This window comes from Macrosteles quadrilineatus, unplaced genomic scaffold (genome assembly GCF_028750875.1).
Source record: "Macrosteles quadrilineatus isolate MER2022 unplaced genomic scaffold, UCM_ALF_1.0 Scaffold_3__2_contigs__length_128488019, whole genome shotgun sequence".
Classification (NCBI taxonomy): Eukaryota; Metazoa; Arthropoda; class Insecta; order Hemiptera; family Cicadellidae; genus Macrosteles; species Macrosteles quadrilineatus.
Window position 1 is genome coordinate 52,720,265 of NW_026542596.1, and position 62,266 is coordinate 52,782,530.

General features: G+C 34.5%; 1 protein-coding gene across 4 annotated transcripts; it reads left to right on the top strand.

Moving 5' to 3' along the window:
- The first annotated feature begins 6,588 nt into the window (after positions 1-6,588).
- LOC128988698 (polypeptide N-acetylgalactosaminyltransferase 5) lies at positions 6,589-47,558 on the top strand. Of its 4 annotated transcripts, none has more exons than XR_008490413.1 (13): positions 6,589-6,731; positions 22,083-22,462; positions 23,301-23,452; positions 27,320-27,486; positions 28,780-28,987; positions 35,683-35,793; positions 35,947-36,124; positions 36,797-36,977; positions 41,610-41,749; positions 43,463-43,561; positions 44,302-44,436; positions 44,821-45,017; positions 45,908-47,558. XR_008490413.1 is itself a non-coding variant. In XM_054410250.1 (13 exons), exons 2-13 carry the CDS (start codon positions 22,166-22,168, stop codon positions 45,919-45,921), a joined length of 1,803 nt encoding a protein of 600 aa, XP_054266225.1. In that variant the 5' UTR covers positions 6,589-6,731; positions 22,083-22,165; the 3' UTR covers positions 45,922-47,558. The 4 variants fall into 4 exon arrangements, 3 of the variants coding, with proteins under 3 accessions (XP_054266225.1, XP_054266222.1, XP_054266224.1); XM_054410250.1 differs by having other exon boundaries at positions 44,821-44,945; positions 45,912-47,558; XM_054410247.1 differs by having other exon boundaries at positions 44,821-47,558.
- Positions 47,559-62,266: the final 14,708 nt, after the last annotated feature.

Genomic DNA, 62,266 nt, shown 5'->3' on the forward strand with positions numbered 1-62,266 from the left:
CTAGTGTCGATGAAACTTTGTTTCCATTATTTTAGGGTTAATTTCTTGATTTGTGCTTTACTGTTTGGTTATATAACTATAGGACGAGTTATTGTTTATGATTAATCGTATTATTTGGTTAAACGAGGTTTTAATTGGCTGTAATAACGGGAAACAAATTGTAAACAAAACACGACCTCTACATAAACCGTACATGAACTAACAATAAAATTGTATTCAGCTGTTCCATAAGGATGAGAAATCTACTAAGGGAGTATGTTTTATCTATGGTGAAACCTTTCAATTCTAAGAACTGAAATGAAATGGCTACTTTAAAAAACTGTCGTATTTAAAACGGTAGTAGGTAAAAACATTTTGGTGAATGTTCCATATAGGTAATACCATAGAATAACCAACACAAGTAGACTTCTCATCCCATTGTAAATTTTGAAGCACGTTTTTCGTGTCTAGTTCATTTACGTGACACAAAGGCGCTAGTGTCGATGAAACTTTGTTTCCATTATTTTAGAGTTAATTTCTTGATTTGTGCTTTACTGTTTGGTTATATAACTAGGGGACAAGTTATTGTTTATGATTAGATCGTATTATTTGGTTAAACGAGGTTTTAAATGGCTGTAATAACGTGAAACAAATTGTAAACAAAACACGACCTCTACATAAACCGTACAGAACTAACAATAAAATTGTCTTCAGCTGTTCCATAAGGATGAGAAATCTACTAGGGGAGTATGTTTTATCCATGGTAATACGCTATTAATTAGCGAAAAAATCTCTCATGGCAAAAATAATACGATCCTGATGAAATTTGTACAAACGTGTCGTGTAAACCTACAACGAATGAGTCCGCGAACCAACACAATTGGAATACGCGAAAATGAGTTTATGAGGGTAATAAGAATAAGGTAAAGATTTTTAAATGGGCATAATGAGTGAATTTCCAAACAAAATTTAAAATGTTAACCAATTGTAAATAGCTTATGTATGGCATGCAGAAGGAATTTTGTATATATTTTATGTATTTCTGCAATTGACGTAACCAATATGCATAACTTATGTAAATCTGGTTAAATAAATCACTTATGACTTTAGAGTAAAATACCCCCGCCGCAGCAAACCTGCATAATAAGCGAATTTCCATTTGCCTAACTGGATTTACACTAAAATGTCTCCTTTAAAATATCACGTAAACTATCGCACGTAACTCGTCCAAAATGTGTGTACCGGACTCGTATGGTAATCCCGTACTCGACTTCGTCTCGCACGGGAACGACCACACTCGTCCGGTAAACCAAGGCCCCACTAGAAAAAAAACCCACTATAAAAAAACAGGCCATGCTGCAGCACGGGCAGCGCAACACTACGTCACAGTGGTGGATAGTTGTACTAAACTCTTACCATTAAAATCTTACAAACAGCCAGCTTGTTTATTTACCTAAAACACATGGGAATGGCAATGGCAATGAATTTATCAATGAAATCTATCCACTAGTGTGACGTCATGGATCCTGCAGCATGGCCTGGGTAAACACACTTATTTTCAGGACTAGTAACGTAATATACTATTACCGTGTACTTAGTCAGCTGTTGAAATAAACAGCTAATTTCAGCGGCCTATTTTATTTTCAGAAAAAAAAATAGAATTTATGTTCTGTCCTAAATAAATTGTGCCGCACGAAAATCCCGTACTCGGCTACGCCCTCGATAAAACACCTTACCGCTTACCGGGCTAGTAACGTAATACAGTAGGCATATACTATTATTTTCTTTATACCTACTGCATTTAGATAAGGTGTTTAAGTTTCTTAAGCAGCCATTCACAGTTTACAGGTGGTTCTGATGTGTGTTTCTAAATACTGCAACAACTCTATGATTTATTTTAAATACCCCCCGCAGCAAACCTGCAGAATAAACGAATTTCCATTTGCTTGATTGGATTTACATTATCTCCTTAAAATATCAAAAAATTATTCCCTATTTCAATATTGCATTAGTTTAACAAGTACTTAGGTATGTTGTAACAGGGAGGGTTTTAAAGGGTTTTTTTGTAATATTATTACATATAGGTAGTTTAGTATGAAATAAATGCATTTTCAAATTTTGATCAAAAGATGTTCATAAACAAGCTAACTACAACAGTTTACTTATTCTCCATAAGAATAACATAGGTTGTTCAAAGGTTTATTGCGGACATTTTCCATCACGAATGTAAAAAACAATACACAACGTTTCATAGGGATTTTAGGGATTTTAATAACAATAACATAGGGATTTTAAATTTAAAACTGTTTGAGTTTTCTCCGTAACCATTAGGCAACTGTTTGAGTTTTCTCCGTAACCATTAGGCGCATAATAATGCTTCAATATACTAAATAATTTGTTTTTAAGCTCTACAAAATAGTTTAGAAAGAAATTATTGCAAAATTTTATGACGTCATTGCTTTTAATGGATCGCCATATTGGCAATGGAAAGGTTAACAAAAGAATCAAAGCATCTGCAGAGGCAAATTAACGCAGTTTTTTTTTCATTTCCTCATTTCCGGTGTAAGTTGCTGATACAAATGTACTACAACTCATTTAATATTTCAAAGTGTAACAATGAACAACGTAAAATTGTTATTTGGGTTAATCTTTTTTAACACTAAGCTAGCAAGTTAAATGAAAAAAAAACTATGTACTATATCATTATAATTTCAAATATATGTATGATTGAAAAAACTTGGATGGATACCATAATCATCCTCTGTCAAAGTTTGGCCTAGGTAGCACGTTTTAACTACCTTCTTACACGAAAAAAAAACAGTCAATAAATCATAATACAAGTGCGACAAATGTCAAATTATTTTAAGCCTTCAAACGGCAGAACACATATTATATACACAAGATAGTTGAGATAGCATTGACAAATTTGAAGGAGAAGGAGACTGCAAGCGCCGTGAATAGAAGTCGTTCGGAGTTTAAAAAAGAACGACTCTCATTATACTCAACCGATCTGTTCAGCAAGAACTGTTCACCTTCAATTTGAATCTCCCGCTCTTTGTCGATCTGTTTTGCTTGTCGACATTTTGCGTGTCGATAAAGTGGGAAAATTTACACAACCGTCCCACATAACAGACATCCCACATAACCGACATCCCAAAATTTCTACGGTTGTCGATATTATGGAACCCACCCTCATTTTCGACGTCGGTTATTTGGGATGTCGGTTAAGTGGGAATATTCCAGTGTCGACAAACTGGGAATAATTCAGTTTCGATCAATTTCTACGGTTGTCGATATTATGGAACCCACCCTTTAGAGCCATTCGTCCCATTCCCATAAGATAACACGGCAGACAGGGGACACCAGCTTAAAATGTAAATATATGTACATAAATCAATTAAAAGATTGAAAATAAAACTATAGAATTGAAAAACAAAACCATTATAAATTGAAAACGATTTCTGTACATTTAAATCGGTGTCAATATATTCATAGCCAAGTAACCAAGCTTTCCAATACCATTAGCAGCCTCGAAAGAAAACAGCTGTTACAAAACTACTTGTGACGTTGCCGGAGTTAAAGGTGCCGTGGTTGACTATGCATGCATACCGCCACCTTTGGTCGTAAACTGGTAGAATTGGCAACGTTTCAAGTAATGCTGTTTAGCGCCAGACGTCCCATAAGATATAAAGAATAAAGATCAATATTTTCATAGTCCATTAACCAAGCTTTTGTGTTCTTAAAAAATACACAAATACCATTAACTGTCTGACCAAAGGCCCCACTAGAAAAAAACAGGCCGTGCTGCAGGATCCATGACGTTACACTAGTGGATAGATTTCATTGATAAATTCATTTCCAAAGAAAACAGCTATTATAATACATCACTAGCAACTTTGCCACTTCGAAGGCCGCGGCCTGGAGTTAAAGTTGGCCGTGGTATTGTTGATTTATTATTGTCTCTAAATCTAAATATATCTTTCATTTCCATTATGTTGAATTGTCAATTAGGCATGTATTTTCCCAGTGGGTAAATAAATTGTACAGGCACCAAGCTATTTTGAATCATTGGGGACGGCAGTACGGTACTTTGTAATTTTTTTATCAGCCACCTTATCTTGATCGGGAATGAAAACAAAACTAAATAATACATTTCACTCTATTCTGGTTTCATACTAAATTCATATCCAGGTTGATTAAACTATGCTACATTCTGTCGGGCAATTTAATCTTGCTTTATATTATTAAAGTGATACAATCAAATTTAATGTAAATGGTTATAGTACCACCATAGATAAAACATACTCCGTACCATAACCAAATAAAATAGGCATATGGCACATCAAAATGAAGCTCAGAGCATGTAGATTTGCTGAAAAATATTGGTATAAACGAATTCTCTTAAAGGCGGTCACACACTATCGATCTTTTCCTCGATCAATACCCCGAACCAAGCAGGGGAAAGGGAGGTAAATATCAGCAAAATTTCAATCCGAACATATCCCCAAACAAGATTATCCCAACAAGACCAGACGAGTTCTACCGAGCGCGGCAAAAGTGAGTTTAGAGAGAGATTGAGAGCGTGTGTGAGTGTGAGTGCGGAGGCAGTAATAATAAAACAGTAATAAGAAATCAAATACAATGTTACAGAATTATAATTTTAATTGCCTTTAATAATAATAATGATTATTTTAATTTTGGAAGACTTTAAGTATAACATCAATTACTTAATTCAAGCTTAACATTATTGATGTCATTGATTTTACGGTTTCAACTAACTTGTAAAATACATTTTCAACCTTGACCAAACAAACCACAAAATTACTACATAAATGTCCATAATACATAACGGCAAAATATTACCCAACATTTATTTATTTTACCAGTTAACGAGTAAAACTGCCACATTAAATTAGAACTATCAACGGTAGCGCAGGCGGCCGCTTGGTACGGCGCTCATGTATATTTGTAGTCCTGGCTCGCGACGGCGTACGGGACAAGAATCAAGAATATACTGTGACACACTACCGTACATCATTCTGTACATCGGACCGATCTTTTCTTTGTTATTTCACAAAAAAAAAACCTCCAGAGTGCTCATCTCCTTGCTCGGCCTGATGTCTGGTATGCCGTCTGGATCGGTGTAAGGACCCCTGACACACTATCGAACATCCCTTTGGCCTCCCTTCTCCCTGCTCGGTTTGGGGTTTTGATCTGGGAAAAGATCGATTGTGTGTCACCGTCTTAAGGCTCTGCCCCTATTCGTATTTATATTATTAAAGTGATACAATCAAATTTTATATAAACGGTTCATGTCATCTATAAGTATAAAAGAGGATGTTTGTATATATATTTGTTTGTTTGGCAGTGATAAACTCAGTCACCGCTGAACCGATTGCCACGAAACTTGGTACATACGTGTAGAATGTCATGGAATAAGTTTATACACCATCAATTTCGTGATCCGTCCAATCGGCTCCGCCCCAGTGTTACACCTCTGTTACGGTACGATCACAGCGAAATCAGAAAGATCTTCCAAGATCACAGCAACATCCACGATCACCCACTGCAGTTGTGATTTTTTACTTTGCACTTAACACAACTGTCCTTGAAGCGCCGTCAATGAGTGGAAACCTTTGTAAGCTACGGTATTGGTGACGATGATTAAAAAATGTAAGTTTCCTTGCACTAATACAACACTGATTCACGGTATTTTCCCCGGACTCAAGAAACTCAAGAACAATAGTTGCACTTGCGATTAATTAAACCGGTTAAGTAAGGCACAACGTTCTTAATCTCACTTGGTTTGGATGTGCTAACAAAACTTGATCGGAAATGGTTGCGGTATTTGTAAACAACTTTTAATGTAAACATATCGGTGACAGCTAGAAGTGAGAACTAATCCAAACAGCTGATCGTTATTTCATAAAATGTAATAGTAAACATTGGGAGAAGATTTGACAAAAATCGATCAAAAATGAGTTTTTGGTGATTTGTTATTTTGTTTTCAAAGAAGCGAGGCCATGTTTTTATAGCCAAAGACACTCTCACCAATCCAGTAAATACGGGAAAATGATTAGAACCTTGATCGGTACTCTAGATTTCTGGGAGTAGGCCGCGTAAAATGACATTTTGGCGTTACAGACGGAGTCACAGAATGGACAGACAGACATACAGACAGAAATTGAGATAAGGCTCGTTTCGGCTTTCTTAGGCTATGAAACGTAAAAATAACCAAAAACTGCATGATTCTAAGCAATGTACAGACAAAACTGTAATTTTTTTTATATAGATTGTAACTTAAATGACCATTTAATGCTTCACACCATAGACTACCCAACTACCAAAAACCAGCCTTAAATCTGTGCTTGTATGAAAATCAGTGATTAACAACTCGTAACTTATAACTATAAACTTATTGAAAAACTTAAGTATAGTAAGAAAAGAACCCTCCTATAATGTCCTGGCTTTCTTATACCAGACAGAAAGTACCGCTATTTATATTGGATTTTAGTTGCGGTGTCGTAGTGAAGTAACGTCAACGTCAGAAAAGAAAACAGAAACAGGACAGGACTAAGTTGCCTGAATGCCTGCTTGCTTGCTTGCTTGCTTGCTTGCTTGTCATAGATCATGTGTAAACGAAGGGAGTGATGCCGTGGACACGTAAATAATTCTTTTGGGGATTTAAATTTTCTGTGTTGAGTGAATGAGTTTTGTGTTATGAAGAACTATTATACCTATCATTGTTGGATGTAAGTAGTTTTTCACTTCATTAAATTGTGTAGTCTGTATTTTAAACTGTCTCGTAGCCTGTGGAATTTACACGTTTAAAACGAAATACCTAGACCTAGGCCTACCACTCTCTGACGTTGTTATGTATGCTTTTAACTGACTTGAGTTTTTCAAACAAGTTTTTACTGATTTTATTTGTTATTATTTTATAGTAGTTTTAAACGCCAAATGGACTGGTAGACTTTAAATGCCTGTGAGATAATTTTAAGGGCCTAATAAACTTATTAAGTTAGTCTGTAGGCTAATTGGGCATAGGCCTAGGTATAATACCCAGAAGGCTTAATAATCAAAGGTCAAACTTAAATTAAGTTTTAATTTAATATATGAATTGAATTTATCAAACAAATCTTCTTGTGTCAACACAAAAGGACCCAATAGTAAAAAAAAGCTTGTTAGCCTTTTTGTCATCAACAATGGTAAGTACTAAGACTTCCACGATATATCATCGGATGATTAACGATAATATAGGCTTTTGAAATATATTGATTTTATCTTTGACAATATCATAGGTACCGGTGCCTAGTGATTTTAACTGTACCATTTTATGATAACTTACCTAAATAATAACAACAACAATAACATTGACAAATCTTTTTATTCATTTTATCACTTGATTACACTTAAATATTTAATAGGCCTAGTAAAAATGGAAGAAATGGTGAATTCTTAGATATTTAGGCCTATATGCGTGCCATGTCAACATAATTTAAAATTGTTTGTAGTTTTAGCGAATTTCCCACTATAAAGAATAAGAAAACCGTAGTAGCCTACTCATGGTAAGACCTGGACCCGGGACCGATTTATTTTTTCGTTTTGAGGTCCCTAGAGGCCAAAAACACTGTTTGTTCAAATTCACATAGGCTACCGTACATTTATATATAGGTATATATGTTCGTTAGCATGATAACTCGAGCAAAAATGATCCGTTTTTGATGAAATTTGGTACAAATGTGTAAACCTACATTTATTCAAACGAGTATGGGAACGGGGGTTTAGGGGGGGTTTTATGGGGTAAAAATAGGGTTTTCCCATTATTGACCCTAAAAACACAAAATTTTACAATTTATTTCCAAACCATTTTGTAGAGCTTAAAAAAACAAATAATTTAGTATATTTAAGTGTTATTGTGCGCCTAATGGTTGCTGAGAAAATTCCAAAAAATTGTAAATTTAAAATCTCCATGTTATTCTTATGGAGAATAAGTCAACTGTTGTAGTTTACTTGTTTATGAACATATTTTGATCGCATTTGGAAAATACATTCATTTCTTACTAAACTATTAACATAAAAAAAACCACCTTTTTACCCTCCCTGTTGCAGCAAACCTAAGTACTCGTTAGGCCTAAACTAATTCTATTTAAATCTATACTCTATACTATTATATAAAAATCTAATGGTGTCTGTCTGTATGTGTATTACTAATAGGTGTGAAAAATACTGAAACAACATAGCTTAAATTTTACAAAAATATAGTTACCATACCAAGGACCATTATAGGACTATTCACACTTCAATACTGACCGTGGGCTTTGCCCCTTTGGCTTCAAAAGTTCTGAGGTGAGGATTTTAAAAGTAAATATTGATTGGTCACCATGGCAGCAATGAGAATACTCACAATGTTTACATTTGCTTTGACATTTCAAAATAAACAAGAACTGCCAAATTGCATATTTTACAATTTAAGACAGCTGATCTAATGAAATGAAATATAATATTTCAAACAATTATGTGGTTGGTGTATAATAAAAAAAAAATTCAATGTCAATGATTATAGAAATAAATAAACAGTATCAGTATTCTGACACATACTTTCTCCCATAAGTTTGTCAACAACCTTTATCATGTGTAAGCGGTGAGAGTAAATATACGGAAATGGGATTTGTACAATTTTGTTCAGAATTTAAAGGACAATAAAATACAAAATTTTTATCAAAATTGTTCGGGCCATTTTTGGGAAAATCTGATTTTCCGTTATTTTATGGGGTTTTTTATGGGAAAATAACATAATTTACAATAACTTTTGAACCATAATTTTTACAGAAATGGGATTTGTACCATTTTGTTCAGAATTTAAAGGGCTACAACATACTAAATTTTTATCAAAATCGTTCGGGCCATTTTCGAGAAAATCTGATTTTTTTATCTGGTTATGGGAAAATCCCCATTAAAAATCAGAATTTCAAAAAAATAAAAAAAAGCATGGAGATACCATGGATTAGAACCAACATACCAAATTTCATCGAAATCGGACCACAGGTGTAGTCCCTAGCTCTGTACACATCCAGACACAACAATATTTCTAAAATTTATAACAGCTGAGTTAGTTTTGATAATGATTTATTGTGAGTGAAGAAACTGAAGATGGAAGGATTTGTGATTTAATACGAAGAAGAGTGAAATTAAATCATGTTCATTTAAATTTAATTTTAGCGTTTTTGCAACTTCAAAGTTGAAATTTAAAACGTGAAAAATAAAGAAAAAAGGTATGTAACTAAGGGAGATTAAGGTAAATCATGTATGTGAAAGTTGTATTCAAAGATTTGGTCAGTTTTTTCTCATATCAGCCTACACAAGATTTAAAATTATTCAAAACCAAAATGGTGGTATCCACTAATTACCAGATATAAAAGTTATAACTTAAGCGTTTCTAAGGCCATGAAAGTTTAATTTTGTTTCTAAAAGCGTTGGTGGATGTGTAACTATTATACGCAACAGATGTAAAGATTAAAATGTTTCTATTTTGTGTCCTCTTCCCGTTGCAAAGCACGAGTACAACAGCTAGTAGGGAATAAATATGATATAGGCGGGAAGGATATAGGAGGAATTTTAATGTGAAATCCTATCAGGCTAATGGAAATTCGCTTAGTCTGCAGGTTTGCTGCGGCGGGGGTATTTTAGTTTATTGCCTACCTACACGTATTTCTTAAAATTGTTATCAATAATGTAGGCTTATGTTTTGATTATGGGTTTTAGTTAATTTTCATATGGTAAAATGTTTTGTTTTTTTTGTCTACACTTTAGTTTACTTCCTACACTCATTTGAATGAGTATATCGTTCATAATATCAGTGTAACTTATATTAAGTTAGTTATAATATCAATCAATGTTTAAGTTATAAGTTAAGTTATTTTATAATAGGCCGATGCCTATAAGTTATTCAATCAAAAACAAAGTTTTTGATGAACGTTACCGTAACAAAACAAACAATAACTTAACCAAAACTTGATATGACTACTGCATAGGGTTAGAAAATGTATAGCCTAACTTAGTTTCTTCCAGTTTTAGGCTAAGTAGTCGTACAAATTGAGGATAAAACCAAGGATAAAAAAAACAACTTAAACTTATTAATTTTGTTGTTGTTTTTTTATTTATTTCATTTGGTAAAATTAATTCGATGCAATATTAATATCGAGCTGAATCATAATCGATATAGGCTATATTGTTATTTAATCCGATAATATATTGCAGGTTTGTTACAGAACTGTACCAAATAGCCTAAACTTAATAGAATGTTTAGCGGGACACTATGAGAGACTCATTAGGGACAACGCATTTCATTGTCTATTATTGTTATCAATTTCGTTTTTATTATTGTTAAATCTAGTCATAAGCACAGATATTCACTAAGTTGAAGCTGTCAAACTACTGATTATCTTTGTAAATTGGTGTATTGCCGTTGGTAAATAAATAAATAAAATAAATTAGGCCTGTCTATTACCTTCTTTGCTTGAAACCAGTTTGCACTGGATAAACTGTGTCCAACAATTTATCCTACTAATATTATAAGTGAGAAAGTTTGGATCTATGGATAGATGTTTGTGACAAGTAAACGCGAAATAGGCCTAGGCCTATGTACAATATTTACACAACTTCCTAGTTGGAGTTATCACTGTCCAACAAATGGTGAAATCATTCTAGAAAAATGCACTCAAACTATAGTAGAGCTTTTCTCTTATGAGAAAAGCCCCCCGCCCCTACAAGGTCCGACATGTCGGCAGACTTGCCCGGTCTGCAATCCGTCTGTCAAGTCTGGCTGTTACTGCACACGATCCGACCAGTGTTCCGACTGCCATTTCGTCTGCAGAATCTCCGTGTGGCTTCTCGGTATTATTCGGTCAGCATTGATGGGCCTTCACACTTCAGTTTGGGTCGGATATGCTTTTATCTTGAAGATGACAGCTCTCCTCGCAAAAAACTAAATGTATGGAGTTGAAACTTATTTCTTTGCATATTCCTGGTCTTTTATGAAGCAGCTTGAAATACCAGTGTATACGTCATCAGGGCCAGCTACGTACACTGCTCTTCGAATTTTCAACTTTTTAAAATTCTTGTCGGTAACATGACCTAAAGTTATCGATCTTCTTCTGTACAAATTTGATTGTAGCTTCTGGTTCAATTACATGAAGTTTTTCCAGCACTTAAACTCACTTTCCTCAAGTGTTTGTTGCTGTATTGTATGTCCTAAAAGTACGCCATAGGCCTAGTCCTGCACAATACAATAAAGTCCCCCCTAAACCCTTTGTTGTTACTGCACATTTGTAATCTTCTTTACTCTTAACGTCCACAAAACAACCTGAATCAACTGCCAGTACGCAGACCAAGTCTGTTGAGCCCATACACAGTCCGACACAGTCAGTTGTGTCGGCCAAGCCCGTCTGGCATTCTCAACAGACCGTGGACTTGTCCGATTGTCTGCAGACACACGGTCCGACATGGTCTGGTTTGGATTAGTCGGCAGACATGTGTATCATGTAACTTATCGATGTATAGATGTGTATCATGTATGTAAACAGCATCTTAGAAATTAGTTCATACCCTATTCTTTTTTCAATCTAAGGGTAGGCCTATCTCCCTTATTTGTGAACCATGTTTCCTGGGCTAAATTTGGTATTGTTAAAATTGTCTACATAAAACCACCACAGTAGTTTTGTTTACCTAGGCCTACGTAGTTTTTATGTTATTTCAGTTTAAACATTTTTATTAACCTCCTTATGAAAACACACACAATCAAAAAATGTTTTCTCAAAAATACAAGGTCTTTGGGTTAGGCCTATTCATCTGTAAATAACTTCTTGATCAGCATTGTACGTGTTATTAAATTTACGGAAAGTAAATATTCATCTGTGCACCAAATGTAAATTCACTAAAAAAAACCGCTAGGCCTACGCCTATTAAATAAAAAATAGTTTGGAAAAAAATGGTGGCTATATGGGTAAATTTTTGTTTTTTGAAATTATTTAGGCTACGTAGTATTTTTTCAAACTGTTGTCATTTGGTGGCAGCTAAAGGAATTTCTCTTACCCGTCATTTAGTTAGCCGCCAAAGTCCTGCACCTACAGGTGACAGTTAACTCATTAGAGGTTTTAGAATAGGTACGGTAGCTTAGAATCAAGACATCAAACAACCAAAACCAACAAAGTGAGCTGACAAATTCATTGCAAAAACGCGTCTAGTTCAAATATCGGTGGGACACACGGGAGGGACTAAGGCTAACATATCTTGTAGTGTCAGCGTTCGCCGCTAGCACCGCTAAGTTGAAAAAATTCAATTTATTTTTTAAATTTTTAGTTATAAAATTAACTTTTTAATTATGAAATAGGTAATTTTTTATAAATTATAAAATAAATTTTTAATTTTTAAAATTATAAACTGTTATAACATAACCTAACCAACTAGACTTGCTGATAATATAAAAACTATATAAAATAATAATTAATGATAACTTATAATTTTTAATTATAAAATTAATTTTAAAATTTAGTATTATAAAATTAAACTGTCATAACCTAACCTAACCAACCAAACTTGCTGATACTATAAAAAAGATATAAGATAAATCTATTAAAGGTTCAATATTAAAAAAAAGTTCTGTTCATAAATAAAATTATAAATGCATCAAATTCTAAAAAAAGATGTACAGTTAAGAAGTATTCACATTCTTAGCAAAAGTCTTTGACAAAAAGTTAATATCTCCGGCTGGTTTAGAACCTGGGACCTCCTGAACACCAATCCGAAACGATACCACCACGAACGCCGCTGTAATCACATCGTCTCGTTACGGTAATCGTGTTGCCTCAAGAGAAGACATTAGCCACTAGAGATATGACGTCACTACACCTTTAGCCTTAGTCCCTCCCGTGTGCCAATTCCGTTCAAATATCCCCGCCGCAGCAAACCTGCAGGCTAAGCAAATTTCTATTTACCTGGCTGGATTTGTACTAAACTATTCCCCTTAAAATTGTCAGATTTATTTCCTATAAGAATAACAGGGAAATTTAAATTAATTTTTTTAATCTCTGTAACCGTTAGGCATAGGATTACAACATCGCTTCAATGCAAAGTATTAATTTTTTAAGCTCTACATAATGGTTTGGAAAGAAGTCATAAAATGTTGGAAAAAGGGTGAAAAGTGAGAAAAATAAATTTTTACCCCAAAAAAACCCCATAAAACTCCGTTCCCATAGTCCGATTATGATGGTTCACGAACTCTTTCAAATAAGTGTAGGTTTACACATTTTTACAAAATTTCATCAAAATCGGATAATTTTTGCTTGAGTTATCGTGCTAACGGACACACACACACATACACATATAATATGTATTACTATATTACAATTAATTTGAACGGAGGGTGTTTTTTGGCTCTGTGGACCTCAAAACGAAAAAGTAAATCGGTTCCGGGTCTAGGTCTTACCATGAGTACTACGGTAATAGCTTACTCCCTTTATGTGTAATTCGCTAAAATGCATAATTTCAATGCCCAGAGGTTTGCAAATTTAGCATGTGTTATAGTTTTGGGTAATAACATAAGGCTATTTAAGAGTTGATCACAATGTCGATGACAGCTGTGTAACAGCCTGAGGTGACACTGGGTGGAACTAATGACAGGCAGGATCTGCTACTTTCCCACTCCACACCCCAGCGACCAGCAAGTCCTGATCTTGCATCTCATCCAGGAACTTTTCTGGTCGATGGGTTCCGTAAAGAAAGCGAGGGTTGACGGGCAGAATTTGCGTACAGCTTCATCATAGCTAATATATTTCAAATAGCCTTGACAACAACATAACTACTTAGTACGATTATGGTGTCAACAAGTAGATTTTCATCATGCTTTACATGTTCTGTACTTGTTGAACAGTCTCATCTTTACCAACAGCATAAATAATTTAAATTGTTTAGCATAAATATTTTTTAGCAGCCTAAGTAACTTTTAATTTAAGTACTGTACGTCATGTTGTTCAATTTTTGTCAAAATTGTTCTAACCCACAATGAAATAATACCACCGTCAAAGGCACAAAATATTTACATTTTTAATTAGCACATGTTGTACTCAACATACGTGCTAGTCATACCGGATCAGTTTTAAAGCTGTTTTCTCTATTTCTTAAAATAAATATAAATAGGAATAATGTAAAGAAAAAGGAAATTTTAACAAGAATATCACAACAGGCTAATAAGAATTAGTTTAAGCTCATACTCATTTTCAAAATAAGTAGACCCTAATGCAAAAGGACAGGTATTCTGTGAGATATTTATTGTTTTGTATTCTGATTAGTGATATTACTTGAATATATGCTGATAGAAGTTGTTTTTAATTTGTTATGAATAATTAAATAATATTAAGAACCATAAAACTTATAATAAGAGTACCGAATGAGTTTCTAAATTTTCTCTGTTATTAAAATTTTACTTAAAGTATTACCCAACAGCTCTGTCCCACTAAGAAAGCCAAGGGAGACGAGTCATGTAATTGTTTAATGAAAGAGATTTACATGAACTAATGAAGACACGACCCTGGTGAAAGTTCACTTCCAAGTGTTGACAAATATTAATTTTTGGCATATGAACAAAGAGAGTAGGCCTACTTTAATTGTTTGTAATAATTATTTTTTGTGTTGTCTTGACTTGAGATAAGAAATGAAAACTATGTTCTGTGAGCATGTTAGATGATAGAATATGGTGAATTAAAAATACAGATTATGTTAAAAATGGATATTGTATTTTCTAATAGAATTGCAGTTTTATAAAAAAAATCATGAATTTTTAGCGAATTTCCCATATGAATAAGCTATTACCGTAGTACTCATGGTAAGACCTGGACGCGGGACCGATTTTTTTTTATTTTGAGGTCCCTAGAGGCCAAAAACACCATCCGTTCAAATTCATATATGTGTCCGTTAGCGCGATAACTCGAGCAAAAATGATCCGATTTTGATGAAATTTGGTACAAACATGTAAACCTACATTTATTCGAACGAGTTCGCGATCCAGCATAATCGGACCATGAGAACAGGGGTTTATGGGGGGTTTTATGGGGGGTTTTATGGGGTAAAAATGGGTTTTTCCCATTTTTGACCCTAAAAATATAAAATTTTAGAATTTCTTTCCTAACCATTTTGTAGAGCTTAAAAAAAGAAATAATTTAGTATATTGAAGCATTGTTGTATGCCTAACGGTCACGGAGAAAATTCAAAAAAATGCAAATTTAAAATTCCCATGTTATTCTTATAAAGAAAATGAAAACTGTTGTAGTTTACTTGTTTATGGATATATGTTGATCAAATTTGGCAAACTTATTTATTTCATCCTATACTATTGTTGTTTGGTCAAAAAACACTGTTTACCTTCCCGTAGCAGCAAACCTAAGCATTCGTTATAACTAATGTTATTTAAATTGGGAATAAATAAAATATGTCTTATTTATGGAAGTATTTTAGTAAATATGTACGGTAATCAGACAAGTTGAAATTCGCTTAGTCTGCAGGTTTGCTGCGGCGGGGGTATTATTTACTGTACCGTGGGTTTTCTTAATTTACTACTAAGTTTAGGGTTGGACTTTATATAAACAACTATTTATCACAATTTTTTAAAACATGTATTTCAGTTTATAAAAGTTTATGACGAAGTGGATTAAATTTTTTTAGAAAAATTATCAACACTACATCGTAATGCATTTATGAAGTTTTCCAAAAATTTTCCCCCGAGACCTTTAAATAAGCTAGAAACATTTTTTCTAAACAGATTGTAACTATGTTAATCATTCCATTTACCTACTGAACCTAAAAAATACTCAAACACATAAATACTTGTTTAAAAAATTTCAATAGCTCAGTACTGTAATACAGAGTTTGTGTTTTATGATTAGTACGTACATTTCATTTGACCTAGATCAGGAAAGCAATCATTTTAACTTTCTTTTGTCGGCTTCAGTTAAATTAATTATTGATTCATCGAGCCGTTCTATTGTTTGAACAAGCAAACCTCCATCATTAATAAATTCGCAAAGCATAATGCCAATAAAACTTTGATTTAAATTAACAAAACCAATCATTTTAATTTGTAATTTCTGTCAAAATGTTATCAATCATTGATTCATTGAGTTATTCCAGTAGCTTGTGAAAAAATATAATTTTTAAGCATAAAATACTGTAGGCCTGCAATTAACAAGTAGGCCTAGCCTAAACTTAAGCTATTGAATGTGCTACAAATTTTAAATGGGTTTTAAAATTTGATCTGTTAGCTCAATACAATGTTTTTAAACACTTATAGATTGATAGATAGAAAGGTGCTTATTGAATACATATTTTTATATGTAGGAATCAGGATACGACATGACATTTTATTGATCTTCATGTATGTTGTTGTTAATTGTGTAGAACCATTGACTATTGGATACTGAAGTAGACGTCCCATATATGTATATGGACCAGCTGTGGCCAATTTTTTGTTAAAAAAGAACGTTGTGTGAGCCAGTTATAGTATGCGCTCGCTAGTGACTAAAACTCTATTTTCTACCTTATTTTTTGTTGCTGACATAGTTAATGGGTCACAACAGTTGCTATAGCTCACAATAAGTCATTCCATTAGTTTGAGTTGGTAAAAAAGATCGTGTATTCGACAGAAATCAGTAATTTAGATCAGCACAATCTGTCTGTGGCTCACATCAACTACGACGATTTTGGTTAAATGACTGGCTACAAGTACAAGTTTAACGTGGGGATGGAATTTCTAGTTTGTAGAATTTGTAGTTGTATTGTAGTCTATTGTAGTCAAAGGTAGAACACATACAAAATGTTTTCTGGGTTGGCATAATAGTATATTGTGTACATATAGTGTTATCTCCAAGTAACTATTCATTCACAGAGCATTAAACACAAACATAAAATCAAATCAAACATGCATTAGTTAACTAAACAGTAGGCTATGCTGGTTTTAAGAACTAGTAGGCTATGCTGGTTTTAAGAACTTTTACTACTGCAATTTTAAAACATAATCTCATCTTCAATACAATCAACAGTAGGCCTAGTTATTGTTTATGTACATGTTTTCCCTTCCATAATCAACAATTGCATTGATTTTTATAATCATCAGTTCAACTGTCTTGATTTCCCTAATCTTCTATAGGCCTTGATATAAAATCCCGTGTACATGTCTGCTTGTCCTTGCACTAGCATAGATCTATACACACATTGCAATCAATTTCATGAAAAAACAAATACTTTTACCATTATTTCTTCTTGAGTCTTATAGCAAACCCATTTCTAACAATCCGTTAGTTGTACAAAATTAAAACAAAATCTAGTAAGTTATTTTCTCATCACTGTAAAGTAGGGGGTTGCTTAGCTTTTTTGCTAATAACTTTTAAATGGTGAGGAAATCGACCAAAGTGGAAGGTGATATTCCAAAAGAGAATACAATTTCCTATTACTGACAATCATGTATTTCTTGAAAAATACTCAATAAAGGCAGCCAAAAGATGCATCCAAATATAAATGTGATAAACCCCGGTTTTAATGTATTTCTTGTGTAAAACATATTTTTTAAATCAGAAATCCTAACAAAAACAAAATTTCTTAATTATTTGCAAATCTACAAAAAGTTAACTTTCCGACGACCCATTAATTAATCAATCGGTACAGTAGAACTGTAGAACTGTAAATTTAATCGTACAAAGATTTTTTAAACTGAATTAGTATTAGAGTACCTAGATTTAGATGCTAGAAACAAGTAAATTTTCCCCCAACTGTAGTATTACCACAACCATTCACTCCCAGTGTTGACACGCCTGTTAGTTTTGCTCACAATACAGTTTTGCGCTGTTTTACCAGTTTAGCGATGAGACAGTTGCTAGTTGCGGATGACCTTTACGTCAGGTCAAACCAGTTTCTGATGAGCAGCTGACCTGCAGCCCAAGGTCGCTGGAATGCTATCAGACTCCACAAATACTTTCTCCATGACTCCCAACATTGTGTCGGGGAAATCCCTGTAGCAAGTTCCCATCATTGTTGCTTGTTGCGCCATGCTTGTTGCTTGTCAGTTAGTCGTGTTGTCTTTTAACTGCGTTATTGTTTTATGTCCGTTTTAAAAATCAAGTATTTGTTTAATTGTTGACACCATTTCAAATCTTGATGATTTTGTAATAAAGTTGTTCTCTCTCTCTCTTACTCTCTCTCTCAAGGCGTTGGTGTTGTTCACCTTGTCAAACGCTAATAGGCGTACTTTTTGCCATTAAAATAGAGATAAGTGTAAATTCATGTGTTGACAATGTTCAAAGAAATTGTGAGATTAACAAAAAATATTTTTGATTTAAGAATAGCCCTTAAATATTTTTTTGTTTATTTGTTTGGCACAAACTGCTTTTTATATGAAAATTCTGCTTTATTTTACGGCATTAATTAATAGTAAACTTAGTTGTCAGAACAAAAAAGACGAGCTCAAAATTCGAAGAATGATTTTACTCAACAAAAAAGTTGCGCTTTAATTTCATAATACAAAACAAAACTTCCTGTTTCTATACACAAAATATTTTTTTTAATTTAATCATTAAAATTCTTATAATGTTAGCCAAAAGTACAAAAAAATAGGATAATATTAATAACTACTACTTCTTGTTTAAACATACCGTATCTCAATATTACACTGTTTAAATTATCTAGTTTTATGTAGTTAGAATATTGTTGTTGTAAAATTCCTTGTACTACTTCACAAAATAGCCAATATGTATATACTTTTGAGCACACCTGTATTGTGGTTGCCACACTGAACCTAGATTATTTAAAAAGTTGATTAAACTTATCCTTCATTCTAAATCCACAATTTGTTTCCAAAGTTCCTGTTTATTTACAGACAATGATGTTTGTTGGCAGATAACAATATCAACAAACAACTTTATATTTTTATTGATAGACCTAATCATACAATGATAGTTTTGGTTGGACTGAGTGAAGTTGACTAGATCGGTTGAGCGTGTAAACTCTGCTATTACACAAAATTGTGCCAGATATGGTAATGAGTGGTTTACTCCATAAAGCAGGATGCAGCCAGTTTGGCAGGATGACCATTCACTTCCTACCCCCAGTGTCAGTGTTTGTAAAATGGTTTTGAACTAGAATTGATAAATATATTTTGGAAATGAATGGCATTTTCAAACTAAGACTAATCATGCCTCGTTTGTTTTGATATCATGTATGCATTTTGTAATTCCAAGAACTCTAATGAGAAATATTTAATTACTGTACTCAATATTTTGTGTTATTTTCAAATTTTAAAACATAAAGTACCGTAATCTAAAGGATTGTATTTCAGAGCACTTGGTTACTTACATATTATTAACTACTATACAAAGTATTTTGTGTCTCAGGAAATAATACAAAGCTTAATAATAAGCTATTATATTTTTGGATGAGGAATTTCCTTTGTGGACTTTGGAAATTTATACAAAGTTTTTTCAGATTACTCGTTTAAAGCGTGTATTTTTGTTTGTACCGCTTTTCAAGTTGGGATTGTAAAATCACTAGATAACCTTCTGTTATCCAATCAATGAAATGAGAAAGTTTGGCCTTATTATGTTTCTTAAAAAGAAAAAAATATATCTGTACTTTTATCAACAACTAGAAGGATACTTTGTAGGTTTATGTCATTATATTTTACAACTTTGTGCTGTGGGACACTGTGCATTACAGCAACTAAAACCAGAGCGCACTGTTAGCTTGTGACATGTAGACAGAATAGTAATGATGAATTTTTTATTCAAAAGAGGCTCCGTTTGGTGACAGAAAGTCACAGATGACGGATATGTGATTGGTTATCTCTCGGGTTTACCCAATGTGGCGACACATACCCGTTTATGGAGGTTTTTATGCGGTGTTTCTTCCTTCATAGCTTTAACCTATCAAACCAGCTGTTCTTTTGTTAAGAATAACTGTAAAAGCGTCTAGACCTATCCTAATCAGAATAATTTTATTTTTACAATTAACAAAATTAATAAAATCGTACAAAGCTATTTCTTTTGTTTATATAAAGTAGGTATATTTCTTCTTACATATATAAAACTGTACTGCTTCCTTTGTAGTTTGTAAGACTTTAGATTAGATTACAAACCTATGAAGAATTCCAAAGGAAGATTTTTTATGAATTGTTTTTACAGTTGAACCACAAACTGATAAAAGGTTTAAGACTGATAACTATTTTCATAGATTCAACCTGTTGCCAGTCCATGGTTAATTCTCTACAGTGGTTCTATCCCGGGATATCGTAGCTAACTGTCTGCCATGGTCTAGTTGCTGACATTAGCACATTATGCTAACAAGTGCCGAGCCAATTAGATCTGTTAATTGACTTCTAACAACACTCCCTCTCACCTCTTACAAACCGGTGTAAGATTTTATATCGCTTTTATTATCTGCAAAGATCTTTCAAGTTTTCCCTATTGTAAAATAAAAACTGAAAACGACAGTGGAACAAAAGTGTTAATATATTAAAAACTCAACTCGTGAAAGTATGTTAATTACCCACTATTTGTTTCAAGTAGTTTAACTTATCACTTCATGTAATATAACCAAATAATTTTAAATACATTAATACATAATAGTTAGTGGATTGTGTGAGGAATAGATTGTCTTCTTGTGTAAATAATTTTGCCTTAATCATCCCTATTAAACTCCTACCAATGTAGTGGTATGGTATTTTTTGTTACAGTACCATTGGGTTATTTATGCTGGACCAAATGTGTATGTTATCTGTACATTTATCACAAGTTTTTGTCAAAGCTTCAGTTTATTTTATCTAAGAACACTGCTCATCTTTATGATTAATATTGATCGAGTTGATCTCAAATCTCTTAATTTGTGTTAGGTCAAAGCTGATAATTAATTGTTCTTTTTTACTGAATAACAATGTTTTCACTCTTTATTAACACATTCACTGCTAGTGATATGTAATACTTTTATAAATGGCTAAAAAACATAAACATTAACATGATCATGTTAATTGAGTGACAATATATCTTTAATTAAATAAATTTTATACTATAAATTGTGGATTAAAATATATTATGTAATTATATACATCATGTATTATATATCTGCTAATATACTTATGACGCACAAGTGCGTCATTAGCAGTGAACGTGTCAAATAGAGATGTGACCCATTAGGATATTAAGACATCAGGAATTGAAATTTGTTTATTTGCAAACCTACTGTTAAATAAAGAGGTTTTAATAGTTTAATATTTTCTAATGAAATATTCCATTATCTATAGTGGTCAGGTGATAAATAAATCATGTAGTTAGTTGATGAATAAGTCCTAGTGCATTTAGTGCATTTCCAGTAATCTTTAGAAGAGTCATGTGTGGAAGATTCACTGGTTTCCATTCAATTTTAAAAGCTTCTTGTCTTTCAAGGTGTTCGTTGCATTGGTAGTGCGTTATTTTTTAAATACTTAGGTTGAAAGAGTGGATATTTTTTTTTCTTGTCTGAAGTTTTTAGGTGTCAGTGTTAAAAGAAGTAAAAAATTGGAATAAAGAAATGCGTTCAGGGTCTGGTTATTGTTTCATCCTTATCTTTTAATTATGTTCAAATACACTCAATGGCATCCTCCCACTTGAATGGTTGTATAAGATAGGAGCAATATAGGATTGGCTAGAATTTGATTAGTTCTTTTCTTTGTAAAAGACCACTAGGCACGAGAGTTTTTCACATTTCCGCTGGCTGGAATTTTATTAGTGTTTTTTTTATAAATCTTCAGGCAAATTTCCCTATACAGGACTAATTTTTATTTTTTACCGATTCGTCAGACCAGTTCAACGAAACAGGTGTCACTGGCACCTGTCTATGTCTGTGTTCTGATGAACTGCTCTGATGGCTGTCTGCAACGAGGTTGAACGTCAGTACTTAGTAATATTTTTCTGTCTGTGACGCAGTCGTATCTCAAAGACCTAGTTTGTAATGTTAGTGTTAGTGTTAGTCTTAACTTATTATTTTATTAAGATTCTTGTCCCAGTTTTGTAGACAACAATGTTCCGTTTCAGGTGCTTCCAGAGGCTGTGATGTCCACATATCCAAGCAGTAGTGATGTCGGAGTGTGACGTGTGACGGGAGTGCAGTGACAATCATGTTCCGGACCAAAGTTCGTATCCACACGTGTAAGGTTATACTGATAACATCGCTGGTATGGCTGCTGGTGGATGTGGTCATACTGACGTTCTACTCGTCGGACTGTGTTGGGTGGGGGTGTGGAGGGGGCACGGAACCGCCGCAGGCTCTGGCGCAAGTTGCAACAAGCGGGGAAACAGCTACGAGTAGTCGGGGTCGGGGGAACCTGCACGAACTGATGAGGGATCGCGGCAAGAAGACTTACTCACCGTGGGAGCTGATGAAGTGGAAACCAGCGCCCACCGTAATTGAACAGGTGTGTGAGGAGAATTTACGGTGTAGAACCTCAATAACAAGTGTCATTTTCAAATACTCTTGATTTTGAATTACTCCTAATCAATGTAATCACAAACCTTCCTGAGAAGCTACCTTGATATCAAGTCTTCCTTGGTAATCCACATGAGAGACTTGCTTTTGAAGTTCTATTCTTATTGTAAACTGGTACATCTATCAATGGTATTATAATTGTAAGATTTTAACTGTATAGTCATTGATAGTTACGAACTTGAATATACACTAACATTAAGTAAGCAGCATTGGTATAGGCCTAGTGAAATTCATCAACCTTTTTATTGATTGAATTCAAGTTCTCAATAATTAAGAGTTGTCAGTTGTCATAACTATAAGAGATTGTCACTATTGTCAGCCTGTTATATAATCTGGTTTGTATTACACATTACTTAGTAGGCCTACAAAATTTATAACTCGATGATATATTGTTTTGTATTATAGCTTTTAATAGGCTAGTTAGCTTTTTTATCAGGAAATCTTTTTTCTACTTGAGTTATTAAAAAACTACTCTCTAATGAAATGTATAACCAAGGCAGTAGACAGGAATATATTTTGAAGGGGGAATCAACACTGGAAAGAATGGAAGATAAATTGGCCAATCTGGGGAAAATAATATAAAATAGATTTACAGAAACGTTAATTTAAGGAAATTTATAGGGAAACTTTAATTTGTAGGGATTTCATCCCAATACCTACTAGCTTCCCCTGTTCTTTAACGTAATTACAACATCCATTACAAAGTGCACATTTTGGAATTAAGTTTTTTCTACAACCTTGGTTCACCTCTAAGTGTTTGATTGTAGCATGGCAAGCCCGGAGAGCTGGGAAAGGCTGTAAACATTCCTACAGAACAAGAAGCCGTGATGAAGGAAAAGTTTAAGCTTAACCAGTTCAACATCCTCGCCAGTGACATGATCTCACTCAACAGGTCCCTGCAGGATGTTCGCCAAGAAGGGTGAGAAACATAAACTCAAATGGTTTAGGACCTTTGATTGTTGCGGAATTATCCATCACGTTTTGTAAAGTTTGGGAGTTTCAAATCTGCATTGCCGGTGTTTAAATTGTTTAAAAATATGTTGTAAGACAACAACAAACAGAATTGTGTAGAACTGGTTTCTCTTTGTTTCGTGATTGGTTTTTCATATTTTAAATAAAAATATCACTGCCACAGCAAACCTGCAGACTAAGCAAATTTCCATTTGTTGCAACTATTTAAAAAAATGTTATGTTTTTTTTCTTTCCAAGCTAACTCATATTATCTTAGTTTTAACTATTTAAAAATAACCTTTAATATAAAACAAAGATTTATTCATAAAAAAGTCATGAGAAACAGAAATTTTCTGCAAAATTCCTTCAATTAAGATGTTTACATCTCAATGTCTGGCTGTTTCATTTGATATCTTCTCGGTCACCCTGAGTCCAAAATGAAGTCAACTCCCATTTGTTTGCAAGATTTCTCTTAGGCCTACTTCAAGTTACTGTTGCAAGTTTTTTGGATTCTCTTCTACCAAGACAGAGACCTTGAACTTTAGATATTTAGGTCAGTGTCTATCCTTTTAACCTCAGGAGTTTTGTCTTTGGCAAGAAACCCCCTATCTCTCCGAGTAGAAATCCCTTTTTATCTTCAGGAAATGCTGCTATCTGACTAGAAGCTCCCTTTTCTCTTCAAGAGGGTTTGCCCTCTAGTATGAGCTACTTTTGAGTTGATACCACCTCTTCTTTTAGCAAATTTCCCTATAGGGAAGTAGCTATTACCATAGGTGGCACGGTAAGACCTAGGCAGGCCCGGTATCGATTTACTTTTTCATTTGTATGTCTCCATAGGCCAAAAACACCATTCGTTCAAATTTTTATACATGTATATCTTATCTTACTTCTTACTATATAATATTATGAATGTGAAAGGGGAATTCCCCCACTCTTTGAGGGAAATACCACAATAAGTGGGTAATATATTTTTGTTGGAAATTGGAAGCTCTAAATACTTGAGCTATCAACTCATCGACATCCATACTGCACTGTTAGTAGTTTGTAACTGACTGGTTTGGTCAACAAGCGCCGGAAAACAAGTACAAAACGTTCTTGCGTGCTTGTCAGAGCTTGTAACAAGCGCTTGTTAGCCGGCACAAGCTTTGTCTGTGAACGCACACGCTTGATACTATGTTGACTTTTCTCACGCCGGTTCGAGCTTACAAGCGCTTGTAACCAGCTTTCTTTGAGAATGCACCCTTACTACTGGTCATATTGGGCTGAAATTTGGCATGATGGTAGCTCACATTCCCGATTAACATGTAGACATACTTTAACTCCAAAACCCATTCGGGGTCCATTACAGTGGCTCTGGAGTTTTCCATGTTAACCTTTATGACTATTCATATTTAAAAAAGGAATTAAAGAATTGTTTCAGCTATTCTTACTAAAAAAGTTAGTTCTATAATATTCAATAGCATTAAAAAGTTATAGTTCCTTTACTTTAAACCTCCTTGAATGACAATTCTATAAAGCATCTGGAAATTCTCTTAGCATGTAGGTTTGCTGCAACAGGAACATTTACACTTCCAGCTAAAAAGCTATGGACAATTATTTCTAGATATTTTTCACTGAAGCTATAGATGAAATATTGTATGTATTATACATGCTAGATGCCCTACCCAAGTTTGAATGTCACTTGGAAAGGTGAATGAGATCATATATGAAAAAGAACATGAGCATGGCTCACATCTTAAAGGAGTGGTTGTTTCATCTTAGTAATATTTCCCACTTTTTGAACAAATGTTTATTAAACTTTCGTTTAATTTATCAAGTTCTATTTTTGTGGCCACTGTACTACTTAGTAAGAACTAAACTATTACCCTACATACCTCGTCTTGCAGTTTAAATTTAGTGTTTAACAATCCACTGCATATGTTTTGCCGAATATGGGATTTTCAAGTGGTATTCAGAACAAAATTAGGTACTGTATATCCAAATTGGACTCGTCAAATTGTAGAGTTTTAAGTCAAATTATAATAATCTATACATTGTAACAAACAACGAGTTAAGTGTTAAGTGCGGTTAAGTGTTGTAGGCCTACATGTTAAACGTTTTGTTGGTTCCCGTTGCGTGCTACAATGTGTTTATTTTAATATTTTAACTTTATGTTGGGTAACATGTGGTTAAGTAGTAGTTTAAAAAAAACCTCTCTTGCCTGACGAGAAAATGGCAAAAGTTTAAGAATTATTGGTGTAAAAATGTTTAATAAAACATAACTTTGTTAAATAAGGGACCTATTGAGCATTTTTGAGTCAATTTAAGTTGAATGTTTAATTCTCTCCATTCCCTAACTGAATTTTGTTCTGTAAGGCAGCTGCAACATTTGGTGTAGATTAATATATTCTAGGTATTAATTTGTTGACTCTCTTTTACATGTACCCATGTATAGTGATTGAAAATAATATATTCAACATAGCTCTAGGTTTTCAAACTTCTGACTAGCCACCTTAAATCTGACTGAAGAAACACAGTATTTTCTACCTCATACTCATTTCACGGATACTTTGATTGGGCTGATCTTATTTTACCCAATTTTATTAGTTTTTCTTTGGATCCAAAATATTTTCCTGTTTTTACAGAAGAAATAGCTGGGTAGCTTATACATAACAACCTGTAGCTGTTTTATATGTTGGAAATGTATAAATACCGACTTGTGTTGAGTTAAGTCAAGTAATATTCTAGTTGACTGGACAGCAGTTTTGTGATCAATGCCTTGAACGTCCGCTTCACTTGTGTTTCTTTGCAAAGCCAATCAGTGGAAGTATTCATCTGCTGTCACACTGCTTCTTTGACTGCCTCAAGGCTAACTTTCTCATCTTCTCAGTCTAACGACTGATGGTTTTATTTTTTATCAATACAAAAAAATTATGTTAGTTTAGTAAAAATAAAAAAAATGTTTATGTTGTAAGTGACAAGCTCGTTTTTTAAAGTCCATCGTGAAGCAAACAAACACCAGTTTGTTAATATTTTAATTTGTGTTACATTATCCTTTTCTAAGTTCAGAGCTATACAGAAAAGTTACTAAAGTAATTAGAAAACACAGAGTATATATAAATGTTCTTGTTATATTCTTTGTAATCTTCTAAAAATTAATATTTTTAGCTCTCACAAAAATTAATAAGACAGTCAGAATATTTAGGAGAGTTGTATAAAGATTTTCAGAAACTATCTTGTGACTTTGAAAATTTGTACATTGTAAACAACAAACGCCAGAACTAAATCAAACTTTAATATGATATTGATACATATATTGTAAACTAATTTGTAGCTTTTCAGAATTTTTCTTTTGCGCAAAAAGTTGTTTTTAATTATGTAAACTAACTATTCCTTAGAAACGGTAAACTCTAGAAAAAAAACATTTTTTGAAGGTCATTGTGTTAGTAATATAAATATTTATAATGCAAAGGCGTATTGCAACAGATGTCATTGATATCAACTAACATTTGTGCACGCTACTAGGGCTCATCACAGCTGGCAGCCGCCATCTTGGTGAAGATTTGTGATAAATACTGGCTTCACATCGCGGCCAACGTGCTCCATCTATTGGTCTTATGTGATTTTGGTCTACTTCTATTAATATGCATATGGTCTGACTCAGTAAGACTCAGCCCTTTTAACTAAGTGTCTTTTAACTTTCTAGATAATTTTAGATTGGACACAAAAAAGTTGTTCTTGTTTTGAGAGAAAAGAAACCATAATAAAATAAAGATTTAAGAATATTCATAAAATGTAATCCCTAAAATATTTGATAATTTGTCAAGTGAATTAACTAATTTATTGAATCTTTCAGGTGTAAAGACAAGTCTTATCCTAATTTACTACCTACCACGTCCATTGTGATAGTGTTCCACAACGAGGCATGGTCCACGCTATTACGCACTGTGTGGAGTGTCATCAACAGATCTCCCAAGACACTACTGCGGGAGATTCTGTTGGTAGACGACGCCAGCGAAAGAGGTAAAGTGATATATATCTAGATATATCATACCCGAATATACAGTACAACCTCTTTTAACCAGCCTTCTTGCTACTGAGTAACAATGTTGGGTAACATAAAAGGTTGGATAAAACTATACAAACATGTAAAATACTTGGATAGTGTGTGGTTTTTCTCTATTTGTACTTTTCTGTGGGGTAAATAAAAAAAACTAGTTCTGCTTAAACACAATTCACTATTACGCTCCTTTAACACTATATGGTTTTTCTCCTTTCGGTTAAAAATCGTACGGGTAATTTTTTAGACCCGTAAAAAGAGCATGAAAACTTTCACATTATCCTGTTTATGGTGACGGCGGGAACACGTCTTTTGCCGCCAAACGAGACGTATGTAGTTAAATGAAAGCTTTCATACTGTACAGTTATTAATCAAACGGGAGCCCACCAGCCAATACTGCAGCAATCAGCTGTTGTTGCAGCAATTTATCGTTTACAATTAGATACTGCTTATTTTATGGAAGAAACATAGAAACGGCGTATAATCCTACGGTTTTTAGCCTGCCGGATGAAACCATATAGTGTGAAAGGAGGGTTATTTTAAGCTTGAATAATTTGTTTTGATAGAGATTAATACTTTAGTAGTTGTATGTTAGGCCCGGTTCACACGAGCGACTTATCTAGCCGACTAGGCTGTGACTAGGTAAGCCCAACTGGGTAGCGGACCACAGGATCAAATGGAGCCGTTCACACGAGCGTAGGGCGACGACTAGCTATCGCGTTCAAGCTTGGTGTCCCAAAACACTCTTATTGATGTGAATAACCATTTGACACTCACTAACTATTTGGGGAATTCATTCAACCTAAGTGAGAAATGTAGGTACCACTGTTCAACAACCCAGAAACAACATTTTCTTGTTTCCGACAACAACAACAAAATTAACTTAATGTGGACTTTCAGTAATCTGAATGATTTGTTAGTCCAGAAAAAAAACCCTACCCCAATTCTCAATTCGGTCATAATTGCATATTCAAAGGGTCTAAGCAAGTTATAATTTAATCATGATAGATAGTTCCCCCTTGTGTGACCAAGATTAACGTTTTATTTTTATTTTCAACATCTTTTTTTACAGAACAATGTTACAACTAAGAAGTAGCCTATGACAAGGTATTTTAAAATAAACATACTATTCAAAAAACTAAATATAATAATATAACTAATATAATACAAACAAATAAGAAAAAATATGTGCAACGACCACTCCTGCTTCTGGTCGTTCTGGTTATAGCATGGACTTAGCAGTGTCAAATTTACAGAACATCTGGGCCAACAGCTAGAGGACTACGTGGCCACACTGCCTGTGTCAGTGAAGGTTCTGCGGACAGAGAAGAGGTCAGGGCTGATAAGAGCTCGGCTACTGGGAGCCAAGCATGTCAAGGGTCAGGTCATCACATTCCTGGACGCTCACTGTGAGTGTACCGAGGGCTGGCTGGAGCCTCTGCTGGCTAGGATAGCCCTGGACAGGTCAGTGGATGATGAGAGTACAGCCATTAGGAGTCTGCGGCTTCCCGATATTTTCGGTCGGGGGCCAAAAATAATGTTCAGTCCTAACTCAAGTTGTTTAAAGAAAACCAAGCCTCTGTTTTGTGATCCCAGGAAGCATCTGCGAAGATATGCGATGGAAAAGTGACAATTTCACTGGGATTGTGTGTTCACACGATTTTTCCACTATCGAGGGAGAGAATGATGATGATATGGCCATGATTGTGAAAGATGTTCTCCATTTTGTTGTGATTCTGATGATGTTCGCGATTTAACTGTGACCTCGGAAGTTGTTCTTGATTTTGCCATGTACGTTTCCCAAGGTGTTATTGATTTTGCTGTGACTGCTGGAGGAATCAAGAACAACTTCCGAGGTCACAGTTAAATCGCGAACATCATGTGAGACTTTGAAGGACTGGAGAACTGTGATGTGGCCACTAGCCTGTCAGCTGTCTAGAGTTTAGCTCCAGTCTCATCATTGGCGACATTGATCATGCATTCAAAGCCATCCACAACACAGGTAAACTAACTTGAAGCAAAGCAATGTCACTAGGTCGGGAGTTTTAGCTACAAGCTTGGTCATGTCCATAATTATAATGCTTATACTTTCAGTTTTTACCATGCTAAAATTTCTGTTTTTGTTTGGCTTAACAACATTAAAAAAAAAAAATAAATAAAATCTCAGAGTAGTTTTATAGTTAAAAAAAAACTTTTAACATCATGGGTCCTGCAGTACATGGACAAGCGACTGAGGTAGTTCAGCGATCCTACGCTAGGTTGCATTAGCATCACACAATCTTAACAAACACGCAGGACAGAGGTATTCCATGAGCTTAAACAGATGCCAGGCTTATTGTAAACTATCAGAGAAACCTGGTGATGCTCGGGTCTAAATATTATGCACAATAAAAGCACATTTTAAAGGAACAATTTATCAACGTTTATTTTCTTTAAACATGTTTAGAGTCCCTTCATATCAGCTAGGGTATTGGTGTAGGTCTCACGTTCACAGATTGAGCAGGTTTGAATTTTCCTTGTTTGTATCTCTCTTTCCAATGTCGTCATAACAAGTCTTGCAAAATTCATTGTTCGTCTTCTTGGTTTAATTTATCTTGCCAAATTATGGTTTTTTGATCTAGATGTCAATCCTCCTTTATCTTGTCAATCCTCGATTTGCGATCTGTTTCAATCGTTGTTCAGCAGTCTCTTGTTCCTCAGCTTTTTCTCCATCCTCTACAGTTCCAAGTAATGACTATATTGATCATCTAGCGGCTCACCAATTTTATGCTCATTTTACAGGTAGCTTTAAGGCGTGGCTTGTTAAATAGTCTGCAGGTTTGCTGCGGCGGGGGTATTTAACCTTACTGGGTCTTTCTTTCGGTTCTTGTTCTTGATTTACGCTGCCATACCCCCGCACTTCTCTTCCGTCCTGCTTTTTTACGCCCCGGCTGCTTGTGGGGGAGGGTGGCCGTGAAACACTACTGCCCCACCTAACACAGGAGGAGCAGCAGCAGGAGGAGGAGGAGGTCCCAACACTTGGGCCAACAGCCAACTGACTGTCAACCCAACACCTACACCTACCACAAAAGAAAGCACTCGACTCATTATAATTACTTACGTGTGAAAAAGTAGAATAGAATTAGAAAAAGAAATTAGCTTCTGTTGGCAATTGTCAGAGAAATAATGAAAATGAACCGTCTCTATGGATACTTATTTCATTGTTATAGTTTGGCTAGGTTTAGGATAAATTATTATAATCTTACTAATATTATTATTTAATAATCTCACTTTTTTAATGATTAATAATAATTTTCTACCCAAACTGGTATTTAATAGTTCAAAAACATTATTGCTAGTCTTTAACCCTAGCAGTGGCCAATGTTAGAAGTGGGGAATGGCCAACCCATTTTGGCGATTTTGCAGACCTTTTTTTGAAAATTCGTAAAAATTCAACCGTACAAGTAAACCTAGCCGACCTCATATTCGTTTTGTTTGGAAAGAACAGGAGAATCTAGAAATAGTAATATCATAATGATTTAGACAATGTATTTTATCGGTAAAGTGAAAAAAATAAAAAAATTTGAAATTTTTTTTTTTAATTTCTAAAGCGGCCTTGGTATTTTTTTTCCTACGGATTTTTTATGGGAAATTCATTATATACATTTTGTAGACAATCTAATTCCCTACATAGAAATATATAACATGTTAGGAAAATATTTTTTTTTATAAGTTTTTGGGGCGAAATATAATGACAAACGGAGAATCGAAAAAGTTGAAAACCGTACAGTGTTAGTTTATGTTGTAAAAAGTTCTATAATATATGTGTATACTAATAATGATATAGCCTATACATGTTTGTAAAGCTAATGAAGTAAGGAATCATAAAAAGTCATAAAGTTTATGGTAAAAATAATTTTGTACCTATAAACATACGTATATAAAATAATGTTTTTATATTTTAGCGATTTCTCGAGAGAAAAAATTCACAGTATTTAGTATACAACTTTTGTACCAAATTTTTTTACTTCACACCAACATAATAATCTTGTAGTGTATTAAATTACCTACGTAAAAATGTATTGTATAACATGTTAGAAATATTTTTTTTGTAGGTACGTAATAGGAACATAATAATACAATAACCGCAAAACCGCAAATAAGTGTAAACTATAGCCTACAGTGTTTGTTTGTGTTGTGAAACATTATGTAGGCTGATGATATGTAGCCTACATATTTGTAAAGCTAGTGAAGTAAGGAATCCAAAAAAGTCATAAGTATGATGGTAAAAAGTTATTTTCACCTATGATTATGTATCAATTTGAGAACGTTTTGAATTTTTTGCGCATTTCGAGAAAATGGAGTGTACAGTATTTAGTAGCCTATATAATTTTTTTACCTAATTTTTTACACCCAAACCAATATAAACATGTTGTAGTGTATTCATTTACCTTTATAAAAATGTATAACACCTTGGGTAAATCATTATATAGCATATATAGCACCTCTGAATGTCAGAATCGTCATTTTTGGACATGTTGCTAACAAAATACAGTAGTATTTAGTATAGGCTATAACTTTTTTAAAAAATTTTTTACCCCCAAACCATTATAAACATGTTGTAGTGTATTCATTTACCTATATAAAAATGTATAACACCTTGGGTATATCATTATATAGCATATATAGCATGACGAACTAAGGTCCGTCTCATACAACAATCTCTAAATGTCAGAATCGTCATTTTAGGACATGATGCTAACAAAATACAACCTTTTATGAACACTATTTCACACAATTCAGTAATATTTATGCATGAAGATTACTGTTATACACACACACAAACTTCACTAACACTAACACTACGAACTAATAACGTATTTAGTAATAAATCGCGGATAAAACGAGAACAAACACTATTACCGGCAACAACACAAACAAACAATGGCGAATACAAGACAGCTGACAGACTGTAGCAGTAATGACTAACTTCCGTCGTCTACATGCGAGCATACAGAAATAACCCTGAGTGCAGGGCTGCCACTCTCTGAATCTAAATTTTTCCTCTTCAAAATGACATACTATATGACTAGTAATAATAAATTACACTGTATGTAATTCGTATTTTCCACATCGTCACCTGACGACCATCTGCCATTTCTTAAAAATTTTGAAAACAGCTGTTTTCATAAAATCGTACCGGTTGTGCAATCAATATTTCGTTCTAAATATTACTACCACAATGAAGATAAAATCAATGGCTATCCAGTGGTACCACTCGCAACATCCCACGACGAAAATAAACCCAAGCAGGGTAATGCCAAACAAGACGTGTTTTGCCAGTTCCCAAGTGTTGGCTGCAAAAGTCGTGCTGCGTCAAAAATTCATTTGATTTCTAATCGTCGTGACATTGTTATATACCTGCTACAGGGTTTGTTTATATAATAAAATGAAAGTTCAGAATGTGATCTTACGAATGGTATATATATTATTCTCATCTGAGTTGATTGTAAGTTGTTTTTTTACCGCTAAAAAATTTTTGGCCCAGATCTTCACAAGACGACTTTGGCCATGCTAAGCATCAACGTCAGATCGTCACCAGACGTCGATCGGCCACTGCTAGGGTTAAATCTGCAAGTCTCTGGTTTGATTCCAAGTGAGATCTTTACCATCCACCCAGATGCCATTTATCATTATGTTAAGATATATTTAATTTATTTTAGGAGCAAAACTCTATTGCTTACAGCTTAGTTTTATAATATTCAACTCGGTTAAATCAAAATAGTGTTGTACAAAAACCCAATCACTCCTTTTTAATGTAAAAAGATTAATCCTGAAAATACAAAAAAATGTTCTTCTGTTACATTTTGACAACTCTGGCTCGATATCAGATATCAGAATTCTTTCAAAATTTACAATGGGATGTAATGTTTACTTGTGTTGGTTAGTCTATGGTAAGACTATAATGCATTTTCCACCCAAATAATAGAATATTAAACATACTTTTGATTCTGAATATATATTTATTTTATTGACTACATTGCTCTTACTCCTAATTATTCGTAGGATACAATATTATGGTACCGATACGATCGTAGGTACTACACTTTTGGCAATACTGGCCAATAATCTTCGTGCTTGGCTCCCATTGGACGGCGCGCGAGGCTTCTGATTGGGAGTTAGCGAGTTCCGCTGAGGGACCGAGTTAGCGACTTCCGTAAGAGGACGGAATTTGCTAACCCGGCTCTAGAGCGTGTTAGCGGGCTCCGGAGTTAGCCAATTCCGAAACCAAACAAGTTAGCGAGTTCCTCTCATCGACCAAACTTGAAGATAGGGCGTTTAACATGGGGTTAGCGAGTTCCAGAGAGATTCATAATTTTGCCTATATCGCATATGTTTTAGGAATCTCCCTTAACCTGCAGATCCCTGATAGCTATTGGAAATCATTGTTCAAATCAAGGAATGACATTTTGACCGGGCTATGTTTTACCCGTACTGGGCACAGTAATTGATCTTTCCCAGCTCTGTGAGATTATTCTGGCAATTTGTTGGTGCATAGAACCTGTCAGTAACACAAATTATTCACTAAATTTTTACTATTTGAAATAATATTTTAATTACTTTTTTGCTGATCTTATATGGTTGTTTCAAGGACCAGTTCAATAAATTTTTCAAATTAAGGAAGTTCAAATTCAAGTTCCACCACATTGAGTAGTTTGGAACCTAATTAATTTCACATGCTCAGTTAAAGTTAGGTTTGAAAATGTGTTTTCAATTCAAGGAATCAAAATTTACTCTATTCTATGGCCAATACTTCAAAACTAACTGGACAAAATTTTTGTGAATTTTATAAATAAGAGTTGAGTGCTTTAGATATTTTATTCAATTAAATTAGAAAGTACCAACTATTTTAGTAGGAAGTGATAGTATGTTTTGAAGTAAACTACTGATGTAACACAGAGCTGGAATGGGCTTTATTGTCACGGGCCAGCAAGTTTTGGGTGGTTCCATGAATAATTGCAGTATTGTTGACCCTGACAGGAAACACTCAAGGGTCATTGGGCTTTAAACCCAGACTGAATTGTTTATTGTGGCCAACTGCTTGTTTACATAATCGTGCAATCTTGAATAGCTCACCTTCGATAATTAGTATCAACTAGCTGTTACCTACGGCCTTCACCCCGTTAGACTTCATAAGTATTAATAATAAAACTATTGATTGGTTAAGTTAAGCTGAAATAGACAAAACAGAATCCGGGTAAAAAGTACAAACAATCACACATGATTTTAATTAGGTAATAAATCAAAAGAATAACAAACAAATAAGTACAGCTGAGTTGTTTTTAACATAAAATATATGGAATGTGTTCCCTTTAGAAAGGAATTATGACCATAAGGGCAATTGATAAAATAATGAATAGTTTTGCGCAAGGTTTCTCAAAAGTTTATGGGTACTTTGTGATTTATATATGGATGGAGTTGTCTTATCTATTAATTCATTATTATGTGATTTCAAATTTGGTTGTTAATAGAAAATAGTTTGTGACAATAAGCTCTGGAGAAATCTTGTGTGAATGTATTAATTACATAGGGTATTTTTGTAGTGTTACCTTACTGTAGTAAACCTGTAAATTGTAGTTCTAGTGCTGTTTCATGTTAACAAATCCATAAACCATATCTTTCAATCCATAAAAGATAGCTTTTAATAGTAACTTAATAGAAAATTTACCAAATAGTGATATGGGGTTTTTGTTTAAATAACACATTTTACAATAATTGTGAATTCACTACAAAATAACCATATTGGTATTTTTAACATTAAGTTCATCTTTTCACTGAAATACTGCTAAAGTGAAATCTATTTTATGTTTTATATAATTATTGTAACTTTTGGACTATATTTTTACATAAATTTCAAATTCATTACCTCTATTCCATTTTTGATATTCACCTCTTGTTGAGCACTATTAAAATTAAAATTAGTTCATTTCATTTCTGGAGAATATAGGCCTACCTAATAAGTAATAGACACATTAGGGTTTAAGACCTTTAATTTTTGGGTGATATTAAATCTGATACCGTCTTAGTCTAAAGAAATGTAATAAACAATCTTAAGGATGATGTTAAATAAGCAGTAAGCAAAAACTAAACTAATACGGTTTATCTTTTGACTTTTGTAGGAAAACGGTGGTTTGTCCAATCATCGATGTCATCTCTGATGAGACCTTTGAGTATATCACTGCCTCTGACATGACTTGGGGTGGGTTCAACTGGAAGCTCAACTTTAGGTGGTGAGTAACTGTAAAATCTCTTGATTAATATTGTATGACATTCACACACCAGGGTGAATTGGGTTTAAAAAACAATTTAACTGTTCCATAAGGGTAAATTTTAACTTGGCAAAAATATATTTGACACGTAGACTAAAATTATGCTGCACACAGGTATCGAGTCCCGCAGAGAGAAATGGCTCGGAGGGGAGGTGACCGTACAGCCCCCCTACGTACCCCTACCATGGCGGGGGGACTGTTTTCCATCGACAAGGACTATTTTTACGAGCTTGGAGCCTATGACGAGGGAATGGACATCTGGGGTGGGGAAAACCTCGAGATGAGCTTCAGGGTAAGGTTGAAATTAATATAGTGATTTTAGTGGAAAGTTCTTGCACAGATTTGAAGTTGTGTAGATTTAATGCAGTGCTGTACAAGTTGCTAAATTGATACCTAATGCTAAACATTATTGGATTTTTAGTTTGATTTTAATTTACTTGTGATAATATCTAATCTAAGTTTTTTTTTATTATTGTTCCACTGTTTTAATAGGCAGTAGTTAGATCACTAGGTAATTGTTTTTGTAAAGAATAAAAATTAAAAAAAAAATCTTTAAGTGCAGTATTTTCTTTTTTACTGCTTTTAGGTTTCCTTCATTTTCTCATTTTGTAATTTTATGTAATGTTTTATAAAGACTCAATCACCCCCCTATTCCTTAAACAACCCTAATTGCTTTCCTTAACAATAAAACCGTTGTATAGTTTTTGTTTTTATAAATTATAAACATTTGAACAATTTTTCTTCCCAGTTAAACCAATTTTCAGTGAAAATATTTAATTCACACATATGCCTATTTAATATCAATTTTTATCTTGTAAGTATGTTTAAATTTCTTACCATTCTAGCTTCTGTCCTCAGTACTTCATAAACTTTTAAACTTGTTTTCAATACTCCCAAAAATCACAATATTCTAATACCAGTAAGTATGTTTTTTCTGTTTGTCATTTATAGCCTCTGTCCCCAGGTTTGGCAGTGTGGTGGTATTTTGGAAATCATCCCCTGTTCCCATGTGGGCCATGTTTTCCGTGATAAGTCCCCATATACATTCCCAGGCGGTGTTTCAAAAATCGTGTTGCATAACGCAGCCCGAGTAGCGGAAGTATGGATGGACGAGTGGCGAGATTTCTATTACGCGATGAATCCAGGTAGAAGACGCTTCAGGCAGCCGCGCATCAGCCATGCTTACTCACACATAGAAATGCACAGATTCATATAAAATTTATACTTGCAGTTATTTGCTAAAAAAAACTTGAGTTCAATTAATACCAAAACTATTCACAAAGAAATCAAAGCAAATATTTTTAACCTCTCGGTCTTGTTTACACAAATAAAAAGGTTAAATGTTGTACTGTCGTATTATCAAGTTTTGTCAAGTGATCTTGGTTTTGAACCCAAAGGTTCATTTTCAAGCTTAAGAATACCAAGTTGTAAAAACAAACAGATCTTCACCCCTACGGTTATGATGAGTCGTTCCAAACACTTACACTAGACAAAAACATTTAATAACAATTTTTGCAAATCAAATAGTGGACTCCTGGTTTGGCTGGCAGATCGTGGGTCATAACTAATCACAGGTCTGTCGGCTACAAGGAAAATGAACCTTTAAGTTCAAATCCATGGTCACTCAACAAAACCAGATTATTAGACAGTGTGACATATTTAACCTTTTTATTTGTAATAAAGCACTGTTTAAATTACTTTTTTTTACTCTATTCATTAAGAGTCTCAGTTGCTGAAAAGAAGTATTATTTTTTATAGCATTTTTTAAAATTAAAATAAGTAATTATGAAAATGATGTCCTCTGTTTGAGATAAGACATAATGCAAATTTAAGTAACATAATTTCTTTGTTACTGAATCTAATTTTGGCAGAGAATGAATTTTACTAGGCCTAAATATGTTATCAAGGAACGTTTAATCATATCTGCTTTTTCACTACTCTTTTCAGAATTGACAATAAAATTGTTGGTGCTACTTTGGCAAGTGTACAAATACAGTTTGTTACAAAAAATATTACTAAATACTGTTGACTATTCATTTTTTTACTCTGTGCATTTCTTTGCTCAGCATGTTTGAACGCCATTCGCTTGTTTTGTTTGTAGCAAGTCAATATACCTAAGCTTTACGGTTACTGAGAAACTAACATTTTACCTAGCAATAATCTATGTGCAGCTTTGGCGGAATTGTTTTGTTTATAACCGTTTGTGATTGAGTTTTTGTTGACTAACAATATTTAATTGTTTTCCAGGTTGGGATGCTCCATTTATCCATTCAGTTTTGTGTTATTTTGTATGGTACTTCTGGGGGCTCTTGTAAAATTGTATGTTAATTCTTGGAAATTTCATTCCTAATCAGGTATATTTTCCAAATATAACACTTAGGGATGAAACGTATAAAACTTTATCTTCCATCAAAATTCCTGTTTTTTTTAGTTTACATTCCAACATAACATAGATCTATTCAGGCATTTCACTACCATTACAGGTTTTCATAAATGAGGATATAAATTTGGTTACTAAATGCACGTGATTCTCATTGATAATTTCTCAACACACTGGGTGACACAGTTTTTCTTGTGCTAGAGTGGCACAAGTCTATCTACAGAATTCCCTGGGCATTGCAGATGTTTTCACAGTTGTGTGTTATTTCCACATATGTGATATACGAAGGCCTGCAGATGTGGTGTGTAACTGTTTTGACTATGGATAGTAGACATTCCATTCCCATGTTAAATTGTGGCTAGTTTTAAAATGAGAATTAATTGAGCCACCATCAGAAAGTTCAGATCTCAGTCACAGATTTCTGTATACAGCAACCTTTAAAAAAACCAAACTTATTAAACTGTCTATATTGTAACTTAATAATCAGCATATTAAAAAAGAGGGAAAATATAATTTTTGTATTAACACTCTTTGTGGGTGCCTTTTCAACTACATCAGAGTCCTGCGAACCCGAACGTCCTTTAATACCTAATAAATAGGTTAATACGATGAAAGTAGGTATTTTAAGTCAAGTATGACTGGAGATGAGTACAGAATGAGAGGCACAATCTTGTAGTCTTGTTAGTGACTAAGGTCGACATATTCCTTAGACAGGACTGTTAATTAATAGCCCATACAGCCAATGGCGTCTAAGGGACCTACAGTTTATAGTGGAATCCGAACCACATTTTTGCATAATTGCCTGTAATTGTCTTTTTTTCTTTTGAATAAATCTTTCCAAGCCGAACCAACTGTTAGGAGAAAAGTTTACTGTATTTCAATTTACAAAATAGAGCTCTATGGGTCTGAAACACGTACACTTAATTTTACAGCACATTACTATTGGTCTCTCTGGCATTTCATACAATTGTATCCTGTTAAAGCTAAGAAGACCTGATGTTTCGTATTGAACTGTATCAATTAATTACTTTCAGAGCGTACAAATTCAATTATGAGCATTTTACACAATGAGGAAACCACAATACAAATTTGCACCATTGTTAATGTGGCCTTTATACATCACATCCCACTACAGTAGACCTGATTTTCACAGTCTGACTCTTTATCACATTTTTTGTGTTGTTTCAGCTTTTTAAAATTTTTAGCAATGTAATGCCAATATATGAGGTGTACTTTTGATAAAAATACAAAGATTATGTAATTTAACTGTACTTCCGGATATTTCAGACAATTTGGTCACCCCAACTGGATAAGTTTGGATTAGCTTGACTCTGGTGTAGGTGTCATTCTATTTGAACAACAATCTAGCTACAGCTGGTCCATATGGTATGTCTACTCTGGTCACGGATGGTTGGATTGTTTGTGCAGTGCTGGGTAGCAAGTGAGGTTATGTTGTCAGATATGGATGTGCGGTGGAGTGCTGGAGATAGCCACATGTTCACACGTCGGTCATGTGTTCCGCAAGTCCACTCCGTATAGTTTCCCCGGAGGCACCAGCAAAGTGGTCAACCACAACAACGCCCGGCTGGCCGAAGTGTGGCTAGACGAGTGGAAACACTTTTACTACGCAATCAACCCAGGTCAGCTGACCTTCCACTTCTTCGCTCCCCTTTCCCCTTATGAGCAGAGCAGGTCTTGTACAGAGGTGTAGTAGTAAATTTCCCAGTGCGGGAAAGCTAACCATCGTCTGCCATCTATATAAAAAATATAGATCACCTTTTATATTAAGGTTTTTTTAAAAAAAGCAGAGTAGAAACACAGTTACAACTACACGACCGGTCTTGTACACGTAGGGAATGATGATTGCAATAAAAAATATGTTTGTGTAAGGAGGATGTCTATTGCTCCTGACTATCCAAGATCTTCCAAAAGTCCCCAATATTTAATTAGGTCCTAGATGTCACCAAATATTCCAAGATGGTAAAATGTATTCTCAATTATTTTAACTAATTCAAAATGTTTATACTTTTTAGTTTTTACCATGAAAGTTATGAATCTCCCGATATTTTTACCGATCAGTTCAATTTTTTTAAATTGAGAGATGAGCTTTGTAAGTAAGGTTAGGAAACTGAGATTTTTGCTATTGACTAATTTAATTTTACTCAGAACTTTCATGTGCAAAATCAATTAGCCTATGTCTTTTGCCATCTGAAAAGTTAAAACAGTGTGTTTTGTTACGTCTAAATATTTCATTATAGTTTGATATAACTTAAATAAGTGTTACCAATTTTGCCTGTGTAGCATAAATTTTGTATGACACCAATTACTTTACCTTAGACTGTCAAAATGATTACCAACATATATTGGCCAATCACAATACCAAGATAAAACGTGTAGCTTAGTGTGTTTGAGGTATTTAAAATTATACACAATGAGCAGGTTATACCTGTTATAAATATAAATTGTACTGTGTGACCTTATCCTTTGTGCCTTCGTAAAATTAGTGTTTTACTAACCATACAATGTTCCCCCACTGCTGTCTTTGGTACAGTCAATTATAACATTGAGTAATATGATTCCAGCTCTGCTCAAACCAATATCTTGTCTCAGTCTACCCACATAGCACAGAGCACTATCCATTTTGTTTTGAGTCACAGTCAGAAGATGTTTTTGTTTCTGTTCAGTCACGGTTCTTTGTCGCACAGGTCTGGTTGTTAAACTGTCACCATTTGCCTACTGTGATGTTTGTGTTTGGTAATGTATTAACGTTTTGTTTCTGTTTATTTTATTTCTTCTCCTTCCTATTTCATCAGCATGTTTATTTACTAACGCGGTCTTGCTTTACTGTTTTTCCACTTGAAAGCATTGGTGGTGGGATATATGGTTGGCGATATTATGTTTTATGGAAGAGGAATATTTTAAGAATTGGACTCATAAGTTTATACTTTGCAAGAGTTGTTGGGTGTGGGAGGAAAAAAATTTCCATAATCAAAGGAATTTCAAAAACTTAATAAAGGGTGAGAACAATTTTTTTCAGACTCTTGAGTCCTTTCTTGCTTCTATTTAATAAAATAAAACATGGCCTCTATCTAAATAATAAACAAGATTGTAGCAAGAAATAGTAAACAAAATCAGGCTAAGTGCTTTTTTGACAAATCAAGAGAACTTGTATACATTCAAACTTGGTTACTTAGCCAATTAGAACAGTATGCATCCCAAGTACATTAAGCAATTGAAATGTTTCAAAAAGATGTTGGTCTCTTTTAGACCAAAAATTCAAAACCAAATAAATTGTGATTTTTATTGAAGTATCTAGCATACATTATATAAAATAGTTGATTTAATTAGCACCAGGCATTGTTACAATGTGATATTAACAAACAAATGTCAACTCTAGGAGCTGCAAACGCAGATGTGGGGGATGTTTCCGAGAGGAGGAAACTGAGAGAAACTCTCGGCTGTAAAAGTTTCCGCTGGTATCTGGAAAACATCTACCCTGAGTCACAGATGCCCCTAGACTACTACTACTTGGGAGAGGTAAAACCAAAATTTTATTTTAAAATTCTTTTTCCATTAACCATACAGGGTAGACTTCCGTATCTGTTGTCAAAAACAACCCAATGAAAATATCGATTGTTTCATTCAATATACCTAACTAACCAAACGACATATCAAATGAAATAATCGATATATCAATCGATATTTTCATACAACCAAGGCTTGAATAATTAGTAATATTTTTTTCTGTCACCATGTAAGTATGCCCATGATGTTTTAAATGCACTATATCATCCTATGATGCTACTCACCGATGAAGAACATATATAAATTATCAGTTATCAATTGGAATAGGGACGTAGGTACGTGTTTTAACCCAAATATGAGTGAAGGATGAGTGTAGAATGGAGTAAGATGAGCTGTGTACCTTTTGTTACTGAGATCAGCTGTTCCATTAGTCAGGTTCATTTATTAAAAGCCCAATGATTAAGGACAGCTGGGTCCAGTTTTAAACGATCAAAAAGCTACACTGACCTTGATTTTGTGCATTACCTTTCATCCCATATTACTGTCTTTAATAGCCGAAAGTCAACTAAGTGGGGATTTACTTTTTACTGTATCGCCGCATAATAGTATATCACGTGGCGGCAGTTTTAGCGAATTTCCCCTATAGGGAATAAGCTATTTTCAAGATGGCGGCTGTTTCCCCAACTGGGATTTCTTGGAACTTTGTGTGAGCATTTCCAAAAATTTTCAGCCTGTTATCAATTTTGTCCCAGTCATAACTCAATTGCACTGGACTTAGCCCATACAGCTAATGGCAAAAACCCCATTACAGGCAGGCTCTTAGCCTGCCTCATTGTAGGCTAAGAGACCTACAGTCTATAGTGGAATAGTGGAATCCGAACCACATTTTTTCCTTGTAATTAACGAATTGGTCTAATTATCCCAATAGTACTGCGGAAAGTCGCAGTACTCACTAGTGCGGACGTTAATCCACACCAGGGAGCATCGCATCCACAGTGCATGCCTATAAATAACCACAATTTGTGACCTCCTAGTAGCTGGATTACAAGACGACGCCACCGTCCCAGTCATAGATTCATTGATAGGGATTAATTAATTAATCAGATACAGTCATTGATAGGGAATTAAAAATTCTAAATAAAAGAGTTCTTGACTTTTTTCATAAAATCTGCCATTTTTTTTTAGTAATTTTGGTTAATGAAAACTACTGCTATTTTGCAATTTTGAGTTGAATCAAGATGAATTTTTTTTCCAACATGAGTCTCTTCCACCCGGACATACCAAGTTTCATAAAAATCGGTTGAAAGAATTAAAAAAAAAATATTTTGTAAAAATTACTAAATGGCGGATATCTGGCTAACAAAGTGATTTTGGAAAAAATGTTATTTGTGATTTTCTTTTTATTTTCACCCAAGGAATCTCTAAGCAAATTATGTCCCCACCTTTTATTAACTCCCTGTATATTGTGTTTGCCTTGTAATCGCCAGATCGACCCTATGAAAAGCCAGGGAGCTTTTTTGATTCATCAAAACTGGGGTCAGTTGTTATTAATCATTTGGTTTTTAATAAATTGTCCGGGATAAATCGCTAGTCTTAGTCTCACTCTGTTCTATTTTCACTTTAAACTACTCACCCAGGTGTGTGTCGCTATCTTGAAAAATTGATCGCTTCAATAATTCTACTACCTTTATATAACTGGGTTAATCAGATGAAATGTGTTTACAGGTTAGAAATGCTGAAACGCATAACTGTCTAGACACCATGAGTCGCAAGAGTGGTGAGAACGTTGGTATGAGTTACTGCCACGGACTTGGCGGCAATCAGGTGAGTTTTGTGTTTTGCAATTGAATTTTAACTTCTTCGTCTTCTTGAGTTAATCATTAGGTTAAAATTGAAAGGAAACCCATTTGGCTAGTTAAGCATTATCGTGGAAAGAAAAGGAGTTTAGCAAGCTTACATGAGAAAATTAAAGTCTGGAGGCTAATGGATAAACAATAAAAGAAAACAAAACATCGACACTAGTGGATGAACTCTATTCCTTTCCTAAAATAATTCCTACATTGTATCTTTGTTATGTGCATTAACTGACTTTGGTTTATGGGTTTATTTTTACTAAAGATATCAACTAAAATATTGTTAAATTATGGATGGCTAGAACTCAAGCAAACTTCAGAATAAGTTAATACAAGATTTAAAGAAAGACCACTTTCTACATGGACTCTATAAAGGTTGTTACTTGTTCTGTCTGTTTAACATGCTTAGTCTTATGATCAAATGGTTATGATGTAAATGTAAGTCGTACACAGATCATTGTCTGATTCAGAGATCCGAATGAGATGGTGGTTATTTGTGTTTCTTATCTACGCCATTTTTTACATTTTTGTAAGGCCCAAACAGGTCTTGGTACTATCTAATGTCAACCTTTTGCTAGACATCATTAATTAGTTTATAATAATAGGTCATGGTTAGTGTAAATAAAAAATAGACTATAGTCGGTCCATGTGGAGTAAAAGTCAATGGTTACGTACGATCACACAACATTGACTTGTACGATTGTTTCACAGGTATTTGCCTACACCAAGAGGCAGCAGATCATGTCAGATGACAACTGTCTGGACGCGTCCCAACACGACGGACCTGTCAAGCTCGTCCGCTGCCACGGCATGGGCGGGAACCAGGCGTGGATATATAGTGAACAGGTAATGTTTTGTTGTTAAGTTATGAATATTTCTACTAACAATCTTATTTTTGTTGATTGACGATTAAAAGGTTTGTTTAAGTTTCATAAGGAAATGCAACTTCATCGTTTAAGGGAAAATTAGAATTTAAGCTCAAATCTTATATGATGGTTGGCCCTTCTTCACACACCCTGCAATCAGTCCTTTTGATTAACTGTTCTATCACATAGGTTATATACTGTAACAGTAGATGTATAGCACAGTTTCCAAATAAATGTTATGGTGAGTTTTGATCACACACATTGTTTTTGCTGACAGTTTCTTTACTTTCTCATTAAGTAAAACTGTGAAGTAATATTTTTGCTTTTTTGAAACAACTTAACATTTTCTCATTCTTTGATGCAGGACAGAACAATAAAACATGTAAACACAGAACAATGTCTACAGAAGCCCGACACTCGTAGTCCGTCAACTCCACTTCTACGCAACTGTGACAGCAGCCAAGGGCAAGAATGGATAATGAAAAGCAAGTTCAAATGGCAAGCTTCGTAGGAAACACAATCCAACACTCAAAATTGAAAAGATAACTGTGAAACTCTCAGGTGAAACTGTACAACCAACAGTATTAGTATTAAACAGATAAAGTCGCTAAAGCAAAAGAAATCAACTTCTGTGATGCATGTTTACAAATTATTGTTGTGTGGAGAAAAACACAGAAAAAGTTACTATTTCTAATGTCTGTTATTTGATTTCGCAATGACGCATCTTTTAATTTACTGTGGTTATCTTTTCTATGGTGGAAAGTTATTTTAGTAAAAGTCATATTTTCAAAATTTCTAGGATTACAGATATTCAGTTTTGCTTGTAGGTCATGTTTCTGTCAACAGACACAACAAACCAAATAAATTATTTCTTCTTTTAGAATAGCAATGTAACTTTAAATATCCGTAGAATAGAGCACTGAAGTCTGTTTTATACTATTTCTAATTTTTACCTTCCCATAGCTTCCCGTGCCAAAGGTTGTGCGGATCGCTTCAGGCGGTCAGATGGAGTATTTGTAAATAAAAAACCAGAGTGAAGTAGCCTATATAAAAGAGCTTAGCTCAATGAGTTTGAATTGTAATAACTACGTTGGATTCCATAGTTTATTACCTGTAAAAACCACATTCCATCAAATTTAAACTATTTTAAATACTTCTAAACCAAAATTATTTTGTCTTATAAATTCAAATAAGTTTCACACCAAAATTTGTTAGTTTCCTGGCAAATTTTCTTTAAGATGAAACAACTGTTATTTGTGCTTAGATTTTGAATTGCAATTTGATTTATTTAATTGTATTTAACATGAACGTCTAATTTGATTTTTTTCTTGCTTTTTAAAAAAATATTTATGCATTATGTTTATGACTTTTACTATGCTTTGAGTGTTGGGTTGTAGTTATTCGTACCAGAGAAAGTTGCCTTATTAACGAAACATTTTATATGTCAACAGGCAGCTTCCAATAGTGTGTGTCTCCGTATTTTGTACAAGATGTACCCTTCCCTAACATATCACCTTGCCTTCGGGCACTAAATTGTGCAATTTATTACAAATTATACGAACAAATTTTTACTTAAATGGCTCGTATCATATCTTTAATGTACTTAGATGTGTTTAATCAGTATTTTGTTATGTATCTTAAAACAATATTAAAATTTTATGGATGTTTTGTTGTGTTAATCTATTTCGAGGCATGTGAGCATCCGACTGAACTGATTATAGTTATTTTTATAAATTTTAATCGGGTTGTTTTCGCCCGAATGTATTAGCTCAATTTCGCAAACAATGTTTTTTTATATAAACTTAAACGATAGTGTTAAGTAGTGTCTGTGCTCACATTTCTTCATCTTGTTAATATTCTCAATACTTTATTTAAAACCATCTAGGATCGCTTGAAATGGCGTTTGTGTTTTTAGTATTCTTTGTATATGTCGTGTAATAGATAAATTGTATGGGATTAGATAGTTTAATGTCCCCTAGTAGTGTCATGAAACGTATGAAACCTGACTTTTGTACCTAGATAACTGTCATTCCTTTGACCTCAGTTTTCCATTCATGATGGCTTCATGTAGACGAGGTACAGTGTGATTTAATAAACATTTTCTTTAATTTTTATTATTTATATAATTTACGTAACTTATTAAATTGTAATACTTTTGAGGCCTAGAAGCTAAACATAATCATACAGTTTAAAATATTCAAACCAGAATGACTATTTCATTCCTGGTCCAATCTTTATGTAAGAAAGTGCCTTTTTACATTGCCATATGCAAAAATATCTCTTACCATCTTTACGCTTTGTTATGTCTTTTATTTGTTGTAGAGTTAATTTCTAGCATGTCAAAAAGATATCTCCTATGGGAAATAATGTGAGCGGTTTTTTGGGTTGAATAACTTGTAAATAATGGTAATCTGTACTTTAAGAACAAAAGTTGTATCAAACACTCATATCATAAATTAATAATATAATGACATACACATTATTCCAGAATTTTATCTGTTTGTATATTTTACTATCTTTCTTGTATTTTTATGTTTACAAAGAATAAACATGTTAATTAACTATCTGGAGTTAAAATTTAGCGTTTGCTCTCTAATAGCTCAAATGAACAAGATTGATTTTGTCTTTTAATCTGCATCACAATTGTTTTGTTTTGAATGGCCTAAATGAGGTGCGTGTAACTTTTCAAACATATTTATTTTGCATGACTTTTATATGTGGTCAATTTAAACAGCGACTTTTAATTTTAAAACATTTAAAACCTGTATTATATTTTGAATGTGTACACAAACAAATCTGTGATAATTTAGTTGAACGTCATTATTTATGTTTTACTGTTAAAATTTGATAAAGCACACAGTTTTAGTATAGTAATCGTCTATGATTGTAAAATTATATAATGAACGTTGACCCTTCTTCCCGAAGTACTTAATATTATGCTAAGAAACGCAATATATTTATAAAATGGTATCACTTTTGTATGTTTACCCTTTTAATGTAAGAAACAGTAATTAGAAAATTGTATGTACTTTTGACATTCCATAGTCAAAATTGTTGTTTTTTTAAAGATGTATATACATAAAACACTTGTTACTTTTTGAATATTGTTTTGCTTACAGTACCCATTTTTATAACCACCTATGACTAAACAATAACGTATTTGCTAATAACCTACTCAGGTTTACTGCCAAGACAGAAAATTGGATCAAACAAAACTGCATTGGCATTGGAATTTCGTAATAGAAAAAGTGTTGTTATTATTTTGTCAATAAGGTTAAATACAACCTGGTTAAACAAGCATAAACACCAACCATGGGTTGGGGCTATTTTATTTTAACACATTTTTGAGTGTCGCATATATGCGATGCCGCGATCATTGCCACTGACCGAGGTATACAATTTAATCTTAACACTTAGACCTGCTGTCACTTGGTTATCAGTACACACAGACCAAAGGTGAAAACCTGTTAAACAGTGATAATTTAATTTGTATACACTGCAATGGTGTTATTTACATACACCATTGCAGTGTATACAAATTAAATTATCGCTGTTTATAAAATTTTTTTTATATTTTGACAACCTTTTGCAATGCCGCATATTTGCGACTCCCACGGTCTATGGCGAGACAATAGTGAATATTATTATACTTTTCTTGAAATAGCCCAAACGCCGCATATATGCAACAGTTAATTTTTGTTTATTTTTTTAGCTAAAAGTAAAAGAATAGATTATGCAAGAACAGTTTATAATTGAACAAATATAAAATAAATATTAAGCTACATAGGATAATGCAGCATACATACATACACATATACAGTGATGGAGAAAAGTACAGACCAGTTTTTCCAACTATCTATGTTGTAATTAATAATCATATCCACAGACCAAGCGACGCAGTTGTGCGTCAGACATCAATGTAGACTGCAGAGAATTCAGTGCCTTTAAATCGACCGTTACAAAGATATAAGCCTTTTGATAACATTGGAACACCGACACAAATATGCGTCGTCAGTCCGTAGGGATATCTGCCGCACATTGGGTTGGTCGGTGGCTATAACGATTGGTTCGTCACACAACAGTTGGCAACATTGTTGTTTACATTGTCTTTTCCGTGGCATCACTGGACTGATGTAAACGTGCTAACCTTTGTAGTACAGTAGAACCCCTCATATCCGGCCTTGGTTTTACCGGTCCTCTGTTTATCCGGCCCCTTCCAGGAAGCCAATATCAAAATTTTTTTCTCACAGCTTACAGCCGTTTAGATGCAAGCACTAGTCTTTGTGACTGCTCAAGTCATAAAATAAATTGTTCTCACTATTTATCTGTTTGTTTATACATTTATTTGCTGAGTCACTATACTCAGTTGAGCTAGTAGGCCTAACCTCTGATCAGTTGGTTGATTATTTCCCAAGTGGGTTTAGTACAGTACAGTACGAGTACATTAATTTTTGTATTTCACAAAATGGTTAAGAATGTTGAGTAGAAATGCAAGTACCATTTAAATCCTAATGATCTTTAAGTACAATTTATTATCATTTTTACCTCCATTTAATATGTTTTGTTACCTGGAATCATAATACAGTATTTGTACATTCATTACCTACTTAATGACTTTAACCTACAAATATTTTTTTTCCTTTATTACAAACATATGTTTATCAGGGTTGGTACTGATTTTGGAAAATGAAATTCCCTGACTTTTCCAGGTTTTCCAGACTGATATTATACTTTTTCCAGGAAAAAGTATAATATCAGTCTAATATCAGTCAAGTATAATATCAGTCAAAATATCGAATAGTCAGAATCGAGAATTATTAGAAAAAATGTAGGCCTAAATAGTTTACTCATAAAACCAATAAGAAAAGAATTAAACATCTGGAATCTGGAAAATTAAGAGTACCAACTAACTTAACCTCACACTTTATGTTCTACTTGGCCTTGACTTGACACTAGCAGATAGACGATACGGTGCTTCTGATACTGATATATATATCGATATTTTGCTTGCGATATCATCGGCTTATATCGGAAGAAACATGTGATATAGGAAAAATAACTACCATGCTTGTACCGGTGACAAAAAGTAATACCAAACTAAACTATTAAATGTTTCAACTAACAGGATAAAATTTTTTTTATAAACTCCTACAAGTGCAGTTTTTTTTAGTTTATTAAAGGTTGAATCAGTATTGAAAGGGTAAAGGTGTTGAACTTTTCAAAGACTATACTCCGGGAAATAAAAGTATTATTAATAAAGAAGGCTTGTCAGAATCTGAGTGGAAAGACAGTATAAAAATGATTGCAAATGTGGTGCCAGTGCGTGTTCTCCACAGCAGAAGTCAGGGCAATAACCGCTGCAGGCATGCCTGTGGTGAGATTGAAACCCTTGCACATGCCCTTGGCTTCTGTCCGTTTGGTGAACTTCTAAGAATCACTAGGCATCACAAAATAAGAAGTATCATAGCAAATGCCTTCCGAAAAAGGTATAACACATGGGAAGTGCAAGAAGAAGTACACTGTCTTTCTTGTAAAGGAAGCACCAGAAGAGTAAATATTTTATTGATAGAAAGAGAAACTAACAAAGGCATAATTCTCGATTCAACAATTCGATTTGAAATAAACATAAATCAACCTAACGAAGTAAATGAAGAAAAGAAAAAAAAATATGATCCTACCTTTGAATATTTCAAGCAAAATTTTAAAATTTGGAAAGTTGAGGTGATTGGATTGTTTATTGGTTCAAGAGGAACATTATCAAAATTTTTTGTGAACTTTTGGAAACAATATGATTTGGACAGATCCTTTTTGAAAATTATTACTCATGAAACATTAAGAGGTTCATTGAGCATAATGAGAAATCATCTATATGGCAAACATCAAAATTAATCAGTCTTATACAATTTTATCTTGTATAATTTTTTCTGTGTCATTGGCAACCTTATTTTTTAAGGCAGATGTATTTATTTTTATAAATAAATTCTTTTCTCTTTTTATAAATTCAATGAGGAATTGTATTCAGTATCGTATTGAAATTGAAACGATGAATGTAGGCCTATCCTTCCGCGCATCCCGGTACTAGCAGTGTTTCCATACGTGGGATTATTAACTTATCCCGAAAACTTTTCAGAGCCAGCTTAGCCTTAGGACACATTCCCTTAGGGTGGTGTAATTCACGTATCGCATTTATTCCTAAACCAGGAAGGGATAGTTACACTGATCCTAAGTCATTTAGACCCATTTCTCTATCTTCTTTCTTCCTTAAGATCCTAGAAAAGTTGGTCTCAAGATATGTGATGGATACAGCTCTTAGGACACATCCTTTTCATAATAATCAGCATGCGTATGTCTCAGGAAGATCATGCGAGACTGTGTTGCACCAACTTGTAAGCAAGATTGAGAAAGCTCTAGAGAGCAGTGAAGTGGCCCTGGGTGCCTTTCTCGATATTCAAGGTGCTTTTGATAATACTGGTACTCCAGCAATTCTTAATGCGGTGAGAGGAAGAGGTTTTCACGGTATAATATGTAGATGGATTGAATCCTTGCTTCACAGTAGGAAGGTTAGGCTCTCACTCCATAATGACACGATCGAGGCAAGAACTACTCGAGGATGCCCTCAGGGGGGGGGGGGTTCTCTCTCCTCTCCTTTGGAATTTGGTAGCAGACGACCTTATAAGGACACTCAACAAAAGTGGGGTTTTCGCCTTAGGTTATGCTGATGATGTTGCAATCCTTGTGGTTGGAAAGTTCCACGGAACCATAACTGACCTTATGAATAGAGCTTTAAGGGTAGTGGACCGTTGGTACCAGGAAGATGGGCTCTCTATAAATCCCAGGAAAGTTGTAATAGTACCCTTCACAAGAAGGAGGAAACTGGATGGGATCGGCCCACTAAGACTGCAGGGCACTGTAATAGAGCTGCAGAATCAGGTGAAGTATCTTTGTGTAATTTTGCACTTCACTGGGGACCACATCTTCAAAAAGTCACTGAGCGTGGCAAATGGTCCCTTATGGCATGCAGGCGGATGGTAAGTGGCACATGGGGGTTACAGCCTAAACTTTTATGCACTGGCTGTATGTATCTGTTGTTCGACCCGCCCTTACATATGGTTCGCTTGTGTGGTGGCCAAAGATGGAATCTACTATAGCTGTCAAAGCTTTAGCAGGAGTTCAGAGGCTTGCTCTTATAACAGGGTGTCCACAGAAATTTTGTCATTAATTTCCCTGACTTTCCATGACTATCCATGACCATTAACCATTGATTTCCATGACTCACGAACTTTACTCGAAAATTATAATATACTGTAAACACACAAATAATACTGCCTAGACAGAAAATATTGAAATACGTATTAACAAATGACAAATAACAATGGCGTACAACAGGTACAACAATGAACTAAATACAAACTCAAAACCCATAAACTAAGACAACTGTAGGCCTATAAATTGAATTGTCGTACCTATATTTCTGAAAAATTCGGAAAAATGCTACAATAGTTGGAGTTACAGCTGACTAGATCATTGAAAGGACCCCTGAAATCCATCCATCATTGGTGATTTCCATGACTTTCCATGACTTTTTGCCTATTTCCATGACTTTCAATGACCAGAATTTTTTTCCATGACTTTCCCTGACTATCCCTGACTTTCCAGAATGTGGACACCCTGTTATAATGATAACTGGGGCAGTAAGCAGCTGTCCTGGAGCGGCTCTTGACTGTCTGCTTGATATGCTACCTATCGACATTTACATCAAGGTGGTAGCAAGTAAAACAGCCCAACGCCTTGGATGCGAATACTTATGGATAACCTCAGGAAACAATAAAGGGCACTCCAAAATTGTTCAGGTGGTACATAATGATGAATTGCACTTGCCTTCAGATCACATGTCCAAAAAATACTCCTTTGGAAAGCCTTTCAAAGTACTAATACCAGATAGGAAGGATTGGTCTGGCGGAAAAGGACCCATACCCACAGGTGATTTAGAATGCTATACTGATGTTTCTAAGATCAAAAATGGGGGCACTGGAGTAGGTGTGCATTGGATGAATGGAGGCACTGGCATTTGTCTTCCAATGGGGGTGTACCCAACTGTCTTTCAAGCGGAGGTCACTGCCATTCTAGTTTGTGCTCAAGAACATCTTAACAAAGATATCAGAGACAAAACAATCAATATCTATACTGATAGTCAAGCGACCTTAAAAGCATTAAACTCTTACGAATTCAACTCCAGGCTCGTGTGGGATTGTTTTGCTTCTGTGTCTGAGTTGGGTAGGAGAAATGACCTTACGCTTTGCTGGGTGCCAGGACACTCAGGCATTAAAGGAAATGAAGCTGCAGACAGATTGGCAAATACTGCCTCTGCGACTTCAATGATAGGCCCACAACCCTTCTGTGGCATCTCACGAAACAGTGCATGTTCTGCGATTGCGTCATGGGCCAAGGAAAAGCATCGCAAACGCTGGGTCGATGTTCCCCTTCTTAGGGTCAGCCAGCTTACTCTGTTAAGGCCTTCTAAAAAGGTTGCCTGTGACCTCTTGAGACTAGACAGACGAAGAATTAAATTAATTGTTGAACTGATAACTGGTCATGGAAGATTCAGGAAACATCTACAACGGATGGGCTTATATGATGGTGAACCGATCTGTAGGTACTGTGATAGGTCAGAAGAGACAGCTGATCACTTACTCTTTGATTGTAACGAGCTCTTTGACGCTAGATCGATAACTCTTGGAAATATGGCTAGAGGTAGATACCTTCCTGAGGATGAACTAATTGGGAAGCTACAGGCATTCATTGGGCGCCTTAACTTGTAGGTCAACAAGAAAGCAATTATTGCGCACCCCAAATAATTCAATTTCGGATGAAGTGCGTAAAGGTCTCTTAAAGACCTGCCCCTGTCAGATAAGATAAGATAAGATCCCGAAAACAGGATTTTTAGAGCATGAGCGGGATTTGAAGGGGATGTGGGATAAAACAGGAGTTTTGGCTATGACGTCCGTTTTTATTTACTATGCTTTTATTTTAGTGAAAAACTAACCCCAATCGAAAAAATTTCCTTAACAAAATATAATAGCAATGTTAAAACAACTATTTAAACGAAATATGTCCAATTCAACACTCAGAATTTAACATCAAAAATCTTAAGGGATTAAACGGGATTTCTTAACCAAGTGACCGGGATTATATTCTTTTGGTCGTGTAGAAACACTGGGAGCTCGGTGCGTTCAATTAAGCCAGTAATCAGAGGGTGATGATAGAATGTCTGTCGATGTTCGATGTTTTTTATATCGATGGTAGGTTCCAGATGTTTTTGTTACATCGATGTTTTCGTCAAACTTCGATGTTTTTGACCAAGTATTGAGACCTAGATGCAAAATGTAGCATATCTGTAAAAAATGTAGTCTTTCAAGAGAAATTCCAGATTTTTTCCAAAATTCCCTGACTTTTCCAGACCAACAAAATTCCCTGACATTTCCAGGTTTTCCCTGACCGTACCAACCCTGTTTATTTTTCTAAAAATAATCCCAGAACAGAATTAAATGATACTTTTGATTGCATATATTGATTACCTGTTATTATTAGGTATGAATTGTCATTTTCATAGTAGGTTGGTTTATCCGGCCAAATCGTTATCCGGTCAGGGGCTTGGTCCCGTGGTGGCCGGATATGAGGGGTTCTACTGTATACCAAAACAGTATTTATTTGTTTGAATTTTACCTTCAAATTTCGCCTTGACACATACGTGCATCACTTGGTCTATTAAAACAGATATTCAATCTTTTTTATTACTGGTTTTCATTTAAGAGACTGATGAACACTTATATGTAGCATTAAAAAATTTCTCAAAAAGATAAAAACAATATTTATTGCTTACTAATGCATGTATGGATGGTATGAAGTGAATTTGAACAAAATTTCTCTTTTGGTCTGTTGGCAATGTTATTCCTTTATCACTTGGTCTGTATACGAGCAATGGAAATGGAAATAAACATCGAACCTTTGGAAACATTCATCCAGAAAATGATCTGGCACAAGTTCCTTCATATATCTGCTGACCCTACATCAAATCCAGCTCTCAGACCAAACCTACAAGAGGACCATATCAAATCTTCCTTCAATCACCAAACAACTTTAATAACTGTTAATACACCAAACGTAACACCAGTGCCCTACCCAACTGTCAACTCCATCCCGCCATGGAATTTTTGCCCACCAAGGATTGAATTGGACCTCCCTGAAATGACATCCAAGAAAGACTCAATAGAAATACAAAAAGCTGCTGCCCTCGAAATCATCCAGTCAAACTACGAAGATTATTATAAGATCTACACTGATGGATCATTAGACCCTGCAGAATCCAAATCTGGAGCCGGTTACTTTGCGGAACGTTCCAACGAGTCCTTCTTTGTTCCGGCGAATTCATGTTCCAGCACTGACACAGAGCTCCTTGCCATCAACGCAGCGGTTGCCCACTGCATGGTTATTGAAAGCCAAAAGATTTGCATACTCAGCGACTCTAAAAGTGCATTGCAACTACTCAAGCAATATAAACCCTCAAGCTACTACCACAGAATTCAAGAAATCTTTCATCTCCTGAATTTGTCCACAGACAAGGAGATTTGTTTCCAATGGATACCAGGTCATTGCGGACTGCAAGAAAATGAGAAAGCTGATAGGATTGCGAAGGCAGCCACCAACATGCACCCTATACCATCTAAGGAACTAACACTTACCAGCTGCATAGCCGCATCTCAAAGACTCTTAAGGGCGCGCTTTACCCGCAGTAGAAATCCTGCGATCGTTGTTGCTAACGCCAGTTACGCCGTTTGAGCTGGGAGCGCTAGGAGCGATGCGGCGAGAGGGGAAATGGCAAGATGGCCGCAACTGGCAAGCAACGAACTCCGGGCTGCACAGCGCTTGAGACTGAGATGGCTCTCGCACGCGCAGTCGCGCCCGCCCGCGCACCACTCACTGCCAGCCACGGCCACAGTAGACCAGCGCTTTTCGGTAGCCTTGCCTCGTCGCATCAACAAAACCACACAACTCAAACTAGGCTACTACTGGGTGTAAGCGCTCCGATGTCGCGTACAGTATAATCATAGACTAAGCAACAAGTTTGTTTCATCTATGGTAGAATGTAGCGAAGTAAGCTATGTTTGTTATTCAAAATTATTACTTTTTTTCTACACCATTAGACATCTTAAAATCATGGACATTGGCAGTAAAAAAAGGAAATTTGTGTACATGACGTACAAATACACATTATAATTTGTCCTTCACTATATGCAAAGTATATACAACAAATACATAAAGGGTACCTAATATTATTTTATTTTCCAACAGGACCCTAGTCCACATCCTGGATTACATGGCAACTATTTAAAAACTCGGTAGGATTATAAAATTATTTGAAAATATATTTATTAATAAGGATTTGATGATTGAGTTGATTATGGATTATAGATTTTGATGATTTGATGAATTAAATCTCGGATATAGACCCTAATAGAATTTATATCCTATCTCTGATGGGTAGCCCTCTTGGGTATCTAGGATCAATAAGTTCTGGCAGAATGCATTTGAAATAGAAGTCAGTTAGTGGATTTTCCATATTCTTCCTCCAGAACTCATCGTCTCTCATGATCTTCTCCACTGACAAACCATGAGGTGTCCAAACTACAAAAAAACAGTATTTCTTCCCGGTTATATGAAGCTGCCCTTGCACTTGGTAATGGTAGCAATGGTGTGTTTTCAATCTCAGCTCTTCTTCGTCATTGAGATAACAAAATGTTATCACTTTCTGACGCACTGCCTCTGCTGGTGTTAGGTTTTTAGCAGACGCTGGACACTTCACCTGTAACAAAATTTAAAAAAATAAATGGATTTGGGTGTTTTGATCATTTGTCTATGTCAATAGGATACCAAGATAAAAGTGCTAAACACAGTACGTTGTCCAATGTTATTCGTATAAAGAATAAGAATAATTTTATTTCTCGCCTATTTATGAACATACACACTGACACACTTTGGTATGAGGCTTAATCTTATTGTCGCCTGTTGATATTTGCTCAAAAAACACAATTTTGCCGATTAAGTCCATACAATCGTACCTGAGTACTCATCCCCCTATGATTCTTATGGAGAATAAGTAAAATGATATGCCTCTCTTAATTATTACCATAAAATCCATATTTTTTACTGGTTATATAGGTTCACCTACATAGCTTCACCTATTTGAGATTTGTCTAACAACTATAATTTGTGATCCTTGTTACAGCAAACCTGACTACTCAGGCTGCTACGTTATTCTTATAGAGAATAATTCAAATTTTACAAATATCATTAATTTTATTAATGGAAAGGGATGACACTTGTTATGTGGCTTCACCTGGTTGATACTTGTATGACAACCAAATATTTTCTGTTCTTTGTTTCATCAAATATTTGATTTAATGAAAGATTTAGAATGAAGGTGTAATAAATATGCAACATTTAAAAGTCCACGTACCTCCACTAAAGCTTTTTGGTCCCACACTCCGTCAGGTGATGCTGCAAGAAATGGATGTTGTGGGTCTATGTAGAGTCCACAATCTTCAACTTTTATCAAGAGTAGGTCTTCTAATGCGGTTATGGCAACTCTCTCGTTTTCCATACCATACTTTGTTGCCTTGTTCCCGGTGAATTCTTTGTAGAGTAATTGCACCACCGTTTTTTGACATGAAGTAGACTGCCTCATTCGACAAATCTTGCCAAAATTTGAAGCTGTCAATCGTTTTCTTCGTTCATTTTTCCAAAGTTCGCAGGAGCTCTGGCCACGAGAATCTGATTCAATTTGATCTCGATTGCCAGCGTCAAGTTCTAATGACTTCATGAAATGGTTTTTTTTACTTTCATATACATCCGGTTCAAGGTCCGGAACCGGCACATCACCATAGTCTTTGTCGGCACACATAATACGTGACTTTTTGGCGATCGGCTCCCGAAAAAGCTTTTTCCTTGGCTTCGACTTCCTCCTCCATCTCCTCGCAGCCAAGCTCTTTGAGTGGAGTCCTGGGCTCAGTCCAAATGCCAACTTCTTATGAATAACCCTATGTAGTTCTTCGCTGTTATTCACCGTCAACGCCGACAACTCACTCCTTGCCGTGTAGCTATTCCTTTGAATGAAGTTTACTCTTTTACCCCCCACCAGTTTGCATACTATAGCATTGTAGCTCTCGACGATGTTTGAGGTTACACATTGGAGTAAGCTGTACGTGAAGTTGGTTAGATAAGCATTGGCAGCCATGATCTCTTGCCAAACACCATAGGATTTTAAAAGCTCCACATAATTCCTATCTCCCTCTTTTTGCCGCTTGCAAAAATAGTTTGGGCACTTGGAGTGATCACCAAACACATGATTTGGCCCATTGATAATGTCGGATTGTAGGAGTTTTACAGTTTCGTGAAGACGCTGGTTTTCCATATTTTTTTTATGGTGTTTTACAGCTCCTGTTACTGCGTGCCGTAGTCTCATTAAACTACTGAGCACCTTATCTCTTAGTTCTCCTGGGACTGGGCCGGTCTGGTTTCTTCTCTGCTCACCAATGTCTCTCACTTTTCTAATGTAGTTTCGAAGTAGATGATTCGTACACTCAATTTTAATTATTGGTGTACGTGGACCATACGGCTGACATTCAGTAAGTTTTGACGTGACACTACTATCACCATCACCTGAAACAACATAGGCAACAATATATAAATCTCGAATACAAACGACTTCCACAAATCATTTTAAAAATTATTAAAACCATTTCATAAATCAACAAACTTCAAAATTCCCTTACCTTATGTGTGTGTGTGGACGTACATATAAATGAAACAATAGACCAATTAACAGACAGACCGATAGAAATTGAGATGAGACTTATCTCTGTTTTCATATTCTATGAAATGTAATTTTTTTTCCATATTTATTCATATTTTGGGTAAAATTATCGAAAACGTTCATAGTTGTAAGAAATGTACAGACAAATCTGAAATTTGATTGATGTAGCTAAAAAAAAAGTTATGGTAATTTTTGCCTGCATTTTTGATATTTTAAGAAACCCTATCTGCAAGTAAACTATAGACAAACCTACGACAAAATACTCACCTATTACATTCACGTACTTCAAGTTGTACATCTCGATACTTTTTTTAAACCCTTCCACTATTATGTCAGCCTCCATTGCCGTCGATGACTTGGTCCAATTCTTATAGCACACATGTTCAGCTGGTTGGATTTGTTTGTACTCAGCCCGTGCACAGATAGAACAATACGAGTTGCGAACCCCGACAAAGAGAACCTTCTTGGTCTTATACCCCATGATGCAAGCCTTGAAAATGAAATGTGACGCAATAAGAATGGTCGTTCAAAGGATGAAAGTACATTTTTTTACAAGCATAATTAGTGTGTTTTATGCAATCATCAATATGATTCAATAAAGTGAATGAAGCTTCATACCAAGTTCCAGTTATTTAGGTTTATATCTTCATTTATTTTCGATTTATGAATGGCAATTTTAGCAATTTGGTGTTTAGCAATTTTAATATCCCTGCAATGGTTGGACATAGAACAATAACTTCAAAACTAACATAGTATTTTTTCAGCCAAACCTATTATTAAAAACAAACCTAATGTTTTCAGTAATTTTAAATGATAAAAAAGGTAAAGACCATTTCCCTCATCAACATAAGACATTTCTTACACGTATGTACTTACCACTCCGGAGAGAGCATTGTAGTTGGTTTTGTAAGACCTTTTACTCCAGGCACCATCGACTACTACTGTAATTTCTGGAGTTCCCGTTTCTTTATCAACTCTGCCTTCCTCGATCGCTAATTTAGCTTCCTCTTTAGCAGCTTCAGCCATGCTCTCCCATGAGCATTCATGAATGGCTGTATATAAGAGCTCTTGGTGTTTGTTATACGTTTTTGTAGACATACACGGCATGTCTAAACTGCAACACAGCTCCTCCAGTTGACTATATCCTTGGCCGATATTGGTCATACCTTCAACCTGCATGAATAATATTACTGTAATTGTAATTTTACATAAGGTAACTTATATAATATTTGTTTAATGTATCTAAATGTAAATGTAATTTACCAGCTAATTAAATAGTAAAAGTTAAGCAGTCAATGATAAAGTTCTCACAAATTTCTTTTAAATGAAGTGTTTTTTTAAATCTTTTTTTATCGAACGTGGCACTTTAAATTTTGGCTCGTAATAGTTCAATCTTAAGTCACAAAATTAATAGAATACATGCTTTTTTGCGGCAATAATAAAACATTTAGTCAAAATAAGCATGTATCGTATGAAACATTTTGCAATAAATCAGTTATCTATACGATATTAACCGATCTTAATAATCTTTCTTTATACTGTAGTTTAGAAGATAAATTTATAGAATTGTAAGTGGTAAGTAGGGGTTTTTTTTAAGTGACTTTGTGTAATAGTGAGAGACACATTTATGCATTGGAAATTCACTTAGTATGAAGGTCTGCTGCAACGTGGGTATTTTGATATCACCTTGTATATACTGGTGCTGTATACAACAATACTATTTCAATTAATAATGGTATCACGCGTATAGTCTTAATACTTACCATTGAAGTATTCACATTCATTACATTTCCATTGTTAGGTAATATGTCCGTCGTGATTTTTTCAATCCTCCGACAAACCTTGCAATGGAATGTCAATTCATCTATCAGACCAATGCGTCTGTCATTTATCAAATACATATCTGAAAACTTGCAGTCAAAAGGCTCGTGGTTTTCTAGAGATTGCAGGGATTTGATAAAATGATCTATGTTAACTATCCTCCTTCCATGTATGGATATTTCTTTGGCGATATCTTCGTTATCTTCTTCATCTCTGTAAACACAAATTTATCAAGTTCCAAACTTGTAGTCGAATAATTATCATACACTCTAAAGTCAACGACCAGACTTCACATAGATGTATTTCATTTAGGCTACTTTTTTAGAAACTATTTTCAAAAATAAATGTTAATTGTTAATTATTAAACTGTTAATTGTCTTTATAATGTGAATTAAAATTTTGTAAATTACTTTTAGGGCAAAAAATATATTAAGCATGCAGAAGTAGTGTATAACATTTTAAACTGTGAAAAATTAACAGTAATAAAAAATAGGTTTGTATTACCCATCTTTCTTTAATAATTTACATAAAAATACATTTTTCTCTAAAGGGAGTTTCTAAGAAACAACATAGTTTTGAAAATACCTGGGAGCGAGAAGCTCAATTCCGGCTAACCAGTCTGAATCGTCACTGTCACTGTCAAGACTGTCATTCCGCCTGCAAAAAACATAATCAAATTTAACGTATTTACCGATTTAAAATTAACAAATGTAGTTTTAATAAACATTCTACATAGGTAGACATTTTACATTTTTAAATACATAGTTTTAACTACATGAACAACAATAGTTACTAATACTGTACTTTATACTGACTTTAGTCAGTTCTAATTATTTATCAAGTAACTGTTAGAACATTAATATTTTAATTCTCTGTACAATTGATAAAAAGATAAATTGTATGTATTACCGAGTTAATACTACTGTATAAGGTTAGTGATTGGAAAAAAAAAATACCTAGCATCAATATTATTTATAATGCATTAATTACCTGATGGTAATAGTCTCTCTTCCAGCATCAGGCAGATCATCATTGTTTAGTATTCCTGTAGGTTCAGCCTCAGTAACGTTATCCTTTTTGGAAATTATATCATGGTCTTTAGGAGTACTGTGATGGAAGCTGTCGCTAATCTGACATTCGGAGAGGCGTACGAAGCTGAAAAAAATATATACTGAACAAGGTATATGATAAGTCTGTTCCTACTGTACTCAATAATAATTGGGTTTATTTCTCCGAGTGATTGTGTTAGCTGTAGGCCTACACAGTTTGGCAACAATGAACAGTTATTTTATAAGGATCGACTAAATGCAGAGGATTAATTAGTAATGGTAATGTTTTAGCTAAATAGTTGATCTTCAAAATGCATTCCAACATTTTTTCGAAGGGCTTTTATACTTTAATACCATCTATACTTTATAAACCTTATGAAAAGCTAAATAACGGGCAGGCAGGGCGAATTAATACCTTACCTTGTATCAGTAGATTCTATTATTTCATCATTGTTGTTCATTTCTGACATGACTGTGTTATGTTTTGAAGTAATGCCTGATTCATCTGTTTTTGGCAAATCATGGAAGACAGTAGCGTTAGACTGACATTCGCTTGCAGATACTAGGCTGAAAAAAATTGGGTAGTTTAAATTTAAATAATGATTAGGTTACCTTTTTTAAACCTTTTAATGATTATTTATTGCTCATTCCGGTTCAATAAACTTTCCATAATTTAAAAACAATGTTTTTAAAAAGGACCTTTTGATATTCGTTACACATTTTCCAGTATCTATCAATTGATTAAGTAGGCAAGTATTTCGTTTTTTTAATCATACAGTTATCCCGCTTATGGTAATCTAAAACACATTTAAAAAATTGCCCACGCGTTTATTGTATTGAGTATAAACAACTAGTACTAATAATTTGATTTTTAACAATGGCCCCCTGTTATTTACTTATCCGGTACACACAGATCTAAGATTTATTTGTACACTGTTTATTACTATATTTCACTGAACAAAGTACTAGCTGATATAGATTGTATAGATTTTTGCTATGGATTATAAACAAAACAATGACAGTCTGTTGGTAGCTATAACCCTTATAACAGTTGTTGCCTTATTTGTCAT

Bases quoted from the DNA above. Each gene is read 5' to 3' on its own strand.
- LOC128988698 (XM_054410247.1), top strand. From the start codon at position 22,166: ATGTTCCGGACCAAAGTTCGTATCCACACGTGTAAGGTTATACTGATA. The intron at 23,453-27,319 runs GTGAGAAACATA...TGAATCTTTCAG, and splicing joins CAGGATGTTCGCCAAGAAGG to GTGTAAAGACAAGTCTTATC. The intron at 36,978-41,609 runs GTAGAAGACGCT...TGTCAACTCTAG, and splicing joins CTATTACGCGATGAATCCAG to GAGCTGCAAACGCAGATGTG.